Consider the following 72,089-nt stretch of genomic DNA (forward strand, 5'->3'; position numbering starts at 1 on the left):
AGGGGGCTGGCTAGTACATGACTGAGAGGGGGCTGGCTGGTACATGACTGAGAGGGGGCTGGTAACATGTATTGTGCATCATTGTAGGTCAAACCATTAAAAAGTTTATTTCCACAGCAGCCATTTTGGATTTTGGTCTCTCACAAACATGAATATAGAACAAGAAGGTGATCTATTAACTGTGTAAACCTTATGCAATATTCATCATTGATATTTGAATACTTGAAATCTGTATGAACTGAGTAGTTAGTATCAAATGAAATAAGATGGAACAGCTCCATGCATTCATTGAATAAACAACTATTTGCTCATTACCAGTATGGTATTGTTTAAATTGTACAGCTTTTTGTACATTTTTGTCAGGGAATTTCAACAATTCTGGACCTGAATGTACCAGTTAATTGTAATCATCTCATCATCATGTGCAATGTTGCTGAACTGTTAAAGTTTGTTATTTTAGCAGATGATACAAATTTATATTGCTCAGGAAGTAATTTAAAGGAACTTTTGCCTGCTATTGAAAGAGAGCTTGAAACTCTCAAAACTTGGTTTGATGTTAATAAATTGTCTCTCAATATTAAGAAAACTAAATTTATGGTTTTTGGAAATCGAAAAGAAATAGAGGGGGAAATAGAGTTAAAAATATGTGATGTACAAATAGAAAGAGTCTTTGAGATACAATTTCTAGGGGTAGTTATTGACCAGAAATTAACATGGAAACAACATGTTAACTATATTCAAGGAAAAATATCTAAGTCAGTAGCAATATTGTATAAATGTAAGGATATATTAAACTACAAAGCCTTGCACATAATTTACTGCTCACTTATACTTCCTTACATTTCTTACTGTGTGGAAGTATGGGGGTCGACATTTAAAAATACAGTAAATCCAATAGTCGTACTGCAAAAGCGGGCCATTCGGAACCTTTTCAAGGCTGGTTACTATGAACACACAAATCCATTGTTTATAAAGTCTCATATTATGAAATTTTATGATTTGGTTTACTATAAAACTATGCAAATAATGTACAGAGCTAAAGCAAAGTTACTCCAAGATGGGGTGCAAAGGTTTTTTTCAACACATGAAAGAAAATATGATTTGAGAGATATTTGTAAATTTACTGTTCAGAAAGCTAAAAAAGGGATTAAAATGAGGTGTATTTCTATTATTGGGGTTAAATTGTGGAACAATGCGGATATACAGTTAAGAATGAGTCATTCGATTTTGGTTTTTAAGAAAAAGGTTTGTAAAGCTATTTTTGAAAACTACAAGGGTGAATAACACTGTTTTGTTTTCTTTTTTTTCTTTTAGAATACTGTTTTGGAATCTACATTTTTGTATTTTCTTTGTAAAGCTACATTTTGAAAAACTACAAGGGTGAAAAATACTGTTTTGCTTGCTTTTTTTCTTTTCTTTAGAATACTGTTTTGGAGTAAAACAATTTGTATTTTTTTGGTAAGAATATAGGACAGGCACATATAAGCACTATGCTTCAGTCTGTACCTTTTTCAGTCACTGTAAATAATCAAATATTGATAAATGATTATGTATATTGTACTGTGTGTGATGATGACTGAAAAGAAATAAACTACTACTACTACTATCTATTAACTGTGTAAACCTTATGCAATATTCATCATTGATATTTGAATACTTGAAATCTGTATGAACTGAGTAGTTAGTATCAAATGAAATAAGATGGAACAGCACGCATATTTAAGGGGCCCGCAAGGATGGTGTACTGGTGGGTGGTGTCCGACCGATTATGGTGGGCTGGTCTGGGCCAAAAATGCCAGGGCCGATTTTTGGTTCCAGTCCAGCCCTGCCTTCGTCACCTCCCACCTGGACTACTGCAACGGGGTCCTGTCCGGGGTTCCAAGCAAAACCCTGGACAGGCTCCGCTCCAGTATGTTCAAAACTCAGCTGCCAGGGTTCTCACACGCACCAAACCCTGGCAACACATCACCCCCACCCTCATCCACCTCCACTGGCTCCTCATAAAATCCTGCATCACCTACAAAACCCTCCTGCTCACTTACAAGTCCCTCCATGCTCTGGCACCTCAGTACCTCACTGTCCACCCCCACACCGGTCAAAGGTCACGGCCCCTGCGATCCTCGGATCCTCGTGACCAGCTCTCCATTCCCCGAACCAGATTACGGACCTTTGGGGACAGAGCTTTCAGCGTGGCAGCTCCCACCCTCTGGAATTCCCTCCCCGCAGAACTCCGCAACGCCCCAACTCTGGACTCCTTCAAAAAACTCCTCAAAACTCACCTCTTCAACATGGCCTTTGACCCCTAACTTCCTACATTGAATGTTGTGTGTCTGTCTACCATGTTTGTTATTGTTGTTTTTCGTCCTATGTAAAGGGAACTTGGGTTTTATGTGCTATACAAAATCAAGTTATTATTATTATTATTATTATTATTATTATTATTATTATTATTATTATTATTATTATTATTATTATTATTATTATTATTATTATTATTATTATTATTATTATTATTATTGTTATTATAATAAATTATTATTATTATTATTATTATTATTATTATTATTATTATTATTATTATTATTATGATTATGATTATGATTATGATTATTATTATTATTATTATTATTATTATTATTATTATTATTATTATTTTTATTTTTATTTTTATTTTTATTGTTATTGTTATTGTTATTGTTATTATTATTATTATTATTATTATTATTATTATTATTATTATTATTATTATTATTATTATTATTATTATTATTATTATTATTATAAACACTAAATACCACAGGGTAATGAAAGCATCATCATCCAGAAGCTGATATATAAACGTTGATGCCGTCAAACAGCGAAGCCACTTGATATTGCGCTTTGTTTAAATTTGTTTGTTTTGGTCAAATGTGTGGGTTGGAAATGAGTAACTTATTATACTTTGAATTCCTCCAGACTTCTCTTGGCAGAAGATGTGGCCAGTAATAGCACCCCCCTCCCCCCCATCCCCATCCCCTCTCAACTCCAACCCACACATCAGACAAAAACTAAAAAATTTAAACAGTGAAGTACCAAGCGGGGCTCTTTTGCCTAGAGGTCGCTGTTTGACGCCATTAGAGATTCTACCTTTAAAGATAAGAAACTACACTGACACAGCTGCATTCATCCCGCACAGTTTATGACAACGTGCCTAATCCATTCATTCTCTTTGAGTGGCTGTTGACGACGTTCGCTGTGTAGACGACTCTTGCCACGAGAGTGGTCACTGACTGAGGGAGTCCTTCTCCAAGTTTGATTTGCTCCTTGTCTGGTTAATAGTTCACCAGGAACACGTGTGAGATCAAAGCTCAAAGGTCACCTGTACAGGGGACGACATCACTGAGAGTGAGAGAGAGAGAGCAGGGGAGATTCCTGAGCGAGGGAGAGAGAACAGAGGGGAGATTCCTGGGAAGAAATAAAGGACCATCATGATGGAAATCACAGAGTTTCAGAGTAAGTTCTCGACCCCCCCCCCCCCCCCCCCCCAACCATAACGCTTCCAAGCAATCACCGACCAGCCACAGTCCCTCATAGTGATTGACAGAGTCGACAACACGCTGCAGCAACTTGAATATTGATCTGTCGTCCTGAGAGACCTGGAACCCGCTGTGTAAAATACCACATGGATATCAACGCTGGACATGGGAGGTCTTCCCTGGGAACCGTGTTGACGAGTAAACCACGCGGTTGCCGATCTCTCACCGTTCTCTTGCCTGGTGTCTGTGTGTTCCAGAGGTTGGCGTCGGCCTGATGGGATTCGGCCTGTTTTTTCTGCTGTTCGGCGTGTTGCTGTACTTTGACTCTGTCTTGTTGGCGTTTGGGAATGTGAGTATGATGAGACATATTGCTACGTGTCACGTCTACTGTGTGACAGACACAACCTGAACGGAGAGAAAGGGCCTTGCCTAGTGTTTCGTGGTCATTGCTCTTTTGTACACCTTAGGTGGCTTGCATAGAAGTTGGATGATGTTGTCAAGGGAATGACTATTTAATCAATCAATCAATCTGTCAATCAATCAAGTATCAAGGTTTATTGATAGATATCACATTTCATACAATGCAATTCAATTTATAAACATCCAACAAAGGTATTACATTTTTTTATTTTAATAAGTATTTTAATACGATTAAAGGTGAGTAGAGGACATAATCCGTCCCACTAGTTGAGTTAAGTTAACATGGAAAAAAGCTTAAAGGGATAGTTCTGATGATTTTGGAACTCAATGATGGTGTTGATCAGTAGAGTCCTTTCTCAGCACAATCCATGCTGTTCCTCACACTAGCTCTGGATAGTTGGACAAACCAATGCAAAGTCAATGGCGTCAAGCTCCTGTTTGTACAAGCTGACTGAGGCTCACTGAAATGTACTCCACTGTGCTCAGAGTAGATCTCAGTGAGCCTCAGTCAGCTTTTACAGACAGGAGCGTGACCCCATTGACTTTGCATTGGTTTGTGGCTAACTAGAGGGGGCTAGTACGAGGAACAGCATGGATTATGCTGAGAGAAGACTCTACCGATCATCATCATCATCATCATCATCATCATCATCATCATCATCATCATCATCATCATTGGTAAACAAGAAATATGGTTGGGGTTCCAAAATGTTTCTGGCCGCCTCAGACCCACTCTTATTCAAACTCTGGGAGGGTCATCAATGAGAAGCCGGCTATTCTCGGTCCTTGCGATGGTCCACAATGGTGGAACGAACTTCCCACCACAGTTAGGACAGCCGGAACCCGACCAATATTTCACCGTTGACTAAAAACACACAATCAATATCTGAAATGAACACTAGCACAGCCGACAAGGGGTCAAATGACCCCTAGGCATTTTCAATAAATGTATCCTCGTCAATCAGTCGAGCTCCAGCTCTGTCACTCAATGGGTTTCATTCCCCAATATTTTCCAACGAGTTCTCTTGGAAGACTTATTTTGGAACTGACTGAGACAGAATCAATGACAAGTTCACTCTGAGTCCTCAACACGCTGGTAATATGTCTTAAGTGTCTCAAATGTTCGCACCTGAGATATCTGCGTTGGGGAATGGCACCATGTCTCAAACGCGAATGCGCGTCCCCGTTCACGTACGCACGCAGTACTGTATAGCCTACGCGCGTAATGAATGAACGCAGTATAGGCTTATTATTCCATTAATGACTTGTTTCATTAGGATTTAGTAGATACTATATGCTCTGCCCTATGTACAGTATAAGTACAGACTGTACTTATACTGTACGTAGGGCAGAGCATATATATAGTATCTACTAAATCCTAATGAAACAAGTAATTAGAATAATATAAGCCTATATACTGTTCATTCATTAGACACGTAGGCTATACTGGCGCACACAAGACTTATGGAATATTAAAGCAGTCTATTTCCACACGATTAGCTTTAGTTCTTATTTATTTATTTATTTATCCACTGTCATTTCAGTGTTGGTGTATACTAGGCTATATAATGTATTTCAATATAAGTTTAATTGATTAATGATATATTCAAAGGAATGCAGGTTTATAGCTATATCAAACAAAGGTCTGTCCCATTGTATACCAATCAATGGGATATATTGCATGTTGACCTGCATTCTTTCAAATGTATATAATTAATCATTAAAACAGATATGTAACAAATAAGAAATACAAATTCCACAGAAGGCATTAAATAATAATTATTTTCAATCATTTAATAATAATAATAAATTCTATTTGTACCGCACTTTATATTTGTGAAAATCTCAAAGTGCTACAGGAGATAAAGATAAAAAGTTAAATGAATAAAAACAATTAAAATGAATAAAACAACCAATGAAATGGAAGAACATAAAAATTAAATAATAATAATAATAATAAAAATTAATAGAAGTAAAATTAAAAGTAAAAGAATAATTCAGGCAAATGCCTTGTTAAAAAGAAATGTTTTTAGGCCCCTTTTAAAAACCTCAACGGACTGTGGTGCTCTCAGTTGGTCGGGGAGGTCATTCCACAGTCGAGGAGCATTTGAGCAAAAGGCCCGGTCACCCATGGTGCAGAGGTGTGTCCTGCATATGGGTTGGAGTGTGTTTGAGTGTCCAGAGCGGAGGGAGCAGGTGGAGGTCGGGGGAGCGATAAGCTCTTTTAGATAGGAGGGGGCGTTGCTGTGGATGCACTGATGGGTGAGGAGGGAGACCTTGTATTCAAACCTGGAGGAGACAGGGAGCCAGTGTAGGCAGTGGCGGCCGGTCGGTTTTCGCCACTAGGGGCGCTATACCAAATATTTTGTACAGTACAGTACAGTACCACGCAACACTTGTGATTCGACTCACGCTCACGGCAATGAATCGGCTCTTATGAACGAGTCGCTCAGCTGTTACTACAACAACACACAACCAGTCAAATAAAGTATAGTCTAGACTCTAATTCACAACTTGAAACACAATATATAAATAGAAAAGTTAGAAACAAAACACGCCCGTCTACAAACACAGGCAGATCTCTCCCTCTCTCCTTCTCTCTCTCACACACAGCGCGACGTGGAATCGATTCGTTACACAATCAGACCTATTATATACCAAGAATAACTTCAGTATGAGTACAGGGCTGTACACATATTTTGGATATTGTTAAACGAGCCAAGGCTAGCTATTAAACTATCGATATGAATCGAAAATCTGGGACCCTGATGTAAACAAGACAAACGTCTTTCTCTGGTCTGCATCCCCTTAACAATTGTGTGTATTGAGCCGTACTGTATTGTACCCATTCTGCAATCTGTTAATAAAGTTCTCATTCATTCAAACATAGACGATCTCTCTGTCTCTCGGATCAATCAAATCAAATAATTAACACATGTATGTTGTCATTTTAAACAACTCACCATTCATTCATTATGCATCAGCAGCATCAGAGAGCATTTTAGTAGTTACATTTTCAACAAGATTGCTGCTATTTAAACACTTCATGGAAACGGGGTAACGTTAACCTTATGTCGACTGTAGTATTGTATGACCTCGACATAACGTTTAAACGTTAACGTTACTCCGTTCCATGCACTTCTAAGTGGCCAGCTAAGCTAACGGAGCTAACAGCTAGCAGTAGCTGTAACGTTAGGCGGCATCAGTAGACAACGTATCATGTATTAAACTAGAGTTAAGATCGCTAATCTACCTTGTTGTTGGCTTGTTGATAAAGTATATCCACTCCATGGCATTGTCCATCCAGCCTGTGTTGATGTCCATCCGGATCTCAGGTTGGTGTGGTCCAAGTAGTTTCAAGTCTTTTTTTTCTTGCATTGTCCGTCTTTCAAACGGTGTTGATTTGATGGATTTAACAGAATTATCCAATTCCATGGTGGTAGCTTTAGCTAACTATAAATCGAAATGAAAATACTCAGTCCTTGAATAAACCGAAGGCGTCTTTTCTTTTTCTCTATTGTGAACTGTAGTAGTGTAGTTGCTGTTGTTGACGAGTAGACTGAACTTGCTGACTTGCTGTGATAAGATACCTCCTCCTGGCGCGAGAAATGCGGCTATGGAAAAAAACTGGCATCGCGTCGGCCAATCAGAGAGCGTCTCCGCGAAATGCGGCTATGGAAATTCTTCACGGAAGTTCACTTTTGCTGCCTAGACCGCTTCAAATAGCGCTCGGATTCCAACATAATAGTCATATTTCAACGCACAACGCCGTATGCACTGATTGGCTGTGACGGAGACAGCGATCAAACTGTGACGCGCAGTCAGAGCGCTATCGCTTATTGCCCGGGCGAGAAATACGAAAAAATAAAAGAAAACGTCACTTCCTGCCCATGAAAACGCTGTTTTTTTTATTTAGATAATAACGTTATATTGTGCATTGGAAATACAAACATACTTAAAACGAGTAAATATTATTCATTTTAAACATGTTTATATTATTTATAGGGCTATAAAACAAAAAACAAAAAAGTTTTTTTTTTTCTTATTCTCTCATTTAACAGGTGGGTCGGCGCCCATAGCGCCACCAGTGGCGAGCCGCCACTGAGTGTAGGGAATGGAGTATGGGTGTGATGTGATCATATTTCCGCACTCTCATCAGGATCCTAGCAGCACAGTTCTGGATGTGTTGGAGTTTCTGGATGCTCTTGCTAGGGATCCCAATGAGCAGTGCATTGCAGTAGTCAAGCCATGAGGAGACAAAGGCGTGAACGAGCTTTTCCGCATTTGGCAGGGTGAGTGTGGGACGGAGTCTTGCTATGTTTCTAAGGTGGAAGAATGAGGTTTTGCACAGGTGCTTAATGTGGGAGTCAAATGTCAGGTGGGGGTTAATTTTTATGCCCACACTGTAAAAAAATTATGTTTTTTCACAAGAAATTCACTGTATTATTTTACAGATTACTTTTGTTTTTCTACTTTAAGTGTAAATTGTCACGATGGGGTTAGGTTGAATGCAATAATACAGAAAGGGAAGGAATGGAGGAGGCAGAGGCGAGGAGTGAAGCTTGGAGAAGGGTGTTTACTGTAGAATCCAGTGCAATACAAGGAGAATACAGAAACTAAATAACAAACTTCACAATACAAAAACAACAAACACTAAGACTTACTAGAGGGAGAACGGTGCGACACGACGTGGAGGAACAGGGGGTAACTGGAGGAATGTCGCCACAACGAAGGGGAGACAGACAGACACCTAAATACCCCGACTAATTAGCAATTAAGAACACCTGGCCAACACAGAATCACAAACAACACCTAGACAATAAGCAAAGCACAACTAAACACAACTAAACACAAAAGCAACTCCTAACAACCCAAAACAGTGTATGACATCACACCAGGGAAGGGAAAGACAATGACAGTACACACCATGACACCACATTAATCAAACTATTAATTATAGTTAACACAGTAGTCAGGATGTCCAGTGTACTGGAGCGCACCGATTGTTTGTCACCACTAGAGGGTGGTAGGGCGCCAATGTCAGGCCGAGGGCCAATGTCAGATAGAGGGCATTGCCCAAAGTTAGGTGGAGAGTACTGCCCAACGTTACCATCCTGCCCAGTCCAGCCAGGACCGGGCCTAGGATCCTGACAGTAAATGCCATACAAATACAGTAAATTACCTTTTATCAAAATATTAACCATTAAATAAAGGTTGTAATGTGTAAATGTATTTGATTTTACTGTAATTTGACAGTAAGTATTTGGCAACCATTGATGCCAGACATTTACCGCTTTCTTGCAGCTTCTTTTCTTACAGTGCAGGTTCGTTATTACAGGTGAGAGGGGGAGGTTCTGGCTGGAAAAGGTGATGCTGGTTATTGGGGATGATTTGGTTTGGTGTGGGGTGCAGATTAAAATGGGTTCTGTTTTGGCGCTGTTTAGTTGTAGGAAATTGTGACTCATCCACGCCTTTATCTCCTCAAGTCAGGTGGTCAGTGTGGATGAAGGTGATGATGGTGGTGACGGTAGGGGGGCAGAGGGAAGTGGGGCAGTCCTGAGGTAGAGTTGGGTGTCATCAGCGTAGCAGTGGAAGGATATCCATGCCGGCTGATGACACGACCAAGGGGGAGCATATATAGAGTGAAGAGGGTGGGGCCGAGGACAGAACTTTGGGGGACGCCGCAGGTTATTATTATTATTATTATTATTATTATTATTATTATTATTATTATTATTATTATTATTATTATTATTATTATTATTATTATTATTATTATTATTATTATTATTATTATTATTATTATTATTATTATTATTATTTCACAATAATTACATAATTGTGTTTGAATATCTGAGTAATTAAAGTAATTATACATTTGTCCAAAATAGTTGGTTCAGATATGGTTAAGCTTTGATTGATTGATTGAAATCAGCTGCAGCTGCCCTGTGATCAGATGAATCCATATTATTTATTTTTCCGACATCAAATGCGTAATTTCTTATCGTACAAATATTGTCATATTTATTTTAATTATGATTAAGTAATTAATTCCAAGGAGGCCTGTAGCGTTGACGTGAAGGAATCACTATGAGAACACAGTCTGTCAAGTCATAATGAAATTTTAAATTAGTCAATCAATCATGAGATTTGATCGTGGCTGAGAGCAGATTTAAGAGTGCTCCTCAGCACTCTTAAATCTGCTCTCAGCCACGATCAAATCTGATCTCAGGAAAATTTGGGGACTCCCACTCCCAGCCCTAATATGTCTTAAATGGGCCGAAATCTGGCTAAGACGAAATTTTTTGTCGTAACTTCGTTCGGGAATGAGACCCAATGATCTTGACTCAGCCATGCCTCTGTACATTTATGATTAATTTGAAAAAGAAAAACAAGGACCTGGTAGATAAATTACTTGTTTGATAAGAGATCTCTCATTCAGTAAACCAAATCTGACTAAATCATTAATTCATTCAATCTTTATTTAAAATCGAAATTACATTGAGTTGTAGCCCTTATTTTCAATGTTGCCTGGTATTTACATTCACATGATCATCATCAGCAATATTATACAAAGTAAAAAAGAAAAAAAGAAGAGAAAATACATGTAAAACTGTACGGTAAGAATAAAAAAAAACGATTCCTTTGGTTAAATGTATGGTAAAACCAACAGCAGAGGCAACCATGCAAGGTGCCAACCATCAGGAGCAATTAAGGGTTAAGTGTCTTGCTCAAGGACACTTCGACACGCTGCCCGGGAAGAGCAGGAATCGAACCGCTGAGCAAGGAGATGACTAGGTCATTATTAAAGTAATAATTGATCCTATAGTCTTATGGATAATAAATTCAGCTCTACATCTAAGAAGAGAGTCGAGTTCTATGTGTCACCTGAGTGTTTTGTTTCCTGGTCTCACAAAAAGATAATTGTTGTTGCTTTTCCACTTCTGATACTGTAGCTTTGAGCAGTTTTGCTCAGCTGAGCCTTGTTAACATGAGAAGCAAAAGATATAGTGATGTTCCTAATGCACCTATCAATGCATACCAGAATATACAGGGTAATCCACAATACCATAATATACAGGGTAATCCACAATACCATAATATACAGGGTAATCCACGATACCATAATATACAGGGTAATCCACGATACCAGAATATACAGGGTCATCCACGATACCAGAATATACAGGGTCATCCACGATACCAGAATATACAGGGTCATCCACGATACCAGAATATACAGGGTCATTCACAGTACCAGCATTTTTATTTCAGTACATACCAGAATATACAGGATATACTGTAGTGATTTTAGAATGTATATCTCTGACTATTTTTTATTTGTATTCTTATTCTTATTTTTGACTAACTGAATGTTCATTGTGAGCGATCTGTGGTGCTGAATTTCCCTCGGGATCAATAAAGTACTTCTATTCTATCCTATCTTATTGCACCTTCAATAGGGAGGTGTACAGTGGTTACGTCATTGCCGTTTTTCGTGTTCCACCCTCTGTCCAACACAATGTATTTCCCCATTGCCCATTTCTAAATCGTCTCGTTTAAAACAAATAAAGCATTAACATTTGCATGGTGTACTTTTCTGTGCTTATTGATCCACAATCTATTAGCTCAACATGAAAATATTCGCAATTAATCATAAAAAAATAATCGCCAAATTTAATTTCAACCAAACATTTGTGATAGAAGGGAACTCATTTTGTGCAAAAATGGAAAGCTTTTCAATTTCTATGCGGCAGAATTGTTACAATAGCCGATAATCCATTTTCCCAATGATAAATCCTTATACGGATGGAACAACCAGTGACGTCAGACTACTTCCCTATACACAGGATATACAGTAGTGATGGTCCTAATGCACCTTCAATACATACCATAATATACAGGATATAGTGATGGTCTTGCACCTTCAATACATACCAGAAGGCATTCATTAGATTAAAGTCTGAAATAATTTGAGACAGAGAGGTTGAAGTTGATATTGGTTAATCATCATTTCAATGAGCTGTAAATAATTAACACAAGGATTCAGTGTCCTCAGATGACATCACTGGAGGACATTATTCAAAGAGTCCTTAACCTGTTCCACCGTGGAATATTTTCGCCTAAAATACCTAGGTAAATGGAATATTGCTCCACTTCTACAAGGTCCATTTGCATATTCTTGGTATCTAGGGACATCTATGGACCTCAGGGAATGTATTCACAATGTCAGAAATATTGTGTCTATTACTAGGCTTGCTTAAATTGTGATGAAACAAAGGAGAATATGAATTATGATTTTTCTTTGCATATTTGACAATGAATAACACCATGCTAATAATGACCAAACATTAAAAACTGCCGCTGATCTCGTTCAGTACCCTCTAAACCGAAGGTTCTGTAGATATAGTACTGAATTCTCCCATCCGGACCAATGCAATTTGAAATATTATTATAGAATATAGAATACGATGCTTATAAATTACCTTATTATAGCCAATTCGCACATTTATATATATATATATATATATATATATATATATATATATATATATATATATATATATATATATATATATATACATATATACATATATATATATATATATATATATATATATATATATATATATATATATATATATATATATATATATATATATATATATATATATATATATATATATATATATATATACATATATTATCTTTCAAATGCCCGAGTTCAATTTGGATTTAGTATCACCAGGCATGCATAAAAACAGATAATGAAATCTACTGTACTTTAAAATGTTCCCCACAGTGCAACCGTTTTGAAACTAATTTCAGATCTAATTGTTCCTACATGTTAACAATAGGGAAGAGAAACTAACTGCGTTTAAAAATGTGTCAAAAACGTTACCTTTTGTGGCTTATTATCCCGAATAATAACAGTTATTGAAATAATTCATACAGAACTCTGAACCTTGAACCCGATATAATCTTCCAGGAAGTGTAGTTCGGAAAAATTCCAATGCTGATCGACAGCTATAGACCACCGCAACACTTCCGGGATTCTGAAATTGGGGAGGAGATTGCGGGGGGGGGGGCAAATGAATGAATGTGGACGAGAGCCTTGTATGCGCCTGACTCTCCTGAACACGGCGCGAGACATTCCTAAATTGGCAGCGAAAAAGACCATTTTTAAGCATCGATTCCCCATGCACATGCGCAGATTGGCCACAGAGTGTGACGCAACGCACATCCACACTGGAATGTTAATTCTAGTCTAGCAGGTGCTGGTATAGACGTATAATATATGACATATATGACATTTTTTGCCTAGATATACGGTATATCTAGGCAAAAAATTTCATAGATGACTGAAAATCAACATTACTAGTCTATACCAGCACCTGCTAAACTAGTATAGGCTGTCATTAGCCTACTATGTAGCCTAAGCTACTGATTATAAATGCACAACACTGTGCAATATTACACTTACTGTAGACTTCTGTATATTTGTACTGTATTCCTTTTACTGTATATTTAATTCTATCTTAGCATTCTCACAACACAACACCCCCTCTAATGCCCCTCTAATGGAACATTCCAGTGTGGATGTGCGTTGCGTCACACTCTGTGGCCAATCTGCGCATGTGCATGGGGAATCGATGCTTAAAAGCGGTCTTTTTCGCTGCCAATTTAGTTCTGATCGATTAGGAATGTCTCGCGCCGTGTTCAGGAGAGTCAGGCGCATACAAGTCTATTCGATCATGTCTCTAGCACCCCCACAGCCGTATCTGCAATCACTTAATGTCAAGGCTCTCGTCCACATTCATTCATTTGCCCCCCTGCAATCTCCTCCCCGATTTCAATGTAACGCGGAAGTGTAGTGGTCTATCATGTCCTCTACAAAATGGCGGCAAAAGACTACAATTCCCACGGTTAAACATTTCCAAAATGGTCACCCTATCGCAATAGACTTCACCGAATCGAAAAGTTAAATCTATCTAATGGCACTTTTAACCTATTGCTAAACTAACGTATTGATGATAATATACATTCTACATGCTTTTGTGACATGTTAGTGATGTTAATACTTGAATACGTTTGATATTAAAATCGGAACTTTTATGCAACACAAAAATATTGATTTATGACCAGATGCCATTTTGGGACCGGTACCGGTCCCGTCGGGTGGAAAAGGTCTCAGTAACTAAATTAATGTGTGCAAAACTGTCTCCAGTTCTGGGTTATGTGTCGGATGATGTGCATAATAAAGCAGCATTGTTCTTGTAAAATGCCCCTTTAAATTGGATGGACACTGAATTATTTTCCCCTCTGGTTCCTTTGCTCGTAGGTTCTTTTCCTGACGGGTCTAGCGTTCATCATTGGGCTCCGGAGGACCGCCCATTTCTTCTTCCAGAGGCACAAGTTCCGTGGGTCTTTCTTCTTCCTGGGGGGCGTGGTCCTGGTGCTGTGCCGTTGGCCAATCATTGGCATGGCGGTGGAGAGTTATGGTTTCATGCTGCTGTTCAGGTGAGTTCAGACCGTGACGTGAGACAGGAAACGAGAGAGGGAGTGAATTGACGTTAAAGGGGCACTTTACAAAAGACAACGCCGATCATTGTACATTCACAACAACAGCATTCACCAAACAAGCATTCCCGAAGCGTGCCACCGCCTTTATCTCTGTGGGTGAGTTAATGGTCCTGTAAGTGCTTTTTTTTGTTTGTTAATATAAGTGGTCTACATGTTTAAACAATAGCTTTCCTGTTCGCGGACGACTCAGCCCTGCTGGTCTCTGATAGGAACAAGTTGCAGGTTGAAAAAGCCCTCAGCTCTGAACTCGGCAGAATCTGGCTCACTGATAACAAACTACAGTATCGTTACACCTGGGTAAAACAGAGTCCATTCTCTTCGGATCAAATAACAAACTCAGCAAGACCAACGGCTTCTCTGTTACAGTGGGTGACAATATTGTCACAAGGAAAGATGAAATTACATACCTGGGAAAATCTTTCCTGTGACAAAATGGCAACCAATGTAATCAAAAAAGTCAACCAACCAGTGTTGGGCAGTAGCTAGCTACAAGTAGCGACGCTACATAGCTTAACTACAATTCTCAGTAGCATGACGGTAGCGTCGCTACTTTTGAACCAAGTAGCGTTCTCTGTAGTGCAGCTATTTTTAGAACGAAGTAGTGACGTAGCGTGAGGAAACGCTACACGCTACTATCCGGAGAAATAGACATAAAGATTTGTGGAAAAAAAAATCCCAGCAGAAAACCCACTATGTTTGGTTGGTTGGTTTAGATATGAGTATGACGACTCACGATTGGGTAAGGTTAGGCCAAAACATCACGGGTAGGCCAATCAGAGGCAGGATAGGGCGGGACTCCAGCTCCGCAAATCAGGAAGTGCAAATCAAAACAGACCACTGAATGAATGAATGCAATTTACATTTACATTTACATTTAGTCATTTAGCTGACGCTTTTATCCAAAGCGACTTACAAGTTCTGTACGACAAGCCATCAGGAAGGGCACAACTCTATCAGCTGAGCAACAATGCTCATCAAAGTGTTGAGTGCTACAGTGTATGTTAGTTTATTAGGACAAGTGCATGACAGTACGGTTAGTTAGAGTTAGATTTATTTTTTATAAAATTTTTAATTTTTTTTAAAATTCAGATAATGGTTGAAGAAGTGCGTCTTTAGTCGACGGCGAAAGATTGGACGTGTTTCGGCTGTCCTAACTGGGGTGGGTAGTTCATTCCACCATTGTGGGGCAAGGACTGAGAATAGGCGACTTCTCTTTGATGACCCTCCCGGAGCTTGGATAGGAGTAGGTCTGAGGCGGCCAGAAGATGCAGAGCGTAGGGGTCTTGAAGGTGTGTAGTTAGAGACCATTGACCGGAGGTAGGCGGTATGCTAGGTCGAGGGCCTTGAAGCGGATTCGTGCAGCAATGGGGAGCCAGTGCAGGTCCCTAAGAAGTGGGGTGACATGGGCCGACTTCGGTAGGTTTGAGATCAGGCGGGCCGCTGCGTTCTGAATGAGTTGAAGAGGCTTAGTGGCAGTGGCCGGGAGGCCAGCGAGCAGTGCGTTGCAGTAGTCGAGGCGGGAGATGACTGTTGATTGAACGAGGAGTTGGGTGGCTTCTTTTGTCAGGAAGGGGCGGATCCTTCTGACGTTGCTCAGGAGGAATCGGCAGGTTCTGGTTGTCGCTGTGATGTGAGCAGAGAAGTTCAACTGGTCGTCGAGGACAACACCAAGGTTCTTGGCGGTCGGGGACGCGGTCACAGCTGCATTCTCGACTGTGATGGAAAGGTCGGTCAGGGGGGAGGATTTGGCCGGCAGGTGGAGCAATTCTGTTTTGCTTAGGTTCAGTTTAACAGATTACATGAACTAGTCCACGCGAAATGGCAGAGGGATTCGATGTTTCCAGGGTTTTGATGAAGATGATGATGTCAAGAACAACAATGCCTCTCCATGGCCCTATCTGGAAAAATTTATGAGTTTGACTGAAAAAACGCCTAAAACATAATGTTTAGGTGTTTATTGTGACAGCCAAAAACGAAGCTGCTCTCTCTCAACTTCCCACACGTCCAGCACTAACTTGAGAACACATATTCAGGTGAGCTGATGAAAACCTTTACATAAACATTGTCAACTGTTCCCAAACAGCACACAAGTCAGTGCACTTTTTGTCAACAGCAGATTAATAACGATGTCTTTGTTTAACAAAACATATGTTGCTTCACTGCATTTGGAGATACGACGTGTGCTGTGTGAAAATTGTCTTGGTCGCTGTCTTGTATAGCTTAGGTTTTAGCATTTGCCAAGGCTTATGTCTTTCTCTCTACCTAAAAACAGCGTTATTTTTTACGTGAGTAAAAATGAACTGGGGTTTTTTGTTGTATGATGAGAAGTTGTGTGTGTGTTCATGTAACGTTTAGACAACGTGGCTGAGTCCACAACTGGCTGGGTGTTAACCTGCAGCGCTGTACATAGTGGCATGTGATCGAGGGCCTGAGCCCTCTCTTAGCTTGTTATTTTCTTTACTTAAGGGTAATGGTAAAAATAACGAGTGGCAAGTTTTCACACATAAGCAGAGCCGTGGATAAAACCTGTTTTTCAAACAAGGTTATCGGCTGTGGCTGGCGTGCATGATGTAAAGCTTTTACGCTACAGGTGAGTATGTGCTTCGTCTGCTGCGCCATGCACCTGGTGTCACAGCTCTGTTTTTTCTTTTGGCGTCGTATCAGGGGTGAGGTGGTGAGGGGGTGGGTGAAATGATTCCCCGGTTTGCCCCCCCCCCCCCCCCCCCCCCCCCCAAATATGATTTTGTTTTCAAAACGTGTGTTGATTCACAATTTTTTTGGGGATACGGTGTAATCCCTCAGCTACTGCTGGGGTTATGCTCTTGCTTAGGGAGAGTGCAGTTTTCTCTGAAAATTGTTTGGTCACTATTATGGACTTAGCAAGGCCTGTAGCTAACACTTGGTCGAGGACTTATGTCTTCTCTCGTCATAAAAGACGGCGTTCCTCTTGCAATAGTGAGAGTGAACTTTTGCCTTTTTTATTGTGAAAGAGGGTTGTGTGTATCATGTGGCATTGAGTCCACAACTGGGTTAGGTGTTAGCCTACAGAAGTTTACATGGATAGCTCTTGTACCAAGGCCTTTGGCCCCTCTCTTTGGTCTGTGTTTTTCTTACTTTAGGGTAAAGGTGTAAAAATTCAGGTGGCAAGTTCGCACATGAGCCTGAAGCCGTGTGTAAAGCCAGTTTTTTGCACAAACGAGGTTATCGTCTGTGGCTGGCATGCAGAATGTGAAGCTGTTACCCTAACAGGTATAATGCGCTTTCATGTAGCACGCTACGACTGGTGTCATGGCTCTGCTTTGTTGTTGCATCATATCAGGGGTGAGGGGTCATAAGGGGTGGACTAAATAATTTACTGATTGGCCGGGAGGTGGGACCTCCTGCCTTTCAGTCTCCCTGTCGGCTGAGGGGTCAGCGCGTCACAGGGAGGGGGAAGGGGGGGGTTCCCTGGTTCCACTCCATGTTAGGATGGGTGGGTCACGAGATTTCCCCCCGGCCATGGAATACGTCACTGGGCGCGTTTTTCCTATTGGCCATGAGACATCCGTGAGTTTTCAGGTCTGTGCTGCAGACCGCTGTCATTGTCAAAGTTGGATGATGCGATGCATTCGAGAACTGTTTGTTTTCTGCTCTGCTCTCTATTAAAGTGTGTATTGGGCCGTTGGTCACTTATTATTACATGTATCTTTTTCAATTGTTACTCATGTAGAGGTCTCTCTGGGGGAACTTCTGTCTTCCCCTCTTATGTAAAGAGCAGGATTGACAGGGTTTTACCCTCAGACGCGTCATATGAGACCCGTGTCTGTGTCTTATAGGCCGGCTTCCTGCTGCTCGTCCCAGACAGCATGGAGGAAACGTTGTCTGGTGTTTCTTATTAGAATTCGCCATCGATATGTTTTGGGTTCTCGACGTGCATATAGCGCTGGCCCTGGGTGCTTTCCATGTGGAACCACTTTATGGCTGGCGCGCCTTGGTTGCCCAATTGGCGGAGGGCGTAGAAATGGCGTTTTCTATGTGGGCGGCTGGGAAGGAGATTTTATCTCTACCGAGCGCCAGTGCACTAGGTTAGACTCGACGGCTCACGTGCATCTCCGGGGGGAGATGACGGAGTAGATCAAAACATTGGTGGAGGGGTCTCACGCCCATGAGGTGGGCCACCAGGAGCAGTGCATTCGCATACTGACCGTCTTGGTGGCGCCCTCTGTGATGTTTTGGATCGACACGCGTACCTACCCCCCTCTTAGGACTGGGGATGGCGGCGTGATTAGGACGCAGGACTGATTCTGGTCGCGCCGGACCAGGTTAGTTAACCTGTTGTCCGCCGGGGGCGCAGATCTGCTGTTCTGGTACCCCGAAGGACTTTGTGCTTTTCCAGGGGGAAAATGACGGTCGGGCCAGGTGTCGCAGGGATTGATGTCGTGGATGTGTGTGTCATATGTATGCCACCACGGGTTGCCCTTAACAGTGACGTGCTTGGTCCATACTGTGTTGTACCTTGCGCTGTGTTAGGGGGCTTGGTCCCTCTCCATTTGTTTCACCCCTCCCTCCCTGCTAGGACGGGGCTGGAAGGGGGCTGTCGGGGAGGTTGTTGTCAACTCCTCTAGGCATCCCTGTGTAGGTCCCGGTCTGCCGGGCCCAGGTCCGAACTAGTTCTCGTCGACCTGTTGGCCTGGGTTAACCCTTTGAAAACTGAAACACTTGTGCTGCTTGTATAGCCTGTGTATACACACAGTTATGTTTCTGAGTTTTCTTTGTGGGTTAAGGGAACAACCGCCTCCTGTTAAACTAAACATAGGGGGGTGGTTGGTTCTCCTGTGTGTTGGTAGCAGAGTCGACTCTCGGGTTGAGGCCGGGCTTGACCCTGTCTGCCCGAGAGTATGCCCCTGCATCTTTCATGACGTCTGCCAATTGTGTCAGCCTCTTCTTTGAACCTCGACCCCGCTGGATTGGGGGGTCGGGTTTGTGGAGGTTATGACATGGTGCACAGCATACCGAACACCCCTTCCGCCGGGATACTGTTCTCACAGTAGACCCCTTAGGCGCCTGTCTAGTCCGCAGTGCTCCGGGCACAGGTCGAGTTCTGCTCTTGGGGCCTGTTGCCTGGATTGATGGATCAACCTCCTTGGGGGTCGTCTCCCCGGCACGCCGACTGGCCCGCAGTGTTGTGGGGGAGTAGCCTCTTGTAGAGTGCTTCAGAGCGGCGTGCCGAGGGGGGAAGGGCCTGCTCTTGATTTGGGTAAGAAGGTAAGTCCCACGGTCTGCTCACCCTGTGCGTTTGAGGTGCTAAACCCTCTTCGCACAGTCGGATCCGATTCCCTCCCGTCCTCCACTAGGGGGGTCCAGGGGGCTCGGGTCCTCCCCTGTTCTGATGGTATGGCCACGACCCCGCTTATATAGAAGTGGATGTGGGTGTGGCCAGGCGGAGGTGAATAGGTGTGTGCATGTGGAGAAAGTTATTCATTATTAGAGTGGATAAAGGGATAGTTCCATAAAGAGCAGAGCGCTCGCTATACTCATATAACTAGGGTTATATGATAACCTTACGTTATGCAGGCCAGGTTTTTCCACCCCCGGGAAGAGTTCCCAGGAGTCCCGACCGACCACCACTCATCACGTGTGCCCACGCGGGACGAGGCGGTGTGCCGGACCGACACAAGATGGCGAGCCAATCCAAAGAACCTCAGATCTAGATCAGGGCTATAGGAGCCTGATCTGTTACCCCCTGTTGCTTCAACAATCTGGTAGGATTGTGAATTGCCTTCCTCACTCCCAGTGGATAAGGAATTAACTAACTAATTGAACTTGAGTATACTTCCAAGGACGGTATGACCTATCCTTTTCTATGATACGAACTGATTGAACTTGAACACAAGGACTTCCAAGGGCTTTTGACCCGATTTCATCTTTTGTATTTTTGATATTGTATTTTGATATTGTATTTTGTATTTGATTGATGCACATTGTATATATGGGTACTGATATTTCTCCTGCAAAGAGGGAGAGTTAAAGGGTCAATGCACCCAGTAAGATACTTGAACTACTGATGTTCTCCTGTAAATAGGGAGAGTTAAAGGGTCAATGCACCCAGTAAGATACTTGAACTACTGATATTTCTCCTGTAAAGAGGGAGAGTTAAAGGGTAAATTCACCCAATAAGATACCTGAACCACTGATGTTCTCCTGTAAAGAGGGAGAGTTAAAGGGTCAATGCACCCAGTAAGATACTTGAATCTCATTGATAACATATTGATTATAGTTGAATCATGGTTCTCCTGTAAAGAAAGATAGTTTAAAGGGTCATTTCACCTAATAAGGTACTTGCATTCCTATAACCTTGAATATTTCCATTGGTACTTTGTTGGTATTACACCTGCAAAGGAAGAGTTTAAAGGGTTGTTGCACCTAATAAGGTACTTGCATTCCCTGCACACTTAAAGGTTTAAATTAATATGTTTAAATACTTACCTACCGAACTGAAATGATAAACTGATATAGAGTTTACTGAAATGATAAACTGATATAGAGTTTACTGAAATGAAATGATAAACTGATAGAGTTTACTGAAATGATAAACTGATATAGAGTTTACTGATCTGCAATTGCAGAAGAAAAGATAACGAGTTACTCACGAAAAAGGGCTACATCTAAGGTCCAACCTTAAACCTAGCTTTTAGCTAGTGATAACCTCAGAGACGTCTGAACCGAACCAAATGTGTTGATCCAATCAACCTAGAACCTGATACCGAACTCACCTTCTTGAGAGAAGGGGTCGAACTGAACCGAATGTGTTGATCCAATCAACCTAGGACTTGATATCGAACCTTCCTGAAAGAAGGAGTGGTTCTCAAGCGAACGCCGGTAGTATCGCGAGAGGTTAAGCGTTGGACTGTGACGTCAGAGGAGACACTCCAAGCTGCGCTTGAATGCACAGACTGGAGTGTATTCCGTGATAACACAGCCAATATTAACGAATACACTGAAACGGTGCTTGACTTTGTCTGTACTCTGGTAGAAGAAACAATCCCCTCTACCACAATTAGAATCTACCCAAACCAAAAGCCCTGGGTAGATAAATCCGTCCGTGAGGCTCTGAAAGTGCGCACCTCAGCCTACAACACCGGGCTGGTGACAGGCAACATGGAAGAACACAAGACGGCAAGATACAACGTCAGGAGAGCAGTAACAGAGGCAAAACGGCGTTACAGGGATACAGTTGAACTTCAGTTTGAACAGGCTGACTCTAGAGGCATGTGGCAGGGCCTCAGAACAATGACAGATTACAAAGGCACCTCCCTCAAACTGAACAGTGACATCTCCTTAGCAAATTATCTCAATTCCTTCTATGCGAGGTTTGAGGCTGTGAATAACAACACCAGCCTACAAACCACGGCAATGGGGGGGGGGTCTGCTGATGGAGACTCAGTGTTCAGGGTAACAGAGCATGAGGTGAGGCGGACCTTTAAAAAAGTGAATATCAGGAAGGCAGCAGGACCGGACGGCATCCCCGGCCGCGTCCTAAAAGTCTGTGCCGACCAACTTGCCCCGGTATTCACTGACATCTTTAACCTGTCCTTGGAACAGGCTGTCATCCCCACCTGTCTGAAGAAGTCCACCATCATCCCTGTACCCAAAAAATCTATGCCCGCTTGCCTCAACGACTACCGCCCTGTAGCCCTCACCTCCATAGCCATGAAGTGCTTTGAGAAGCTAGTGAAGGGCTACATCTGTTCCTCCCTCCCCATCAACCTGGACCCCCTGCAATTTGCATATCGCCCCAACAGGTCCACGGAGGACGCCATACCCCATGTGCTGCACACAGCAGCATCACACCTGGACAAGAGGCAGGGGAACTATGTGAGAATGCTGTTCATCGACTACAGCTCAGCATTCAATACCATAGTCCCCTCCAAACTCATAGCCAAGCTCAGGGACCTGGGCTTGAACTATGACCTCTGCCAGTGGGTCTTGGACTTCCTGACGGGCAGACCCCAGGTGGTAAGAGCAGGCAACTGCACCTCCTCATCCATCACGCTCAACATAGGGGCCCCCCAGGGCTGTGTTCTGAGCCCCCTCCTCTACTCCCTGTACACACATGACTGCGTGGCACAGCGGAACAACAACACAATCATCAAATTTGCTGATGACACAGTAGTGGTGGGCCTGATCTCTGCCAACGACAAGAGGGCCTACCTGGAAGAGGTAGCGAATCTGTCACAGTGGTGTCAGGAGAACTGCCTCTCCCTGAACGTCAGCAAAACAAAAGAGATGATTGTGGAATTCAGGAGGTCGGGGGTCAAGGACTACAGCCCCCTCAGCATCGACGGGGCACCGGTTGAGAGAGTGAACAGTTTCAAGTACCTCGGAGCCCACATATCCGAGGACTTGACATGGACCACACACATTGACAGTGTTGTGAAGAAGGCACGACAACGCCTCTACTTCCTCAGGCGCCTAAGGAAGTTCCAAGTCAGTCAGAAGATCCTTAGGAACTTCTACTCATGTACAATAGAGAGCATCCTGACTGGCAACATCACCTCCTGGTTTGGGAATAGCACTGCACAAGACCGTAGCAGACTACAAAGAGTGACACGTTCAGCCGAACGCACAATTGGAGGGGGGCTTCCCACCCTCCAGAACATTTACAACAAGCGGTACAGGGGGAAGGCGAAGAGAATCATCAAGGACTCCAGCCACCCGAACAACTGCCTCTTTGAACTGCTGCGGTCAGGCAAGCGATACCGGAGTCTTAAGGCGAGCACAGAAAGACTCAGAAGAAGCTTCTATCCCCAGGCCATCAGGCTGCTCAACGAACAATAAACACTATGCAACAACCATCAAATGCACACAGCACACACACCCACACGCACACACTCACTTAAACAAACAACACACTGCAGCACCCACTCTCCACACTTTAGATCACACAAACACACTTTATATTTATTGATAAAGGATTTGCACTACAACTCGTACACCTACTGTAAATTGTACCTAAATTGTACCTCATCCCATTTCTGCTTTGCACTATATAGTATTGTATATTAGTACACTGCATAGTATATTGTATATTATATGGTAACTCAGTTACGTCTATTCTGCATCGAACATTGTACATATGTCTATACTGAACACTGTGACCTCATTTTTTACTTCTAATTTACATGCTATACTATGTTATTTTATTTCATACTTATCTTGTCTTGCACAGTCTCTGGAGCGTAACAGTAAGAAGCATTTTGTATAAAAGTATTCTGTACTTTTGTATGACAACTATTAAAGAAACTTGAAACTTGTTAATGAAAGAACCTAAAAGGGATACTTCACTTTACCTCACCTACTCGTTGTATGTTGTCGTCATCGTCTTACTAGCGCTGCTGTTTAAACTGAATAAATTACCGGTCACTGTTATAACCTTGTCTCTGGTCTACTATTCCTTTTACTGTGTATATCACTCCTCTCCTCATTCGAACCTAGAACTGGTCTATGGCGAACAGCTGTTACTGTCTGTTAGTGACACAAGTGCTACAGCAGCACTCGGGAGATTGGATTTTACATTTGACTTTTATTTTCCTTTCAGATTTTCCTTTCAGATCTTCGGATTCCAATAATCCCCACAATGAAATTTTAAGAAATGCTTGTCTTACCATTTGACGGAGAAATCATAGTGTAGAATCAAACAAAAACATAGGCTGCTCTGCAGCGGTATACAAATTGTTATTCAATATAGAGATTATAAGGTCACATACTCCTTTTCAAAGTTTTCAAGTAAATATAGGTTTCTGTGTCTGTATGTGCTCCAGAGCTGCACATGGACTCCAGCGTGCTTTGCTCACAAAATTCTGATAAAACTGTGAAACTTGGTGTTGCAGATCAAATATGAGACATGATCAAGCAACTGCTGGACTTGTTCCTTGCCTAAAATGTTGTTGTCCAAATTTTGGTTGGAAATTAGAAAGTTTATGAGCACACACACACACACACACAGGTTTTCTATGATCCCCGATTGATCATTATGACCGAGGCAGTCCAGATAAATCCGACTGGGTTGTCTTATTTCACAGTTTGTGTGTTAGTAGACCCATCAGAGACCCAAATGTACAGTATGTGCACCAGCATTGCAGACGTGAGTCTTTCATAATATGAGACCGTTGAAATTAGGGATGTCCGATATTATCGGCCTACCGATATTATCGGCCGATATCGGCATTAAAATGTGATATCGGAAAATATCGGTATCGGTTTTCAAAAATAAAATTATTATTATTATATATATATTTTTTTAACATTTTTATAGAAATTATGTCCGATATTATCGGCATAGCGATATTATCCGCCGATATCAGCATTAAAATGTGATATCGGTATCGGAAATTAAGAGTTGGACAATATCGGTATATCGGTATCGGTAAAAAAGCCAATATCGAGCATCCCTAGTTGAAATACATTTTCAGGGGATATTTTAAGTTTAAGTGATAGTTACCTTTCTGTGTCATAATGTCCTTCTCCTCTGCAGGACATTCATTCCCATGGCTTTTGGATTTGTGCTATCAGCGGTCAATATCCCATATCTAAGTGTGGTGAGCATACTGTTTTTGTTTTATTCTTTGCAGGGATCAGTCGATCTTTCATGACAACCTCACGTGTGTTAGTTGTGATCTTTGATATGAATATGATGAAAAGGCTAACACATTTTACTTAGACATGCTTTCATAGAATGTAATGTTTATTAATAGTGTATAATGTATTTGAACTGCCTAACCATCAACCACCAGCTGTAATTTAATTTGGTTGAATATGTATTTATCATCAATAGATGTATGTGCTAACCCAAGTCAAGAATGTGTATATTTTTCCATACTGAAGTATATTTTTTGTATGTTACGGGTGTTGAAAGTATATTGCTTGTATATCAAGTGTGTTGAACGTATATATTTCTAGCACTTTTATCTATCTACACATGTTTAGTATGATAGTCATTAATATGCTGTGAGTGAAATCTAAGTACACTTAAAATAAGAAATCTGATATGTTTACCAAACTTAAGTTGTACTTTAGTACTGTAGTAAGTACTGCAAGATTGGAATTAATAACATACACACGGCACAAGGTAGAAGCAAGTTCCTCGGCCGAGACATAGCGGCCCTCCCGTACCACGCCAGCCGCTCTGCCACAATGTGTAGTAGTGTGATACATATATGTTGTAGGTTTTTGCAGACTTGATTTGATTTGATTTTGATTTTATTTTATTAGGGATCCCCATTAGCTGGTGCGATAGCAACCAGCTAGTCTTCCTGGGGTCCACACACAAAAAAACACACAAAAACAATCACTATTGCAAAAAACAAAATTATTAAAAGTCAGTACACAATGCATAATGAACCTACTGTAACAATTAATATAGCTAAAATTACATTAGTGTAAAACAAAAACAAAAAATTACTTTACAGTGTTAAAAACAATTTAAAAACAATTTAAGATTCTTTTTAAAAGTGAATCTACTGTAAATGCAGCAGAGGTTCCGAGGCAGGCCATTCCACAGAGTTAATGCTCTAAAAATAAAAGATCTCCCCAGAGCGCTGGTTCTAGGACCTGGCAATTCAAGCTTCCCACTACTGGAACCTCTAGTGTAATGCTCGTGCACAGTATTACTAAAAACAATCTGATTATGTATAAAAACAGGAGTCTTACTGCTCATGACCAACTTGAACAGCACAAGTATATTAAAAGACAGACCATGGCAGACCATGGCAGACCACACCGAATCGCATCGCTTGCTTTTCCATCTCACCTTTTTCCAGACGCACACTGTTCCAAAAACTATTCACAACTATTTCCACCACCGCTCCAAATAAAGAAAAGATTAATGGTTATAGGTATCTTTTGACGGCACGAGCCGGGCAGTACCGCTCCTCATTCTGGGTTAGTTTTCTCTGCGGCCGTAGAGCGCCGATCCCATAAGTGTCAAATCAAAATCACATTTTCAAATCAAATAAAATTTATTTGTAAGGCCCGACAGCACACGTTAATGTCCCCATGGGCCGGACACGTCTTCTTTAAACAAGTCAAGAAGAAACATCACAATAAATCAAGAACAAAACAAAAAAATACCATGAAATCCCAAATAAATGTAAAATTAATAAATGCAACACTCTGAGTCCCAGACATACTCCAGCGAAGGTAAGGACAAAAGCACCACAGGCAATGTGGAGGAGAGAAACCTTAGAAGGGCCGTGTCAAAATGCAGGTGAGACCCATCCGGTTACGGAGAACTGGTGTTGTTTGGTAACTTGCAGGTGTTGCAGAGATATCTGGAGGAAAACATATTGTGTGCTTTTTTTCTCTCCTTTCTTTCCAGAAACACATGTTCCAAAAATGTCAGTTCTGTGACATTTCAGTAAAAAAAAAGAAAAGAAAAAAAATAAGCTGTAAGGTAGTACAATAGTTATACTGAGGAATATTACATTAATGACCTAGTCTCTCTCTCTCTCTCTCTCTCTCTCTCTCTCTCTCTCTCTCTCTCTCTCTCTCTCTCTCTCTCTCTCCCTCTCCCTCTCCCTCTCCCTCTCTCTCTCTCTCTCTCTCTCTCTCTCTCTCTCTCTCTCTCTCTCTCTCTCTCTCTCTCTCTCTCTCTCTCTCTCTCTCTCTCTCTCTCTCTCTCTCTCTCTGCAGTTTTACAACAGTTACTTTGGAAGTAGCCCCTCCATGGTCTGAGCCGAAGACAGCCGGTGATGAAGGGATGAGAGCGACGCTGCCTGTGAAAGAATGTGGCCTTTGATTGATAGTATTTATAGTGTAGTTCTGGTGTGTGTGGAAAAAACTAAATAAAACCTGACCCACCAGATGGTCTGTTATACAGAACCATCTGGGAAGCTGTCCTGTAAACCTGTTTGTAACTGTTCCTCTAAGGATGCCAAGCGTAATAACTTGAAGCCTGACAGGATGGATTCTCGCATGATCTTGTGATCTCGCTAAGCTGGCTGCCGTGCAAGGTTAACAGAAATGCACACATGCAGTAGTTTGGGGGTAAAACCACGGTTAATTGTCAAATTTGATAATATTTTGTGACCATTTGCTAATGTACTCCACCTACTATGTAAGTGCACATGCGTCCAGAAGGTGGTTACCTTTTCACAAAGTCCATTCCATTTATTTAGCTTGTATTCCAGATGTATACTTGCACACCTGGTTAGACTCTTGCACGCTCATCTTTCTGGCTGCAAAATGCATGCATTCCCAATATACATTGTCATTAAGGTTGTATAACCTTCTTGATACTCTATGATCGGAAAGTAATACGACTGACATGTGGCCAAAGAACAAAACGGTTCATTTGTTTAAAGCTATGCAATGGAGTTTTTGACCTCTAATTGATGAAATTGGCGCTATAGAGAGCACAACGGGAAAAAGGAGTTCCCCCGTAAATTGTGTATCACGTGTTCTTCCGGCACGAGAACGGCGAGCAGTGGTGATGTAGAACACAAAAAGACTCCACTGGAGGGGTGCAAACATGCCCTTGTGCTTCGAATCGATTGGTCTATATACGATCCAATCAGATTGTTCCTAACAACAACACGCTAATCAATCAAAGGAGGTAAAAATCTCCAATTTCACCAAAACTGAAAGGGAAACTCAACAAGCATGGGATGTAAACATTGCGAAAAGAAAATGTTGAAAATGGATTTTACAAGAATTACATAAAGTAGGAAATGTATAGATGTATAGAAAACTCTATTTGGGTCGACATTATGTTATATTATATTACATTAGGCCTACATTACATTACATTACATTATCCGGGTAGCGCAGCGGACTAAGCGTCTGACTACCACCGCAGAGACAGTGGGATCGTATCCAACTGCCAGCGGTACCTCCGGCTTGGTCGGTCGTCCATACTGACACAATTGGCAGTGTCAGCCGGTGGGAAGCCGGTGAGGGGGGGTCCTGGTCGTTGTAAACAGCGACTCCTACAGGTCGGTCAGGGTGCCTGCACAGCAAGGGAGGGAACTGGGGAGGGTAGTGTGATCCTCCCACGCGTTACACCTCCCCAGTGAGAGTCCTCGCTGTCAGTTGAAAAAAAAAAAGCGGGTGGCTGTCTCCACATGTGTCGGAGGAAGCATGTGATAGACTTCAGGGCTCCCTAGACCGGCAAGTGCGGGGAAAATGCGCGCAACGACCAGGAAGGGGAGGGGGAATTGGCATAAAGACTAAATTGGGATGGGAGAAAAATACAGAAAAAGGGAGGAGAAAAAGTAGATCAAAACAATACATTACAGGCAACAGAGTTCAGAGTCGTACAGTATGGGTAACAGAGCCTAGGGTGTAGGCCAGGGACGTGCACAGGACTTTAGAGGGGCAGGTGCTCAAAGGCTGAAAAGGGCACTACACTTGTGTGTATATATTAACCGAGCGCGCGTAGCGCGCGAGTACGATTCTTAAGGGCCCTTTTCGGGCGGGGGGCCCCCTTTTTATGCTTTTGGGTTTTTTTTGGTGATCAAATATTGAATATTGAACTATAATATCAGTGCAGGAGCTCACTTATCCTTGAATAGGCCTGCCGCGATAAGCAATAAATCGATTAATTGCCGCGATAATTAAAATGAATGCAATGATTTTGACGGGCGCGATTAATTGCTATTTGCGCGTTTGTTTTAATGAGGCGGAACCAGTGCCCCTTGCAGTCTCTCTCCGTGTGGGTTGGCCGCTGGCGTTACTACAGAGCACAGCACGGGAGCTCCGTGGGGCAGTAGCAACGCCACATATAGCTTAATACATTTCTCAATAGTGTTGCTCCTTTTAACCAAGTAGCGTTATTTGTAGTGTAACGTTAGAATAACACAGAATAACGTTAATACAATTACATGCATCATTGTTTACAATGAACGGGTGGGGCTAGTCAAAGCACTGGAGACGGGGACAAGTTAAACATGAATTAATTTATTATAACGGGTCGTTTTCGAGTCGTGCTGCAGTGCCTACGCACCACAGCTATTCTATTATATACTGCTTTGACGCTTCCTCCTCATCGTTGATTGCCTGTAGTAGCTGCATCTAACGTTAGTAGCTAACGTTAAAACTAAAAAACACAACCGGACGAGACAAGTTGTCGGCTAGGATAATCACAACAATACTTCCGGTCCGGTCGGTGGGCTTCAAAATAAAAGTCTTAAACCGGAAAAGACGGAGCGGTGGGCTTCAAAATAAAAGTTTGGGGAAATAAATTTCTCAAAAAAATTCTCTAACCGGTCGCAATAATATCGCTTATCGCGATATTTTCGGGGGCAATTAATCGCCCAGCAAAATGTGTTATCGTGGCAGGCCTATCCTTGAAAGACACTTTTATCACTGACTTAAAAGGCCCATACATCTCCATAAATGTTCAGGGGGGAGGGAATAAGTGCTTACCCTACAGACCCCAAGAAGTGCTGTATATTCTGTATTGTTTAATATAAATGCATTTTTTATTCCAATCCCGATTTGTATTTGAGATTCCCAAATCCCATCGGACTTGACTTCTTCGTGTTCCTCAATGAGTGTAATACCAGCATTCAACTGTATGCGTCACAGCGGTTTCTATCATCATCATCATCACCACCACCCACGCTATGCATAAAATATATAGGTCCGCGGAGAGGTACGCTGAGGAGGCCGTGCAAACTGCAATGGAATATGGGGCATCTCTCTCTCTTTACCTAATATTTTTATTCTATCCTGACATTTTTCAGTTGGAAGGGCAGTCTATATGCGTAGCAGTAAAAAAAAAAAAAAAAAAAAGGGCACTTTTTTGATGAGGCTCAAAAAGGCAGGTGCTCAAGCACCCCTTGGCCTCTATGTGTGCACGTGCCTGGTGTAGGCAATGAGTCAGAGTTCAGGGTTTAAATGGGAATATAAACAAAAGTGAGATGTTTACAAGAAACCTCTGATGGAGACCTTTAATAATATCGAGGCATGCGCTATTTAGTCTTGGGGTTAAATCAGTTTTTGATCTTCTAATATACTGGAATATTTTTGTATTCATATTTATTGCCACTGTCAATGGCAGAAACTAAATCTGGTGTGAATGTGTTCTTGTTCAAATGTCATCAGACTGTTAAGTTAATAAAACTGACTAACTAACATTGGTCTCTTGCTTTTTATTTTATTATTATAATACTAAAAGAACACGCCAACATTTTGGGAAATTAGCCGTACATGGCCGGTTAGCCTAGGCATTGTCCAACTAACACCTCTCCCGAAGGCTAACCGGTCATGTCAGCTTCCATTCATTGTGCTAAGCTAGGATAGCACAATGATAGCTTCCTACTGAACGCACAGAGAGGAAACTGGTATCTATCTTCTTGTCTCTCTCTGGAGAAGATGATAAGCTAATTTCCCAAAATGTTGGCGTGTTCCTTTAAGTCCTGATCCATTATAGGTGCAGAAGTCAACTTCGGATAAATGAGCCAGAATGAGTTTACTTGTGCAGCAGAAATAGAGTGAGCTACCAGAGGCACCAGCTGCTTTAAGCTGAATAATAATAAACATAATAATAAAAAACAATAATAATAATAATAATAATAATAATAATAATAATAATAATAATAATAATAATAATAATAATAATAATAATAATAATAATAATAATAATAATAATAATAATAATAATAATAATAATAATAATAAAACATATTTCCCAGCCTCTGATCGGCAGCTATAGCTATAATACTGGACATTGATTGAACTGAGCTTCCAACTAAAAAGGTGCCTTTGGCAGTGAGGGGAGTTGGCCACCAGGTGGAGCCCCTCAGTAGCAGAAAGGCCTTGTGGCTCTCTGTCAGCCATTCATTATGGAGAAAGAAAATAATTAAAAGAAGAATAAAAACGAAAAAGGCTGAACAGGGTTTTAATGTTAGTGTATTCCAACACTAAAAAAAAAAGGATTTTACAAGAATTACATAAAGTAGGAAATGTATAGATGTATAGAAAACTCTATTTGGGTCGACATTATGTTATATTATATTACATTAGGCCTACATTACATTACATTACATTATCCGGGTAGCGCAGCGGACTAAGCGTCTGACTACCACCGCAGAGACAGTGGGATCGTATCCAACTGCCAGCGGTACCTCCGGCTTGGTCGGTCGTCCATACTGACACAATTGGCAGTGTCAGCGGGTGGGAAGCCGGTGAGGGGGGGTCCTGGTCGTTGTAAACAGCGACTCCTACAGGTCGGTCAGGGTGCCTGCACAGCAAGGGAGGGAACTGGGGAGGGTAGTGTGATCCTCCCACGCGTTACACCTCCCCAGTGAGAGTCCTCGCTGTCAGTTGAAAAAAAAAAAGCGGGTGGCTGTCTCCACATGTGTCGGAGGAAGCATGTGATAGACTTCAGGGCTCCCTAGACCGGCAAGTGCGGGGAAAATGCGCGCAACGACCAGGAAGGGGAGGGGGAATTGGCATAAAGACTAAATTGGGATGGGAGAAAAATACAGAAAAAGGGAGGAGAAAAAGTAGATCAAAACAATACATTACAGGCAACAGAGTTCAGAGTCGTACAGTATGGGTAACAGAGCCTAGGGTGTAGGCCAGGGACGTGCACAGGACTTTAGAGGGGCAGGTGCTCAAAGGCTGAAAAGGGCACTACGCTTGTGTGTATATATTAACCGAGCGCGCGTAGCGCGCAAGTACGATTTTTAAGGGCCCTTTTCGGGCGGGGGGCCCCCTTTTTATGCTTTTGGGTTTTTTTTGGTGATCAAATATTGAATATTGAACTATAATATCAGTGCAGGAGCTCACTTATCCTTGAAAGACACTTTTATCACTGACTTAAAAGGCCCATACATCTCCATAAATGTTCAGGGGGGAGGGAATAAGTGCTTACCCTACAGACCCCAAGAAGTGCTGTATATTCTGTATTGTTTAATATAAATGCATTTTTTATTCCAATCCCGATTTGTATTTGAGATTCCCAAATCCCATCGGACTTGACTTCTTCGTGTTCCTCAATGAGTGTAATACCAGCATTCAACTGTATGCGCCACAGCGGTTTCTATCATCATCATCATCACCACCCACGCTATGCATAAAATATATAGGTCCGCGGAGAGGCACGCTGAGGAGGCCGTGCAAACTGCAATGGAATATGGGGCATCTCTCTCTCTTTACCTAATATTTTTATTCTATCCTGACATTTTTCAGTTGGAAGGGCAGTCTATATGCGTAGCAGTAAAAAAAAAAAAAAAAAAGGGCACTTTTTTGATGAGGCTCAAAAAGGCAGGTGCTCAAGCACCCCTTGGCCTCTATGTGTGCACGTGCCTGGTGTAGGCAATGAGTCAGAGTTCAGGGTTTAAATGGGAATATAAACAAAAGTGAGATGTTTACAAGAAACCTCTGATGGAGACCTTTAATAATATCGAGGCATGCGCTATTTCGTCTTGGGGTTAAATCAGTTTTTGATCTTCTAATATACTGGAATATTTTTGTATTCATATTTATTGCCACTGTCAATGGCAGAAACTAAATCTGGTGTGAATGTGTTCTTGTTCAAATGTCATCAGACTGTTAAGTTAATAAAACTGACTAACTAACATTGGTCTCTTGCTTTTTATTTTATTATTATAATACTAAAAGAACACGCCAACATTTTGGGAAATTAGCCGTACATGGCCGGTTAGCCTAGGCATTGTCCAACTAACACCTCTCCCGAAGGCTAACCGGTCATGTCAGCTTCCATTCATTGTGCTAAGCTAGGATAGCACAATGATAGCTTCCTACTGAACGCACAGAGAGGAAACTGGTATCTATCTTCTTGTCTCTCTCTGGAGAAGATGATAAGCTAATTTCCCAAAATGTTGGCGTGTTCCTTTAAGTCCTGATCCATTATAGGTGCAGAAGTCAACTTCGGATAAATGAGCCAGAATGAGTTTACTTGTGCAGCAGAAATAGAGTGAGCTCTGCACCACTTTTCACGTCCAGGCACGCACAACACAGGTTGTCCACAGACTCCCAGAGGCACCAGCTGCTTTAAGCTGAATAATAATAAACATAATAATAAAAAACAATAATAATAATAACTAGACAATTCCGCGCGGGGGAAATTGTGAAAGTGTGGGTGACGCCTGTGCACCGCCGGCCAACGGGGGAGAGGGTCTCTCGCGAGTCTCTATGACAAACGGTTCAAAGGATACAAAAAGGGGGCGCGGCCTAAGGATCGGGGGAGTGGTCAACATAGACCAATCAAAGAGGATATCCCTACTGAGTGCAACGACACAACCCGCAATACTATTACACTATTACACAATATTACACACTATTACACACTATTACACACTATTACACTATTACACACTATTACACTATTACACACTATTACACTATTACACACTATTACACTATTACACTATTACACACTATAACACTATTACACTATTACACACTATTACACTATTACACACTATTGCACTATTACACTATTACACTATTACACACTATTACACACTATTACACACTATTACACTATTACACACTATTACAATATTACACTATTACACACTATTACACTATTACACACTATTACACACTATTACACTATTACACACTATTACAATATTACACTATTACACACTATTACACTATTACACTATTACACACTATTACACTATTACACACTATTACACTATTACACTATTACACACTATTACACTATTACACTATTACACACAATTACACTATTACACTATTACACACTATTACACTATTACACTATTACACTATTACACACTATTACACTATTACACACTATTACACACTATTACACTATTACACACTATTACACTATTACACACTATTACACTATTACACTATTACACACTATTACACTATTACACACTATTACACACTATTACACACTATTACACTATTACACACTATTACACTATTACACACTATTACACTATTACACTATTACACACTATTACACTATTACACACTATTACACTATTACACACTATTACAATATTACACTATTACACACTATTACACTATTACACACTATTACACACTATTACACTATTACACACTATTACAATATTACACTATTACACACTATTACACTATTACACTATTACACACTATTACACTATTACACACTATTACACTATTACACTATTACACACTATTACACTATTACACTATTACACACAATTACACTATTACACTATTACACACTATTACACTATTACACTATTACACTATTACACACTATTACACTATTACACACTATTACACACTATTACACTATTACACACTATTACACTATTACACACTATTACACTATTACACTATTACACACTATTACACTATTACACACTATTACACTATTACACACTATTACACACTATTACACTATTACACACTATTACACTATTACACACTATTACACTATTACACTATTACACACTATTACACTATTACACACTATTACACTATTACACTATTACACACTATACCACTATTACACTATTACACACTATTACACTATTACACACTATTGCACTATTACACTATTACACTATTACACACTATTACACTATTACACACTATTACACTATTACACTATTACACACTATTACACTATTACACACTATTACACTATTACACACTATTACACTATTACACTATTGCACACTATTACACACTATTACACACTATTACACTATTACACACTATTACACTATTACACACTATTACACTATTACACACTATTGCACTATTACACTATTACACTATTACACACTATTACACTATTACACACTATTACACTATTACACTATTACACACTATTACACTATTACACTATTACACTATTACACTATTACACACTATTACACTATTACACTATTGCACACTATTACACTATTACACTATTACACACTATTACACTATTACACACTATTACACACTATTACACTATTACACACTATTACACTATTACACTATTACACACTATTACACTATTACACTATTACACACTATTACACTATTACACTATTACACACTATTACACTATTACACACTATTACACTATTACACACTATTACACTATTACACACTATTACACTATTACACACTATTACACTATTACACACTATTACACTATTACACACTATTACACTATTACACACTATTACACACTATTACCCTATTACACTATTACACACTATTACACTATTACACACTATTACACTATTACACTATTACACAATATTACACTATTACACTATTACACACTATTACACTATTACACTATTACACACTATTACCCTATTACACTATTACACACTATTACACTATTACACACTATTACACTATTACACACTATTACACTATTACACACTATTACACACTATTACACTATTACACACTATTACACACTATTACACTATTACACACTATTACACACTATTACACTATTACACACTATTACACTATTACACACTATTACACTATTACACACTATTACACACTATTACACACTATTACACACTATTACACTATTACACACTATTACACTATTACACTATTACACTATTACACACTATTACACTATTACACACTATTACACTATTACACACTATTACACTATTACACACTAGTACACTATTACACTATTACACACTATTACACACTATTACACTATTACACTATTACACACTATTACACACTATTACACACTATTACACACTATTACACTATTACACTATTACACTATTACACACTATTACACTATTACACACTATTACACTATTACATACTATTACACTATTACACACTATTACACTATTACACTATTACACACTATTACACTATTACACTATTACACTATCACACACTATTACACACTATTACACTATTACACACTATTACACTATTACACACTATTACACTATTACACACTATTACACTATTACACACTATTACACTATTACACACTATTACACTATTACACACTATTACACTATTACACTATTACACACTATTACACACTATTACACTATTACACTATTACACACTATTACACACTATTACACTATTACACACTATTACCCTATTACACTATTACACTATTACACACTATTACACACTATTACACTATTACACACTATTACACTATTACACTATTACACACTATTACACTATTACACTATTACACACTATTACCCTATTACACTATTACACACTATTACACTATTACACACTATTACACACTATTACACTATTACACAATATTACACTATTACACTATTACACTATTACACACTATTACCCTATTACACTATTACACACTATTACACTCTATTACACTATTACACACTATTACACTATTACACACTATTACACTATTACACACTATTACACACTATTACACTATTACACACTATTACACTATTACACTATTACACTATTACACACTATTACACTATTACACACTATTACACTATTACACTATTACACTATTACACACTATTACACACTATTACACTATTACACACTATTACACTATTACACACTATTACACACTATTACACACTATTACACTATTACACTATTACACACTATTACACTATTACACACTATTACACTATTACACTATTACACACTATTACACTATTACACACTATTACACTATTACACTACTACACACTATTACACTACTACACACTATTACACTATTACACACTATTACACACTATTACACTATTACACTATTACACACTATTACACTATTACACTATTACACACTATTACACTATTACACACTATTACACACTATTACACTATTACACACTATTACACTATTACACACTATTACACTATTACACTATTACACACTATTACACTATTACACACTATTACACTATTACACACTATTACACTATTACACTATTACACACTATTACACTATTACACACTATTACACTATTACACTATTACACACTATTACACTATTACACTATTACACACTATTACACTATTACACACTATTACACTATTACACACTATTACACTATTACACACTATTACACTATTACACTATTACACACTATTACACTATTACACACTATTACACACTATTACACTATTACACTATTACACACTATTACACTATTACACTATTACACACTATTACACTATTAGACACTATTACACTATTACACACTATTACACTATTACACTATTACACACTATTACACTATTACACACTATTACACTATTACACTATTACACACTATTACACTATTACACACTATTACACTATTACACAATATTACACTATTACACTATTACACACTATTACACTATTACACTATTACACACTATTACCCTATTACACTATTACACACTATTACACTATTACACACTATTACACTATTACACACTATTACACACTATTACACTATTACACACTATTACACACTATTACACTATTACACACTATTACACACTATTACACTATTACACACTATTACACTATTACACTATTACACACTATTACACTATTACACACTATTACACTATTACACTATTACACACTATTACACTATTACACTATTACACACTATTACACTATTACACACTATTACACACTATTACACTATTACACACTATTACACTATTACACAATATTACACTATTACACACTATTACACTATTACACACTATTACACACTATTACACTATTACACTATTACACACTATTACACTATTACACTATTACACACTATTACACTATTAGACACTATTACACTATTACACACTATTACACTATTACACTATTACACACTATTACACTATTACACACTATTACACTATTACACTATTACACACTATTACACTATTACACACTATTACACTATTACACAATATTACACTATTACACTATTACACACTATTACACTATTACACACTACTACACTATTACACACTATTACACTATTACACTATTACACACTATTACACTATTACACTATTACACACTATTACACTATTACACTATTACACACTATTACCCTATTACACTATTACACACTATTACACTATTACACACTATTACACTATTACACACTATTACACACTATTACACTATTACACACTATTACACACTATTACACTATTACACACTATTACACACTATTACACTATTACACACTATTACACTATTACACTATTACACACTATTACACTATTACACTATTACACACTATTACACTATTACACACTATTACACTATTACACACTATTACACACTATTACACTATTACACACTATTACACACTATTACACTATTACACACTATTACACTATTACACAATATTACACTATTACACACTATTACACTATTACACTATTACACTATTACACACTATTACACTATTACACTATTACACACTATTACACTATTACACACTATTACACTATTACACACTATTACACTATTACACACTATTACACTATTACACACTATTACACTATTACACACTATTATACACTATTACACTATTACACACTATTACACTATTACACTATTACACACTATTACACTATTACACTATTACACAATATTACACTATTACACACTATTACACTATTACACACTATTACACTATTACACACTATTACACTATTACACTATTACACACTATTACACTATTACACTATTACACACTATTACACTATTACACTATTACACACTATTACACTATTACACACTATTACACTATTACACTATTACACACTATTACCCTATTACACTATTACACACTATTACACTATTACACACTATTACACTATTACACACTATTACACACTATTACACTATTACACACTATTACACACTATTACACTATTACACACTATTACACACTATTACACTATTACACACTATTACACTATTACACTATTACACACTATTACACTATTACACTATTACACACTATTACACTATTACACACTATTACACTATTACACACTATTACACACTATTACACTATTACACACTATTACACACTATTACACTATTACACACTATTACACTATTACACAATATTACACTATTACACACTATTACACTATTACACTATTACACTATTACACACTATTACACTATTACACTATTACACACTATTACACTATTACACACTATTACACTATTACACACTATTACACTATTACACACTATTACACTATTACACACTATTACACTATTACACACTATTATACACTATTACACTATTACACACTATTACACTATTACACTATTACACACTATTACACTATTACACTATTACACAATATTACACTATTACACACTATTACACTATTACACACTATTACACTATTACACACTATTACACTATTACACTATTACACACTATTACACTATTACACTATTACACACTATTACACTATTACACTATTACACACTATTACACTATTACACACTATTACACTATTACACTATTACACACTATTACACTATTAAACCGAGTACAATGGCACAATCCGCAAGTCTCTACGACAAACGGTTCAAGAGATACACTGAGGGGGTGTGGCCTAAGGGGGCGTGGTCTAAGGATCGGGGGAGTGGTCAACATCGACCAATGAAAGGTGGTCAAGATCGACCAATGGCACAATCCGCAAGTCTCTACGACAAACGGTTCAAGAGATACACTGAGGGGGTGTGGCCTAAGGGGGCGTGGTCTAAGGATCGGGGGAGTGGTCAACATCGACCAATGAAAGGGGGTCAACATGGACCAATGAAAAATGAAAGAGGATATCCCTACTGAGTACAATGACACAACCCACAAGACAGAGGGCGCTGTCAGCAATTCAGTACTGCAACACAGTGATGGCCAATGATGGGTTAAGTGGATGATGTCATTGGCAGCTCAGCCACGAGCCACACAGCTGAACCAATCATGAGTGAGCCATGAGCCACACAGGTGAAGCAATCACTATGACTTGCATATTTTCTATTCAATGCATTTCTATGGAGGCAGATGCATGACTGCATTGTCACATTGATTAAAAGAAAACTATAAGAGATGAAGCGTTGTGACGCGCACATGAGCACTACAACGAGTAGGCGAAGGGTTGTGCGCGATATTGTGACATTCGTGCGATATTGTGGCACTCCTTCGGCGATCGGAACAGAAGGCTAAAAAATAGTGTGAAAAATGTGATTTCTAGAGTGCGATTGCATGGCGGTCAATGGGGAGGAGAACCTTCAAACAAATGGTCGTCAGTTGAGATAGAAATGTCCAATTCCATTTATTTTTCTTTTGTGAGCGGGTTGACAGCCGTGTCATCGTTTTGATGTGTTTGTTTTATTTCTACGTCTATAATTGAGATCACACTCGCAATTCATCCAAGGTAGGGGGAAAAAGATTATTTCAGCTGCTACACTCTAAATTGCAATGCATTCCCAATGGGACAGAAATTTTACCGTTTAAAGTCGATTCGTAGCCAGACGGTGCAGTGAAACTTTACGAGTTCGAATAGCATATCGAGTTGGAGCAAGCCGGTCGTTTTGATACCTTTCACGTGTATGGGGCGCAAACGCTCTGGGAGGAGTTTGTTGGCAAAATCTGAGAATATAGATAATAAGTAAACACTAGACAATTCCGCGCGGGGGAAATTGTGAAAGTGTGGGTGACGCCTGTGCACCGCCGGCCAACGGGGGAGAGGGTCTCTCGCGAGTCTCTATGACAAACGGTTCAAAGGATACAAAAAGGGGGCGCGGCCTAAGGATCGGGGGAGTGGTCAACATAGACCAATCAAAGAGGATATCCCTACTGAGTGCAATGACACAACCCGCAACACTATTACACTATTACACAATATTACACTATTACACACTATTACACACTATTACACACTATTACACACTATTACACTATTACACACTATTACACTATTACACACTATTACACTATTACACACTATTACACTATTACACTATTACACACTATTACACTATTACACACTATTACACTATTACACACTATTACACTATTACACTATTACACTATTACACATTACACTATTACACTATTACACACTATTACACACTATTACACTATTACACACTATTACACTATTACACTATTACACTATTACACACTATTACACTATTACACACTATTACACTATTACACACTATTACACACTATTACACACTATTACACTATTACACACTATTACACTATTACACTATTACACTATTACACACTATTACACTATTACACTATTACACACTATTACACTATTACACACTATTACACTATTACACTATTACACTATTACACTATTACACACTATCACACTATTACACTATTACACACTATTACACTATTAAACTATTACACTATTACACACTATTACACTATTACACACTATTACACTATTACACAATATTACACTATTACACACTATTACACACTATTACACTATTACACTATTACACACTATTACACTATTACACAATATTACACTATTACACACTATTACACACTATTACACTATTACACTATTACACACTATTACACTATTACACACTATTACACTATTACACTATTACACACTATTACACTATTACACTATTACACACTATTACACTATTACACTATTACACTATTACACTATTACACTATTACACACTATTACACTATTACACTATTACACACTATTACACTATTACACTATTACACACTATTACACTATTACACTATTACACACTATTACACTATTACACTATTACACACTATTACACACTATTACACTATTACACACTATTACACTATTACACACTATTACACTATTACACACTATTACACTATTACACTATTACACACTATTACACTATTACACACTATTACACTATTACACACTATTACACTATTACACACTATTACACACTATTACACACTATTTCACTATTACACACTATTACACACTATTACACTATTACACTATTACACTATTACACTATTACACACTATAACACTATTACACTATTACACACTATTGCACTATTACACTATTACACACTATTACACTATTACACACTATTACACACTATTACACTATTACACACTATTACACACTATTACACTATTACACTATTACACACTATTACACTATTACACTATTACACACTATTACACTATTACACACTATTACACTATTACACTATTACACACTATTACACTATTACACTATTACACACTATTACACTATTACACTATTACACACTATTACACTATTACACTATTACACACTATTACACTATTACACTATTACACACTATTACACTATTACACTATTACACACTATTACACTATTACACTATTACACACTATTACACACTATTACACTATTACACACTATTACACTATTACACACTATTACACTATTACACTATTACACACTATTACACTATTACACACTATTACACTATTACACACTATTACACTATTACACACTATTACACACTATTACACACTATTTCACTATTACACACTATTACACACTATTACACTATTACACTATTACACACTATTACACTATTACACTATTACACACTATAACACTATTACACACTATTACACTATTACACACTATTGCACTATTACACTATTACACACTATTACACTATTACACACTATTACACTATTACACTATTACACACTATTACACTATTACACTATTACACTATTACACACTATTACACTATTACACACTATTACACACTATTACACTATTACACTATTACACACTATTACACTATTACACTATTACACACTATTACACTATTACACACTATTACACTATTACACACTATTACACACTATTACACTATTACACTATTACACACTATTACACACTATTACACACTATTACACTATTACACACTATTACACACTATTACACACTATTACACTATTACACACTATTACACTATTACACTATTACACTATTACACACTATTACACTATTACACACTATTACACTATTACACTATTACACACTATTACACTATTACACTATTACACTATTACACACTATTACACTATTACACTATTACACACTATTACACTATTACACACTATTACACTATTACACTATTACACACTATTACACTATTACACTATTACACACTATTACACTATTACACACTATTACACACTATTACACTATTACACACTATTACACTATTACACACTATTACACTATTACACTATTACACACTATTACACTATTACACCGAGTACAATGGCACAATCCGCAAGTCTCTACGACAAACGGTTCAAGAGATACACTGTGTGGCCTAAGGGGGCGTGGTCTAAGGATCGGGGGAGTGGTCAACATCGACCAATGAAAGGTGGTCAACAGGGGGAGTGGTCAACATCGACCAATGAAAGGTGGTCAACATCGACCAATGGCACAATCCGCAAGTCTCTACGACAAACGGTTCAAGAGATACACTGAGGGGGTGTGGCCTAAGGGGGCGTGGTCTAAGGATCGGGGGAGTGGTCAACATCGACCAATGAAAGGGGGTCAACATGGACCAATGAAAAATGAAAGAGGATATCCCTACTGAGTACAATGACACAACCCACAAGACAGAGGGCGCTGTCAGCAATTCAGTACTGCAACACAGTGATGGCCAATGATGGGTTAAGTGGATGATGTCATTGGCAGCTCAGCCACGAGCCACACAGCTGAACCAATCATGAGTGAGCCATGAGCCACACAGGTGAAGCAATCACTATGACTTGCATATTTTCTATTCAATGCATTTCTATGGAGGCAGATGCATGACTGCATTGTCACATTGATTAAAAGAAAACTATAAGAGATGAAGCGTTGTGACGCGCACATGAGCACTACAACGAGTAGGCGAAGGGTTGTGCGCGATATTGTGACATTCGTGCGATATTGTGGCACTCCTTCGGCGATCGGAACAGAAGGCTAAAAAATAGTGTGAAAAATGTGATTTCTAGAGTATGGATATGTATAGTGTGGGTGGCAACCTGGCTTCGCCAGGTCACCCACACTAATAATAATAATAATAATAATAATAATAATAATAATAATAATAATAATAATAATAATAATAATAATAATAATAATAATAATAATAATAATAATAATAATAATAATAATAATAAAACATATTTCCCAGCCTCTGATCGGCAGCTATAGCTATAATACTGGACATTGAACTGAGCTTCCAACTAAAAAGGTGCCTTTGGCAGTGAGGGGAGTTGGCCACCAGGTGGAGCCCCTCAGTAGCAGAAAGGCCTTGTGGCTCTCTGTCAGCCATTCATTATGGAGAAAGAAAATAATTAAAAGAAGAATAAAAACGAAAAAGGCTGAACAGGGTTTTAATGTTAGTGTATTCCAACACGATAGATCTGCTGATCCAGGTAAAGAAATTTCAATTATATATACATTATAATATAATATATTTATACAACTATAAAATTCATATTAACACCACATTTTAACCACAACACACGTACAAATAATAAATAAAAATGTATTAATTGTAAAAATATACAAACATTCACTCCCACAACCTTTGGGACTCCCTTCATGCGCGCATGCGTCCGTCCGTCCCCCCCCCTCCCTCCCTCCCTCCCTCCCTCCCTCCCTCTCTCTCTCTCTCTCTCTCTCTCTCTCTCTCCTCTCTCTCTCTCTCTCTCTCTCTCTCTCTCTCTCTCTCTCTCTCTCTCTCTCTCTCTCTCTCTCTCTCTCTCTCTCTCTCTCTCTCTCTCTCTCTCTCTCTCTCTGTGCTGTGGTGGTTGTATTGGATATTGTAGTGATATGCAGTAGGAACCATGTTAACAGGATATTGTGGTGATGATATGCAGTAGGAACCATGTTAAAAGGATATTGTAGTGATATGCAGTAGGAACCATGTTAACAGGATATTGTAGTGATATGCAGTAGGAACCATGTTAACAGGATATTGTAGTGATATGCAGTAGGAACCATGTTAACAGGATATTGTAGTGATATGCAGTAGGAACCATATAACATGAGTGCAGTTAGATCTTTATAGGCAACACCACAGCACATACCTTTCTTTATTAAAACCTGTTTACCTCAGTCACAAAGTTCTTGCAACACCTCATTGCAGCACTTGTATTAGTCATGTTCATCATCATTGGAATCACTGGAATCATTCTAGACTCAAACTAAAAAGGCTGAACAGGGTTTTAATGTTATTAGTGTATTCTAACACGATAGAAGGAGCTTCTGATCCAGGTAAAAAAAAAAATATATATACATATATTTACACGTTTATTTTTTTTGTTTTATAAGCTGTCTCATCATTCTGTCCTGTATTTCAGGAGACATAGAGCTGTCTCATCATTCTGTCCTGTATTTCAGGAGACATACTGTAGCTGTCTCATCATTCTGTCCTGTATTTCAGGAGACATACTGTAGCTGTCTCATCATTCTGTCCTGTATTTCATGAGACCTACTGTAGCTGTCTCATCATTGTGTCCTGTATTTCAGGAGACATACTGTAGCTGTCTCATCATTCTGTCCTGTATTTCAGGAGACATACTGTAGCTGTCTCATCATTCTGTCCTGTATTTCAGGAGACCTACTGTAGCTGTCTCATCATTGTGTCCTGTATTTCAGGAGACATACTGTAGCTGTCTCATCATTCTGTCCTGTATTTCAGGAGACCTACTGTAGCTGTCTCATCATTGTGTCCTGTATTTCAGGAGACATACTGTAGCTGTCTCATCATTCTGTCCTGTATTTCAGGAGACCTACTGTAGCTGTCTCATCATTGTGTCCTGTATTTCAGGAGACATACTGTAGCTGTCTCATCATTCTGTCTTGCTCTAAAGATGAGAAGCATGTTCAGTCACAGACTCATACCCCCCGACACTCAACTAACCGCCTCTGCCAGTACTTCATACCAGCGGCCATCAGGCTCCGCAACAGTGGGCAGGGACTGCTGCCAGACATCCAACTACTAGGAACCTAGTAGCTGACTCCCACCTAAAAGGACAATATATACTGTATACCGTATGCATACCGCACCTTATGTGTATACTGTATACTTCATCAGAGCATATATTTAGCATTTAGCATTTTAGCATTTTTTCTTTATTTTTTAAGATTTTCTTTGTTGCGTTTATCGCTTTTTACTATACTGGGCAGTCCAGTAGAGAGAGAGAGAGGAGGAACGGGAGACAGAGTGGGGGGAAGACATTCGGCAAATAACGACGGGTCCAGGAATCGAACCTGGGTCAGCCGTGCCGCGACTCAGCGCGTTATGTGGTTCGCTGGGGCGCCCAGCATTTAGCATTTTTGAATATATATTAGATTAGATTTAGATTATTGGATTATTATTAGATTATAATTATATTGCATATATATTTAGCATTTAGCATTTCGTTTTTTTTGGATTATATATTGTAACTATTTATTGTAGGGCAAATATAACTGAGAGGGCATATGTAACCTAGGTACTGTGTGTCTATCCTACAGTCACGATGGACAGTGTTGTGAAATGACTGTGGACGGCAGCGGTACTGCAAGTAAACTCACTCCCCAGAGGCGTCCAGACCCATTACTTAAAAGTGAATTCACCTCTTGGTATAGTGGTCTGTGATGCCGCCCGTCACACGGGAGACCGGGGTTCAACTCCCTCTCGGGGCATGTCCGAACCGATCTGTTACACTGGTGCCGTGACCCGGATGCCTTGGGTGGCGTGAGTTTAGGGGGGTGAGCAGTGGCGTCCTTTCAGTAAAGGGCAAGGTATGGCGAGGAGGGGGGGGGGGGGGGTTCCCCCCCTTGGTGGATTTTTATTTGTCAAATCAGTTGTGCAATAGTCACTTTTGGTGAGTTGTTTCTATACAATTCAGTTATATGACATTTAGGTATGACACAGGACTACACAAGCATTTTTAGTAGAAATGTGTCAACAGACTAAAGCAGGGAACCACAATATTTTGCATACGAATTATGCAGAATGTAATATCATAACTGTCTATTACTTTTCTTGCAATTGAGCCAATTTTCCTTAGGTACGGTTTTGAGGTGTGTGTTCAACAGAATGTAGTATCAAAAACACATTCACAAAAAGTATGGGTTACTGAATGCTGAACTGCACTGTTAAGTATCACTAAGCCATTGTAAGACCTTACCTGTGTCCCTGTATCACTTGTCTCTGCTGCCCTTTGATAAAAAAACGTCCCTATGTCCATTTTCCTTTTTTTCTGTGTCATAATCACAGCACGGGCCTACTTCACTCCCCCTCCTTTTCCCCTCACGTCCTCCACACGCTCCTCTTCATCCCCCTCTCTATCCGCTGCGCACTCCTCATCATCCTCTCTTTCTTCAGTCACTCCTTCCTTCACCCTCATTCACCCAGCTGTAGTCCATCCCCCTAATCCACACACGGGCAAACACCCCACTCTCCCCAGCTGCACCCTATCCTCCCCTGATGAGGGGACTATATCTGCACCTCGACGCTGACCAGAAGCGGTCGTGGTATTAATTACCACTGCCCAGGTACGACGTCTCTGCCACAAGCTCTACTGCTAGATACCCTCCGTGTATTGGCTTACTCTAACCCGTTTCTCTCCTGTGCCCCAAAGGACCGCCGTCCCTGTCTGGACGTCACCTGTTCCCGAGAGGAACACCTATCTCCCGCTGCCACCCAGCAGCTCCAGCGTCCCTGTCTGGACGTCACCTGTTCCCGAGAGGAACACCTATCTCCCGCTGCCACCCAGCAGCTCCAGCGTCCCTGTCTGGACGTCACCTGTTCCCGAGAGGAACCCCTATTCACCCGCTGCCCCCCCAGCAGCTCCCCCGACAAGCACCAGGACCGCTTGCTCGCTCACTGCCGCCGTGGCAGCCACAGGACAGAACATTAACCCCGTTCTATTTTCCCCCCCAATTCCTGTGTTGCTCAATTCAATTAAACACCCTTGAAACCGCTCCCTTTCTCTTCTCGTGTATTCAGCAATTGGGTTGTGCTCCAGACTCCAGTTCTCACAGAATACCACGCCCAAGATGACAGCACCAGCTGTACACGAGACCGAGGAATGGAAAAAGTTTCAGAAGCAGTCTGTGAGTATCATTAACGGCCAGACCGTCCGGGTAGACCAACTCGCCCACTCCCTAGACGCCGTCACGGCACAGCTGGCCGCTCTCGCCCCCTCGACTCCGTTGAGCGAGAAAAACAGTATCAACTTATTGAGGCACACTTGTCACAGCAGGGCTCATCAGCCGCTACCCCCGCTGCACCAAGCCCCCCGCATAGGGAACCCCCTGTCCCCGCACCGGAACGTTATGACGGAAGCGTCTCCAAATGCTGTGCGTTTTTATTTCAGTGCTCGTTAGTGTTCGAACAACAACCCCACACATTTCACAGCGATAGGTCTAAAGTGGCTTACCTGTCGGCGCTGCTCACAGGCGCGGCGTTGAGATGGGCCACCGCTCTCCACTTCAACAATTCCTTCCTCTGGAATTCGTACTCACAATACGTCGACGACATGCGTAAGGTGTTTGACCACCCTCCAGATGACTCAGAGGGGGCCTCCGGCTTGTTTTCTATCCATCAGGGAAGCCGCAGCGTAAGCGAATACGCTATCGATTTCCACATCCTCGCCGCCGGCTCCGACTGGGGGGACACACCGTTGCGAGGCGCCTTTCGCCAGGGCTTGAACGACACTATTAAAGATGAGCTTGCGTCCAAAGAAAGACCCACCTCCCTGGGCGAATTAATCCATTTGACCAGAGAACTGGACCTGCGCCTTCGGGAACGTCGTCGGGAGAAAGCTAGCACCACTCGTCCGCCTGTAACCGGTCCGCCTCGTCGCGCTGCCCGCGCCGAAGAAAATAGGTCCTCCGAGCCCATGGATCTCGACCGCTCACATCTCCCTCCCAACGAACGCCGACACAGGCTCGCTACTGGAGCATGCCTGTACTGCGGTCAAACGGGTCACTCAGTTGCCTCTTGCTCGCTTCGCCCAAACGACGGGGCTCGACAGTAGCGCTGGGCGTCTGTTCGAGTTTAGATATCGCTCCCAGCTCTGGCCCAAACATGCTAAATTTGCGCCACGCTGTGTCTGAATAACCAAACACTCCCGTTATCTGCTCTGGTTGACTCAGGGGCCGACGAGAACCTCATCGACGCCGGAGTAGTCTCCCGTTACAACATCGCTACTGACGCCCTGCCGATACCCCGCGACGCCCGGGGGTTAAACGGGAAACTACTCACGCGGATTACTCGCCACACCATACCCCTTCGCCTTCTGCTATCCGGGAATCACAGCAAGAGTATTCGGTTTCACGTTACCAACTCTCCCCACAATCCCATTGTTCTTGGCATGCCTTGGCTCAAGTTACACAATCCCGTTATCAATTGGCCTACCGGCCTGGTGACCAGCTGGAGCGCCCACTGTTACGTTGCTTGTCTACAGTCGGCTCGGTCGCCACTAGAGGGCACCGGTTCGTACCCCCCCAAAGAGAACATAGATCTGTCTGCTATTCCGCCGGCCTACCACGATTTGAAGGCAGTTTTCAGCAAACAACAGGCTCTCTCCCTGCCTCCCCATCGCCAATACGACTGCGCCATTGATTTACTCCCCGGGGCGCCACTCCCCGCTAGTCGCCTGTTCAACCTCTCGCGCCCAGAGAGAGAATCAATGGAGAAGTACGTTCACGAATCCCTGGCCTCGGGCATAATCACCCCCTCTTCTTCTCCTGTCGGCGCAGGATTCTTCTTCGTTTCCAAGAAAGATCGTTCCCTTCGCCCCTGTATCGATTATCGGGGTCTCAACAACATCACGGTAAAGAACAAATACCCCCTACCTTTAATCGACTCTGCTTTTGAGCCCCTGCAAGGTGCCACCATCTTCACAAAACTGGACCTCAGGAACGCCTACCATCTTGTCCGCATGCGGGAAGGAGACGAGTGGAAGACGGCCTTCAAGACACCACTCGGCCACTTCGAGTACAAGGTAATGCCTTTCGGTCTGACCAACGCCCCTGCTGTCTTCCAGGCCCTCGTCAATGACGTTCTCCGTGACGTACTCCACCGCTCCGTATTCGTCTACCTAGATGACATCCTGATCTTCTCCCGCTCCATGGAGGAGCATGTCCAGCACGTCCGCCGGGTCCTCCAGCGTCTTCTAGAGAACAAGCTGTTTGTCAAGGCGGAGAAGTGTGAGTTCCACGTCTCCTCCATCGGCTTCCTTGGCTACATCATAGAGGGCGGCAAGATCCGGGCGGACCCAAGAAGATCAGAGCGGTGTCCGACTGGCCCCGTCCCACCAACGTTAAACAGCTCCAACGCTTACTGGGATTCGCCAACTTTTATCGGCGCTTCATCAGGGACTACAGCCTGGTCGCGGCGCCTCTCACCCAACTCACCTCGCCTTCGGTGCCCTTCGTCTGGTCCGACGCAGTGGACTCCGCCTTCGCCGAGCTGCGCCGGCGCTTCACCACCGCTCCCATCCTCATCCAGCCGGACACGTCCCGCCAGTTCGTGGTGGAGGTGGACGCCTCCTGCACCGGAGTAGGGGCGGTTCTTTCCCAGCGCTCTGCCACCGACCAGAAGCTGCACCCCTGCGCCTTTTTCTCACGCCGCCTAACCCCATCCGAGGTCAACTACAACATCGGGAACCTGGAGCTCCTGGCGGTCAAGCTAGCCCTGGAGGAATGGAGGCACTGGCTGGAGGGATCGGAGGTACCCTTCCTGGTTTGGACGGACCACAAGAACCTCGCCTACGTCTCAACGGCCAAGCGCCTGAACTCTCGCCAGGCTCGCTGGGCGCTGTTCTTCGCTAGGTTTAACTTCACCCTGACCTACCGGCCTGGTTCCAAGAACACCAAGCCAGATGCCCTCTCCCGGCAGTTTGTCCCAGAGGAGGGGTCCACACACCCCGACACCATCCTCTCTACCTCCTGTCTGGTGGCCACCGCCACCTGGGAGATCCAGTCCGTCGTCAGGGAGGCACAGCGTGCCCAGCCGGACCCAGGTAATGGTCCACCTAACCGGCTTTTTGTCCCTGACCTCGTCCGCTCCCAGGTGCTCGAGTGGGTTCACGCTTCCCGGTTCACGTGCCACCCGGGGATCGACCGGACACTATCTCTGCTGAAGAGGCACTTCTGGTGGGTCACCATGAGAGAGGACACCCGCGCTTTCGTACTGGCGTGCACCGTGTGTGCTCGTGCGAAGGCCTCCCACCGACCGCCCGCCGGACTCCTTCGTCCACTCCCAGTCCCCGGTCGGCCCTGGTCGCACGTCGCCCTGGACTTCGTCACCGGCCTTCCCCTCTCACACGGTAACACTGCCATCCTCACCATTGTTGACCGTTTCTCAAAGGCTGTGCACTTCGTTGCTCTCCCCAAACTCCCCTCTGCTGCAGAGACTGCTGACCTGATGGTACTCCACGTCTTCCGGCTCCATGGGATCCCAGCTGACATCGTCTCCGACAGAGGCCCTCAGTTCATATCCCAGGTCTGGAGGGCGTTCTGTCGGGCTCTGGGGGCCACGGTCAGCCTCTCCTCCGGGTTCCACCCTCAGACCAACGGCCAGTCGGAGCGGGCCAACCAGGACCTGGGATCCGCACTCCGCTGCGTGACAGCCCGGGACCCCTCCGGCTGGAGCGCCTTCCTGCCGTGGGTGGAATAAGCCCACAATTCCCTCTCTTCGGCGGCCACAGGTCAGTCCCCCTTTGAGTCATCTTTGGGCTACCAACCCCCGCTGTTCCCTGCCCAGGAAGAGGAGATCGCCGTACCATCGGTGCAGGACCATCTCCGTCGCTGCAGGACGATCTGGGAGGAGACGAGGGCTGCGCTGCTCCGGACTGCGGACCAGAACCGGCGCTTCGCCGACCGCCACCGGACCCCGGCTCCCGCCTATGTACCCGGTCAGATGGTATGGCTCTCGTCTCGGGACCTGCCTCTCAAATCCGTCTCACGAAAGCTAACCCCCCGTTTCGTGGGGCCCTACAAGGTCCTGTCCCTCATTAATCCCTCTGTTGTCAAGCTCCAGCTCCCCCCATATGCGCATTCACCCTTCCTTCCATCTCTCCCAGCTCAAACCGGTGGTCTCCAGTCCCCTGTCTCCCCCTGCTCCAGAGCCCCCTCCTCCGCTGGTGATAGACGACCACCCGGCCTACGTGGTCCGGGAGTTGCTGGCCGTGCGGCGACGCGGCCGCGGCTTCCAGTACCTGGTCGACTGGGAGGGCTACGGCCCGGAGGAGCGGAGCTGGATTTCCCGGCCAATGATCCTGGACCCGACTCTCGTCCAGGACTTTCATTGGGCTCACCCTGACAAGCCTGGGCCGCCTCCACACGCTTCTCTTCATCCCCCTCTCTATCCACTGCGCACTCCTCATCATCCTCTCTTTCTTCAGTCACCCCTTCCTTCACCCTCATTCACCCAGCTGTATTCCATCCCCCTAATTCACACACGGGCAAGCACACCACTCTCCCCAGCTGCACCCTATCCTCCCCTGATGAGGGGACTATATCTACACCTCGACGCTGACCAGAAGCGGTCGTGGTATTAATTACCACTGCCCAGGTACGACGTCTCTGCCACAAGCTCTACTGCTAGATACCCTCCGTGTATTGGCTTGCTCTAACCTGTTTCTCTCCTGTGCCCCAAAGGACCGCCGTCCCTGTCTGGACGTCACCTGTTCACGAGAGGAACACCTATCTCCCGCTGCCACCCAGCAGCTCCAGCGTCCCTGTCTGGACGTCACCTGTTCCCGAGAGGAACACCTATCTCCCGCTGCCACCCAGCAGCTCCAGCGTCCCTGTCTGGACGTCACCTGTTCCCGAGAGGAACCCCTATTCACCCGCTGCCCCCCCAGCAGCTCCCCCGACAAGCACCAGGACCGCTTGCTCGCTCACTGCCGCCGTGGCAGCCACAGGACAGAACATTAACCCCGTTCTATTTTCCCCCCCAATTCCTGTGTTGCTCTATTCAATTAAACACCCTTGAAACCGCTCCCTTTCTCTTCTCGTGTATTCAGCAAAATGGGCTGTGCTCCAGACTCCAGTTCTCACATTCTGGGCATATTTCAGTTAGTCACAGTAAAAGTCACCTAGTAAAAGTGAGATAATTGACAATATCAAAACATGCTAGGGCTGTACCGAATAGTTCGAAGCTTCGTTCATAATGTTGATATTCGAATTCTAAATCAACATAAAAATTTGTAAATTTTTTTTTTTTTTTTTATATAAATTTTTATTTGCCAAGGTATGGCAAATGTGGTATGTGTCAAATGCAACACTAAGATCCAGTAGCACTAAAATGGAGCATCTACCAGAGTCGGCGGACATCATTAGATCATTGGATACTTTTAAAAGTGCAGTCTCCGTGGAGTGTTGCTTACGAAAACCCGACTGGAATTTGTCAAGAATGTGGTGTTCATTTAAAATGGATATAAGCTGGTTGGCAACAATTTTTTCAAAAATGTTGGACATAAATGATAATTTGGAGATGGGCCGATAGTTACTTAGTAACAAGGCGGCCAGACTTGGCTTTTTTAAAAGCGGCTGAACGATTGCCTGTTTGAAGTAGGCGGGGACCTGGCCAGAGACCAAAGAGAAATTTATGATGGAAAGCAGACTGGGACCAATAGTGCTGAAAACGTCCTTTAACAGAAAGGTTGGGATGGTGTCTAATGGGCTAGAGGAGGTTTTTGTGCTTCTCACTAGCTCTGTTAGGTCGTGGAGGGAAATGGGTGAGAAGGAATTCAGAGTAGACTGACTGTTAGGAGATAACGGTTGGATTGAGGTGGAGGGTGTAATACCTGCCCTGACATTGGCAACCTTGTTTACAAAAAATAGGAGAAAATCATGACAGTCCTCAGCAGATAAAACAGGTGTGACAGGGGTTTGTGGACTGACAATGATATTAATGGTGTCGAATAGGACTCTGGGGTTTAGTTTGCTAGATGAGATTAAGTTTGTGAAATAGGCAGCTCTCGCATCCTTAACCATACTGTTAAAATCAATTAAAAGTTGCTTAAAATGAAGACGGTGTACATTAAGCTGAGTGGACTTCCACTTTCGCTCAATACACCGGCAATTTCGTCTAAAACTACGAATATCCTCATTGAGCTAGGGAGAAGAATTTAAAGTGCGAACAGTGCGGGATTTCAGAGGAGCATCTACATCTAAAATGTCTGAGCAGTGCCGGTTAAAAGCATGAACTAAAGTATCAATGTCGCCATTAACGTTCAGTGATGGCACCGCACTGCTCTCAAAGGCTGTGGAAAATGTATCTGCCGAGAGGTCATTTAGCATGCGCGGAGCGTTTAACTCGCTTAGTGGAAATAGTGTCTGTTTTAAAAACTAAATAAAAAAGTATGCATTTGTGATCACTTAAAATTATTTCCTCATAAACAATGTTATCTATGTCTAATCCAAAAGTAAAAACAAGATCAAGTGTATTACCTTTGTTGTGTGTGGGGCCTGAGACATGTTGGACAAAATTAAAGGATTCAGTGATACAAATAAAATGGGTGGCAAAATTGTCATTACAGTTATTAATATGGAAATAAAAATCCCCTAATAAAACGATTTCTTCCAGTTTGATGATGGAGGCTAAGAAATCGCTAAAATCTGTCAAAAAATAACTATTAAAACCAGGGGGTCGATAAATTAAAATACAATAAAATGGGTCGGTGTGCCCAACTTTGGTGATTAAAAGTTCAAAGGAGCTGTGTGTAGTACTGGAGTGCACAACCCTGGAGGAGAAACAGTTCTTGTGCACCAGCGCTATGCCGCCTCCTACGCGACTGGTGGTGGCATTTGACCGGGGGGGTCTGGGGGCACAGGTAAAAGAGAAGTTTGGCAGACACAGTTCATTTAAAAATACATATTCCTCTGACCTTTGCCATGTTTCTGAGAGACAGAAAATGTCCAAATCTTTGGCCGTAATGAAATCATTTAGGATGAAAGATTTGTTAGCTATAGAATGGGCATTTAACAAGGCCATTTTGATAGCCTTAGGTCCTATAGTTTACAGGGTGGTTGTGACAGTGGGCACAGATGACAGGCATTCGTGCCCCGGCAAAACCTGCCACCAGACTCCATACCTTGCCATACCAAATGGACGCCCCTGGGGGTGAGTGTAACGGAGGTACCTTGTGTCTATCCTACAGTCACGATGGACAGTGTTGTGAAGTGACTGTGGACGGCAGCGGTACTGCAAGTAAACTCACTCCCCCAGAGGCATCCAGACCCATTACTTAGAAGTGAATTCACCTCTTGGTAAGTAAGTAAGTAAGTAAGTAAGTAAGTAAGTAAGTAAGTAAGTAAGTAAGTAAGTAAGTGTTAACAGAACACGCTTTGGGGCAACAATAATGTGGTCAAGAGGTATGGATTCTCTATTGTGCCCGAACTGGCTTGACTTCTTTATTCACATATAAGCAGTAGATGTACAGAGCTCTGCTCTCTTTGAGAGCCGTTGGAGTAGAGAAAGAAATGAGAGGGGGCGACCTCTTATATAGTTCCTTCTACGGTAGAATACTCCGGTACCTACGCCTAGAGCGCCCTCCGGTGGAGACAGATATATATGCATAGGTAACCTGTTACAGGTGCAAACAGTCATATACACAGTTAGACAGTCACTAACATCCCCACACAGAGTCCCTTAATTCAACAGTAAGTAAAGTTTATTTATATAGCACTTTTCACAGAGACAACTCACAAAGTGCTTTACATACAGCAGAAATTAAATAAAATATAAAATATAAAAATAGAAAGCAAGAACCATTCAAGAGATAAGAGACAGAACAAAACACAATGCATCACAGAGAAAAAAAAAAAAAAAAAAGACATACTTTATACCTGGAGGATAAGCTCAAACATTACCCAAAGGCCTGTTTAAACAGTAATGTTTTTAGCTGATTTAAAAAAAATTCAACAGACGCTACAGCTCTTAGGCCACGAGGAAGGGCATTCCAGAATCTAGGCGCTACAGATTGAAAGGCTCTGTCACCTTTGGTGATCAACCTGGTGCGCGGAATGACCAACAGATCCTGGTCAGCTGTCCTCAGGGTCCTGCTGGGCACATATGGTTCCAGCAGGTCGGTTAAATATTCTGGTGCCTGGCCATGCAAAGCTCTAAAAGTGAGCACCAGGACCTTGAAATTAATTCTGAGATGTATAGGAAGCCAGTGCAAGGAGGCTAGGATTGGAGTGATGTGACACCTTCTGCTTGATCTGGTTAGCAGTCTTGCAGCAGTATTTTTGATGAACTGGAGGCGGTCTATGGATGATTTATTGAGGCAGGTGAGAACCGAATTGCAGTAGTCTAGACGAGAAGAAACGAAGGCATGGATGATCAACTCTAGGTCAGAATGGGAAACAATCGACCTGAGCTTAGCAATATTCCTGAGATGGAAAAAACAGGTGCGGGTCACCGACTTGATATGAGTGTCGAGGTGCATGGCCTGATCAAAGTTTACCCCAAGGTTCCTGAGGTTGGGGCTCACATTAATTTCTAGGGACCCAAGGCAACCAGCCACCCTAGATGCAACGCCATCAGAGGCCACGATGAGCACCTCGGTTTTGGCCTCATTTAGCTGGAGGAAGTTGCTAGCTAACCAGGCCTTAATGGCCGACAGACACTCATTTAAAACAATAAAATTTGAATTAAAATCATCAGGGCAATCAGGGTTAAAAGAGCAATACAGCTGGATATCATCCGCATGGTAGGAGATGCCTTTAAAAGCGTTAATAATGTGTCCTAATGGGAGCAAATACAGTGAAAATAAAATCGGACCAAGTACCGAGCCCTGGGGGACCCCACAGGAAAGGGTAACAGACTCAGACACATGGGGGCCTACTCCGACTGAGAAACATCTACCTGAGAGATAGGACTTAAACCACTCATGTGCACTCCCTGTGACACCCACCCAATCTCTGAGCCTATTTCGCAGAATGTTGTGATCCACAGTGTCAAATGCAACACTAAGATCCAGTAGCACTAAAATGGAGCATCTACCAGAGTCGGCGGACATCATTAGATCATTGGATACTTTTAAAAGTGCAGTCTCCGTGGAGTGTTGCTTACGAAAACCCGACTGGAATTTGTCAAGAATGTGGTGTTCATTTAAAATGGATATAAGCTGGTTGGCAACAATTTTTTCAAAAATGTTGGACATAAATGATAATTTGGAGATGGGCCGATAGTTACTTAGTAACAAGGCGGCCAGACTTGGCTTTTTTAAAAGCGGCTGAACGATTGCCTGTTTGAAGTAGGCGGGGACCTGGCCAGAGACCAAAGAGAAATTTATGATGGAAAGCAGACTGGGACCAATAGTGCTGAAAACGTCCTTTAACAGAAAGGTTGGGATGGTGTCTAATGGGCTAGAGGAGGTTTTTGTGCTTCTCACTAGCTCTGTTAGGTCGTGGAGGGAAATGGGTGAGAAGGAATTCAGAGTAGACTGACTGTTAGGAGATAACGGTTGGATTGAGGTGGAGGGTGTAATACCTGCCCTGACATTGGCAACCTTGTTTACAAAAAATAGGAGAAAATCATGACAGTCCTCAGCAGATAAAACAGGTGTGACAGGGGTTTGTGGACTGACAATGATATTAATGGTGTCGAATAGGACTCTGGGGTTTAGTTTGCTAGATGAGATTAAGTTTGTGAAATAGGCAGCTCTCGCATCCTTAACCATACTGTTAAAATCAATTAAAAGTTGCTTAAAATGAAGACGGTGTACATTAAGCTGAGTGGACTTCCACTTTCGCTCAATACACCGGCAATTTCGTCTAAAACTCGCTTAGTGGAAATAGTGTCTGTTTTAAAAACTAAATAAAAAAGTATGCATTTGTGATCACTTAAAATTATTTCCTCATAAACAATGTTATCTATGTCTAATCCAAGAGTAAAAACAAGATCAAGTGTATTACCTTTGTTGTGTGTGGGGCCTGAGACATGTTGGACAAAATTAAAGGATTCAGTGATACAAATAAAATGGGTGGCAAAATTGTCATTACAGTTATTAATATGGAAATAAAAATCCCCTAATAAAACGATTTCTTCCAGTTTGATGATGGAGGCTAAGAAATCGCTAAAATCTGTCAAAAAATAACTATTAAAACCAGGGGGTCGATAAATTAAAATACAATAAAATGGGTCGGTGTGCCCAACTTTGGTGATTAAAAGTTCAAAGGAGCTGTGTGTAGTACTGGAGTGCACAACCCTGGAGGAGAAACAGTTCTTGTGCACCAGCGCTATGCCGCCTCCTACGCGACTGGTGGTGGCATTTGACCGGGGGGGTCTGGGGGCACAGGTAAAAGAGAAGTTTGGCAGACACAGTTCATTTAAAAATACATATTCCTCTGACCTTTGCCATGTTTCTGAGAGACAGAAAATGTCCAAATCTTTGGCCGTAATGAAATCATTTAGGATGAAAGATTTGTTAGCTATAGAATGGGCATTTAACAAGGCCATTTTGATAGCCTTAGGTCCTATAGTTTACAGGATGGTTGTGACAGTGGGCCAGTGGCGTCGCGTGGGTAAAATAACAGGGGAAGCCAAAAAAATATTATTAAAAAAAAAATTATTCAATATTTTTATTAATAATTTTTTTATTTTTATTTTATTTTTTTTAAGTCAAGCAGTCACCATGTACACTACAGTATGGCTCGGCGGCCAGTCAAACGTTATTTTTATTTATTTAACAGATTGCAGAATGGGTACAATACAGTACGGCTCAATACACATTTACGATGAATTGAAAATGGGGGACCCTGATGTAAACAAGACGAAAGTCTTTCTCTGGTCTGCATCCCCTTAACAATTGTATGTATTGAGCTGTACTGTACTGTACCCATTCTGCAATCTGTTAATAAAGTTTTCATTCATTCATTCATTCACACACAATTGTATAAGGGGATGCAGACCAGAGAAAGACGTTTGTCTTGTTTACATCAGGGTCATTAATACTGCTGGAGCATTGGTTAATTTTTGGTCCGATTTTTCCTTGCGCGATTTTGCGCGCCGCGTGGGAGCAAATTCGAGACACATATTCGGTTGCAAAAAGGTGTCCCACGGTCTCCTCTATGGCCGTGAATATTTTCACGCGGATCGGAATCACGGCGCGCCCGTGGGACACTTTTCCGTTTCGGCGAGTTTATTCCACGCTTTCTGTTTTCCTTTTCTAAGCATTTTAGGGGCTACATGTGAATCAGTAAAAGTTGCGGGACGCCCAGATGTTTCCACGATAGAAAGCTCGCGTGGATCCCATAATAGGCTCACTTAATACAGCGTTTTTAAAATCACGCGACATTTTCAGGGTCGCGAGCCGACCTTTTCCCCTCGTTTTCGATGATGGAAGTGATTTAGGAAAAGCTTCGGCACGCCGAGAGGTCCCCGTGGATTTAATCTCGCGAGGATCAGGGCAATATTCGGCCCGTGGGAACAGTTACGGGTTAATACAATGTTCAGAGTGCAGAGGGGAAAATATGGCACCTGCCCCGCCTCCAGGTGGAATATTATGCTGAACGTCTTCCTCCCAGCTCCGTTTTAAACTTTTAGGGTGTGGCCCAGTGGCAGTCAGCTCGAATCTGATTGGCTAGGATCGGATTTGGAGTTTGGACTCACTCTATAATGCTGGAAACCTGGAGAAAGAGAGCTACCCACTGCTTCTCTCCTATACTAGCTGCAGTAGTGAGCACAGTCTGACAGTGTGTTAGAGGGAGTGAGAAGGAGAAGAGGGAGACATTTAAAAAAAAAAAAAAAAAAAAAAACACACAGATGCACAGATGAAAATGAATGTAAACTATATAAAAAAAATATATATTTTAATTTTTTTTTTTTTCATATTTCATATTTCATAATTTGATATGAAATTTATAGGGAGGCATGGCTTCCGTTGGCTTCCACAAGGATTCGCCACTGCAGTGGGCACAGATGACAGGCATTCGTGCCCCGGCAAAACCTGCCACCAGACTCCCATGGACTACGCCGTGACCAGTGATTTATGATGACTGGGATGGGGAAGGAGGAAGAGCTGTCAAGAGGGTTTACAAAAAACATAATACCATGGTCGGATGGGAGTGCTGGGACAATTAAGTTGAGACGGTTATTAGCTACTTTGAGAGTGTTGGATGAGCAGTGATCAGCAGGACCTACAGTGGGATGCTCAACATAATTACCAAGTAAGGATTCTAGTGCAGGGTCATGCTGAGGTAAGTATCAATCAGAGTTAAAAGCAATGTGTTGGATAAAATTACCTGTGAGCTGTTTGGACTGGGATGCAGCCCATCTGGTTTATAGAGGTCTGTGATGCCGCCCGCGAAGCGGGAGACTGGGGTTCAACTCCCACTCGGGGCATGTCCGAACCGATCTGTTACACATACATACCCTCATCTTGCACCTTGTTGCCCATATGCACATGTCCAGAGTTAATTATATTGTTATTATTGTTTACACTGCCTTTTTATTCTATTTTTATTTTTACTTCTCCACTGTACTATAATTCTGTGACCTGTTTGTCTTCTACTACCTGTACCTCCCCTCCCCCCTCCCCCATGCTATAATGCCTGAATTTCCCCAAGGGGATCAATAAAGGAATATCTTATCTTATTTTATTTCAGGAGACCTATTGTATAGCTACAGGTGCTGTAGCCTGGTATCTGTAACAGTAGTCAGCTGGAAAGCTGGGCTTTGATCTTCTTTGGGAACAGTTTTGACCAATAACCTTCAAAAAACATGCGAAGAAAGTTACAAACCCAATCAAATTCAACCTTCAAAACTTCAAACATATTAGACCCTTCCTGACAGTCAGTGCTGCTAGATCCTATCTTCACTGCATGAGTATATCACACATTGAGTACTGCTTCACAAACTGGTCTTGCACAGGTGTGACGATCCTCAAACCCATAGAACAGCTATACAAGAGTGCACTTAAAGTATTCAATAAGAAATCTCACTCATATCACCACTGTCACATTCTTCAGAGGTAATTTTTTTTTAGCTTTGCCAATTGAGAGCATGGATCAACAAGCGCATGTTGGTGATTTTATGTTCTGTGCCATTATTACTATCTAAAATGTAATAATTGTGGAATATTACTATAATGAGCTGTATGTGTATGAACCAAGCATCCTATGATCTCACACTCTTAGGAGCAAAACAGAAAAAAGCATTTCATGTAAAAGTATTCTGTATTTTTGTATGACAACTAATAAAAAAACGTGAAACTTGAACTTGAAACTTGGGATCACGTTGGTGTCCATTCTGAGTACGTGGCCAATCCAGGTCCACCTTCGTTTAGTAATTATACAGTGCATGTCATCTTGTTGGGTAATGTTGAGGAGGTTTGTCAGGATGGATGTAGGTGAGTTCCAATTGTGGTATGCAATCACAGAGACGGAGATGGTGTACTCTTAAGCAGGTTCGTTTTAATAGTAAAGAACACAAAGAGTAATACTAGGATACAATGCCGAGGGGCAGGAGGAAGAGGGAATAAGATAATGGAGCTTAGTGGTGGTCCAGAACCGGAACCGCCCGCGTTATCTCGTTATCCGCGTTATCGTTATGGTTCATGTCCTACCTGGCAGATCGATCCTTTTGTGTCAAGCTCGAGGACTCCGTGTCCTCTACTGCCCCCCTATTGTACGGTGTACCCCAGGGCTCGATACTTGGCGCTGTCCTGTTCTCTATTTATTTATTGCCCCTTAGTTCCATCCTCAGAAAGCACGGCATTTCTTTTCACTGCTACGCTGATGACAGCCAGATCTATATGCCACTAAAAAAGTCTGGCTCTTTTTCCATAGACCCGCTGACCAAATGCCTCGATGACATTAAATCCTGGATGGCATTGAATTTTTTAAATCTTAATGACAAAAAGACGGAGGTCATGGTTTTTGGTGGCCCCTCTGTGACCTCACTGCTAGATCTGGGTTCGCTGGCACAACATGTCAAACCAATAGTAAAGAACCTAGGTGTAAAGATCGACCCAGACCTTAAATTTGACAGCCAGATCAAGGCCGTGGTTAAAACGAGTTTTTTCCAGTTGAGGCAGCTGGCCAAAATTAAGCCCATCCTACACGCCCAGCATTTTGAAGCAGTAATCCATGCATTTGTGACTACCAGGCTGGATTACTGCAATGCACTTTATATAGGGGTGAGTGGATCCTCAGTGGCTCGCCTTCAGATGGTGCAGAACGCCGCTGCTCGTCTTTTAACTGGCACTCGTAAATACGACCACATCTCACCGATTTTATTTTCACTCCACTGGCTCCCAGTGCACTTTAGGATTCATTTTAAAATTCTTTTATTTGCTTTTAAAGCTCTTCATGACCTTGCTCCACCCTACCTCTCTGAGCTGTTGCAGGTCTATACACCTTCTCGCTCTCTCAGGTCAGCTGACCAGCTGCTCCTAGTAGTGCCTACAACTAGGCGTAAGCTCAGGGTGGACCGTGCTTTCTCCGTTGTCGCCCCCAAAATGTGGAATGAGCTGCCACTGCAGATTAGGCAGGTCTCATCACTGCCCCGTTTCAAAGGCCTCCTTAAGACCCACCTTTTCTCTCTGGCTTTCGACACCATGTAGCTTGTTGATTTTATGATCTTATTGTCTTACTGTGTTGTTGTTGTATCGTTTTGTTACTGTGTCCTTTGCTTTTAATTATTATTATTTTTTTTTTTTTAGTACTCTGATCTATTTAAATTTGTATTGCTGCCTATATTTACCTAATGTTTTTTATCTCTGTTTTGGTACTCTTGTTTTTTTAATCTATTTTTAGTGCTGCTAATAGTTTTTAATATGCTGCCCCTGTACAGCACTTTGTGCCCCTGTGGCTGTTAAAGCGCTTTATAAATAAAGTTGGATTGGATTGGATTGGATTGGATCTCCGAACGCCTATAATGAAGACCTGACGGATATCAAGCAGAAGATAGGAAGGTTAAATAGACACCACATTCTAACATTCCACACACACCCCTGTGACAGCCAATCAGGAACCAACCCCTAAGTGACAGCACTAAGTGACAGAGGAGACAAGTGACAGTAGCCAAGTGACAGATGACAGAATGGTGGGTGGTTCCCGACAGCAGTCAGCAACCAGAACGTAACAGAGGTTATTGGAGATGATCTTGGGCCAGAATATACGCAGGATTTTGCACAAGCATGAGGTGTGGAAAGTGGATACTTTATGGATGTCACTTTCTGTGGTTTTCCAGCATTCTGCACCGTATAGTATAGTGTTGAGAGTACGCAGAGTTTTGTTTTGGTGCTGTATTGGCTTGACTTTCAGATTTGTTTAAGTCTTATGAAGGTTGTGTATGCTTTGTTAATCCGATTTTGGATGTCCTTACATGCTCCCCCATCATGGTGAATAATGCTTCCAAGGTATATGAAATTAGCTGAATTTTCCAAGACCTGTTCTTCTATTGTTATATGTGTTGGTGTATTGGTGTTGATGGGCATGACTTTGGTTTTATTGTTGTTTACAATCAGTCCAACTTGATGGCCATAGTGTTGGAGTCTATCTGTCTTTTCCTGGAGATGTGTGTGTGTGTATGTGACAGACGGGCTAGGTCATCCGCAAAGTCAAGGTCTTCAATGGTGGAATAGAGGGTTCAACAAATCCCTCTTGCCTCATCTTCTGTGGTTCTCATAACCCAGTCTATTGTAAGGTTGAAAAATAATGCTGATATCACACATCCTTGGCGGACTCCGGATCCTACTTCAAAACATGTGGTGCTTGTTCCCACAGTGCAAGAAAAGCCAGTGTAGAACAGTTTGATGACATTAACTATGTGGGAGGGGATTCCATAGCTTCTCAAGATCTTCCAGAGACTATCACGGTGGATGCTGTCAAAAGCCTTCTGGAAGTCGATGAAGTTTATGTAGAGCTGTCGTTGCCATTCACTGCACTGCTCTGATAGGTATTTTCAGTTCATTACTGTCTAATATTTTACATCCAGCTCCTCTGGTCACCATATGAGTACATAGGTCTCTGGAATGTGGCCAGTGGGTCGAGTGACGACGCCAACCAGGCACCAGGAATACGACCAGGAATAGAAATACATTGACCTGATGACCTGTGGGACCTAATGTGCATGCATGGCTATATCAGCCTCCGGCCACAGGCCAGTGAGAGGAGCAAACTAGACTACCATATACGACCAGGCATATCTGATCATCATTTTTAACCAGTGTCTCGCTATATTTGGAACCCACATAGTATTTAAGCCATGATTGTGTCATCATTCTGGAGCCTTGCAGCCCCCATGGAGGGCTGTGGTCTCCAGGACTGTTCCTCGTTCTCCGTGTGTTCCTGTCAATAAATACCATCGATTGACTTCACCTTCGTCTCCTGAATATCTGTCCAGCTGGCTCATCATATCAATCTAAATAACTCAGTTTTATACTATCAGCTCGATGATGTTCCTGAGAGTGAAGATCTGGTCGACGCATCACTTTCCTTTCCTAAAACTGGCTTGTTCATCATGGTAGTGATGTGTCGTTTGAAGCGAGGCATCAATGCGTGTGTCGACTGTCGAGTAATCCAGGATTTTTTATGTGGAGCGTGTATCGAGGCGCGTATCAGACGTACTGATAACGTCCGAAGCCTCGCTCCGTACCGCGTCACTGATTCAGGAAATGGCTTCGGGATTGGTGCACAATTTTAAGTATAAGAGGCAACGAAACACAATGGACATTTCCTATCCCTTCACATTGTGGAATTCATTTTTCATCATTGCGTTGGAGAATCCCCTTGAGTACTGGGAAAGACAAATAAATGTGTATCCTAACGTATATGTAACAGATGGTACCCGCGAGGCACAGTCACAATGGACTTCAAGCGTTGTGAAGTGACTGGCGAGTAGCGGTACTGCGAGTTAAACTCACTCCACTTAAAAAGACACACAGACACGATACTAAGTGTGAAATCACTGCTTGGTATAGCGGTCTGTGCTGTCGCCTGCCGCCCGTGTTCGAAACTCCCTCGGGCCATCAAAGTTAAACACAACGCAAAAAGGTGACGATATCAGCTCCGTTACATATAAACTTGCTGTGCCTAATCTGACCAAATCTGTCCACATCTGTATGATCCAAATGCAGGACGGCATGTCGATTTTGAGTTGCTTTTTCTGAATAAAAATTAATGAAGCAAGCACTTTCTCCTCTGTCCCTGCTATCATTCTGTCAGAAAACACACTATATTAAAGAATAGAATGTTGTAGTAACACAAACACTTTCTCCTCTGTCCCTGCCATCATTCAAACAGACACAATATTATTTGTTTATTGGCATCATCATCACATGCCTGTTCTACATTTATTGTCCACTTGATGGCACAGTAGAGCAAATGAACCACCATGAAGCTTCAACACATGTGTGACACTATTGGATGCAAAGCCTCAATGCTTCATGAAGCTTCATCTCGCCATCACTACATCACAGAGTACTTTGTCAACTGCTCTACTATTGAGGGAAAACCTGAAACGGACAAGCATCCGAACACAGTCAACAAAACCTACTTAAAGGCACTGCACACCTGACAACAATCAGGTTGCAATCAAGCCCACACACCTGCCATGCCTCATGGCAATTAACTGCAGAGGCCAGTGATTGACAGCTGTGTCACATAGCAAAGTCTAATGACAATATAGAATATAAGCTGGAGCGGGCTGTATGTGAAAACCAGCCCCTCCAGTAGTGCATTAAGCAGTCCCGGGCAGGTAAGAAACGTACACAAGGCGCTGTTCCAAAATAGTAAATTATATTTATTGTACAGGGTAGGGATTTAAACCTCCACTGATTTATTATGCTAAGGAGGGGAAGTAATCCCACAAACATATAAACAAATAGGGAAAAAGGTAATTGGAGAACAGACAAGGTAAGGTAAAGGGGAATACTAATAATGTATATATAATACAATATGAGATAATATAATAGGATATGATATAGTATATTACTTAGCACCAGAGCAATACAAATAGATATATATATATAGATACTTACTTCCAAGCAGGAAGGAATATGGCTCTAAGGCCCACAACAACAATATATATATATCCTGCTACTGGTAAGTCCACACACAGTGTACCCCTCTGTACTTTCATAAAACAGAAAGCATCTGCTGATAGATATACCAGGTCTGTAGTCAGAGGGGACTGTGTAGTCCCAAACAGGAGGTCTGCTTTTAGTCAGACAGCCTTTTCCGTGAGAGCAGCCCACACCTGGAACAGTCTGCCAACACGGCTCAGGGAGTATCAAAGTTACATCTCATTTAAAACTAACTTAAAATCATGGTTGAGAGATGGTCAAGTGTGCGACCATTTTAACTGAGGGGTTGTATTTTAATGTATTTATTTGTATGTATTTTAGTGTATTGTAACCTATACTGATTCCTACTGTGTTTTAATTATTGTACTATGTTTTTTTTTTCTTTTTTTTTTAACTGAGGGGTTGTATTTTAATGTATTTATTTGTATGTATTTTAGTGTATTGTAACCTATACTGATTCCTACTGTGTTTTAATTATTGTACTATGTTTTAATTATTGTTGTGCTCATGTCACCTGCCCCAGAGACTACAGTTGAAAATTAGCCAACTTGGCTAAACTGGCATATTTACAGTCAAATGTTCCTTAATATGCACTGTCTCTGTATTTTAAACCAATAAATACAAATACAAATACAAACAAACCACAGAGTATCCACACACAGTGGTCAAATCAATGGCAACCTCCCAATCCTCTGATCACTGGCAACTGACAGAGAATGAGGCGCCCCGATGTGTGTCATCTCCCACTCTATTAACCACCCATCTCCCCTGCCTGCTTGAAGATGCACCAATCAGGTGGAACCAATCCAATCAGGGAGATGAGTGGCATCTGTGGACAGAAACAGGCGATTAGGAGATGACACAACACCACACATAGAAAACAACACAAATAATATATTACCCTGATGTTACATGGTGTTAAAATATATGGCAATAATGATAATGAACAACCCACGTACGTGACACCTCCCCCCATAGAAGCGAACCCACCGGGTGAGCAAAACATTATTGCCTATACAACCAACATCAGAGTAGTACCCCCAGACCCAGACCCGGCGCCATGGGCGGGCATTGGGGGGCCTGGCCCGCCCACTGAGTCAGCTGTGCCCACCCTGAGATTTTTATTTTTATTTTTTTGTCAATCAAAGTAGACTATCCAAATGCTTAGCCCTAGTGGGCACTGATGTCAACAACAACACTACTGAAGCTAGCACGGCACTCTGTGAGAATTCGTTTTCTACCCTCAAGAACATCTTTACAGAACATCGCCTTCATCGACGCAAGGCCAATTTAATTCAGTTGGCATTTGAGAAGGACTTAACAAAAAAGTTCAGGAATGAGTGGAGGGGCAGTGTTTTAAGAAGTTCTGTATCGTTAGTGGCTTAGCTTGGCATCACACTGCACTATCTCGCGTACGTGCACGCGTACTGAATAAACCACAAATGTACCTCTAATACCAGTATTAGTCTGACCACACCCCTCATCAGCTTACCTTCATAAGCAGGTGTGTGGTCACCTGCTCTCCTCCTTCTCGCTTTCACCACAAGGAAGAAGTGCCTCGGTATATCCCCACACTTGACACCATGATGGAAGAAATTGGATTAGGAACAGCTTGGGAAACAAGGATACGTTGACATCATATCTTTATTTTCTCTCTCACTATTTTCGAGAAAATACGGCGATATTGTCTTCGTACTGGAGTGTCTAGAAGATGATGATCATTCTAAAAACCCTCCACCGGTTTTCGTATTGGGAGCACGCCGCTGCATGCTTCTCAACTGCAGTTCCTTGCTGTGTTTGTTGGGGTGAAACCTGTCAGGCCACAGCTGAACTGTCGGACATGCCGCTGTTGTGAGAAGCGGTGCGTTCCAGGTTGGGTGAGTAGTGTTTGCTGGCGGGCTCCACTTGTCTGTTAGTGCTATGGGGGCTACTTGACAAAGTTTATGGAAACCGGCCCCAGGCTAGGGTCCTTTGTTTAGCCGCCTAGGCGACAGAAGGCCTTGGTCTGGAGACCATTATAGTTTTAACTAGTGGGCCGCGACCATTGACACTGGTGATCCCTGTGTGTTCTGGACGAGTGGATTCTCTCTGTCACCGTGTTAAGGCCCCATCTTTCATATCCAAATGAGAGTATTCCTTCACGAGGGGATATGTGCATGTAATGTGCGATAGCGGCAGATTCATGTTCAAAGTCAGCTACACAGGCCAGTTGGTACTGTGCTGATTCCGCCGGATGTGGTAAAGTCACCGTTGTGAAGCGGTGTTGACATCTTGTTTTCTCTTTTCTCTTAAAAAGTGAGGAGAGGTTCAGAACGGCGGCCTGTCTGGGTGAGTGTTATGTCATTGTTTACATGTTCATAGCTTACGGTTAGCCAGTCAGCTGTTAACTGCTGCGTTAGCCTGCTGGATCGCTGCATGGCCTGCTTAAGGCCTACTATTAGCCAGTCAGCTGTTAGCTGCGGGGCTAGCATGTCGTGGTCGCTAGGTAACGTTAGCTTGCTGCTATGGCCATGGCTGGCGCGGGGTAGCTTAGCTTCTCGCGCGCCGCCGGGAGCTCGCTTCTGATCGCCGTTAACTTGATGCTATTCTGTTGAACGTGCTTTGATTTTAACATGTTTTACACTCTTGACCGCGACGTCATCCTTGACAGGGGATGTTTCGTCGACCCTGCCCTGAGCCTGGACGGGGATTGCGTCAACAAAGAGGACTGTAGCGACTGGTTGGAGCGGCGACGCTGCCCGGATCGAACAACACAGGACGGCTGTGTTCTACGGTGTCTTATGACTGCACTTCGCTGATCTGCGTTCCGGGTAGGAACGGGGTTGACCAGACCTCATAACACGTCTTCTGGTTTTACTTTGCTAAATGTATTGTGAATAACGGTGTTTTTTCCCAAAACGTGTGTTGTTGCAATGCATTTAGGATACGTTGCGGGTTATGTGTGAGCTGTTTTTGTCACTGGCAGTTAGCTTCTCCGTGCAGATCGTGATGTATTGATCTGGTTGTTGTGTGAGAAACATCATGGTGTTTATGTGTACCGTGTACTCACTACTAAGGCAACTAACCTATGAAGCTATGCTTGGTGACAAGTGAGTAAAAGAATGTTCTTTCTCAGACTGTAATGACAATGAACAGTGTGTTCACACATTAACAGGTTTTCCTCTTTTAACTGGCCGTATTGAGGGTAAAATAGGAGGATTGTGTTTTCCCCCCCGGTTCCCTGGGGACTTTATCACCTCCTATCAGACATGTTGTGCATTAATTGTGTCTTTTGTGTGGTAGGGATACGATGTAACTCTTAGCTTGATTGCTGAGGTTGTGCTAAATCTGCTGGAGAAACTTATTTCCTAAAGGGAAATTGGTTTGGTTGCTGTCATGTGTGCTTAGCAAGGCCTGTGGTCGATACTAATCAAGAATGATGTATTCTCTCATTGTGAAAAAAACGGCGTTCCTCTGTTGAGTGTTTTTGCCATTTTTTGTAGGTGATGATGGGTTGTGTGTGTCATGTGACCTACAACTGGGTTGTACTGGCCACAGAAGCACATGTGTATGTTGGACCGGGGTTCTTAGAGCCCTCTCTATTCTGTGTTTTTCCTTAGTAAAAATCAGATAGCAGGTTAGCTCATGCGCTGTGTGGAGCTGTGAAACGCTTCATAGAGCTGACTATGACTGTGTCATATTCTCTTTTTGTCGTTACGTCGTATCATGGGTGTGGGGTCGTAAAGGGGTGAACTGGTAACCTTTCCTCTCCCCATTGTTCTGTCGGTCAGGGGTACACCCCCTGTCCTTCAAGGTTCCCGTCACGTGGCGGTTCGGCACGTTACGGGGGGGGGGGGGGGGGGGGGGGGGGGGGGAGGGAGTTCCTGGTCCCACGGCCTGGTATATTGGGCGTGTGCACCGCAGGAATTCCCCCGCCATAGAGTACGTCACCGTGCGCGTCTCTGTTGGTAGGACTTCCGTGTGCTGTTCAGGTCCATGTGATGGATCTGTTTTCAGGGGGGGTGGTCAGGGCTCCTCCTCACCAAGCGCCTATTCAGGCCTTCTGTGAGTTCGGACTCCTTCTTCCATGTGAGGAAGCCTCCATCAGAGTACAGAGCCTTCCTCCTCAGATTGTCAAAGTGAGTGGACCCTCTAGAAGGGTCCTTTTCTATTGTATGTATATTCGATTCAATTCGTTTATTGAGTGTGTATGGGTTCAGTGCCTCTTCCCCGGAGGCCCTAAAACCAGTTTTTTACATGGCTCAAGGTGCAATATATTCTTTTCAATCTGTACAGCTCGCGTGGGAAGTCTCTCTGGGGATCCCTGTCTCTTTCCTATGGGAGGGTGGTGGGATGTAAAAATGTGAAAAAATTTTACCCCGGCTGTGTAGACTGGGATACATACTGTTGATGCTTCCTTCTTTCTATTCCAGAAGTGTTGGAGTTAGGGAGTGTCACACCCCTCTTGTCGTTCCCCTGGGCGCCTTGGGGATTCAATGACAGGTCTAAATAGCCTGTTCATTGATGGGGGTGTGTCCCGACGCACATATAGTGCTAGCTCGCTGTAAACAGGCGATTGACTGGCACGCCTTGGTTGCTTGTGGTTGAAACAGCGTTTTTATAGAGCAACTGAGATGGGGGTTTTTCCTCTTCCGACGACCACATCCCATGACCTGGGTGGGTTGTCGACGGATTCTCGTTCATGTCTGGGGGATGATGACGGGATGGATCTGAACATATGTAGTGGGGTCTCACGCCCTTGGGGTGGGCCACCAGGCGCGGTTCGTCCGAACGTCTGGGTGGCGCCTTCTTTTCATGTTAAGATCAACACGCATATCTGCCCTTCTCCTGGAGTAGGCATGTCGGCGTGGTTAGGGCACGGGACTGGTTCTGGTCACGCTGGTCCAGATCAGTTGAACCCGTTGTCCGCCGGGGATGCAGATCTGCTGTTCTGGTACCCTGAGGGACTTGGGCTTTTTTCAGGGGGAAAAATGCCAGGTCGGTCTGGGTGTCACAGGGTTAAGCGCTATGGAGACCCTGGTTGGGTATGTTTTTACTCAGCACTGTCGTCATGGCTTACAGCCATGCCATTCTGTACGCGCTCGATCTCGTCGGATCTCGGCCGCTACACAGGTTGGTCCTGGTTAGTACTTGGTTGGGAGACCGCCGGGGAATACCAGGTACGGTGTGCTTAGGGGCTGGTTCTCCATTATTTTTCGCTCCTCTCTCACGCATGGCGAAGAGGGGCCTGTGGGGGTGGTTTTTTGACCTCCTCTGGTGACCCTGTGCTTCCCGTACCGCCAGGCCCGGTCCGAAGTGATGTTTGCGACCCGTAGGCCTGGGTTAACCCTTTTTGGAAACTGAAACACTTGTACTGCGGTATAGCCGGTGTATACCCGCAGGTGTGTTTTGGAGTTTTTTCTTGAGGGGTTATAGGAACAACCACCGCATTGGGTAACACCGAGGTGGTTGATTCCCTGGTGTGTTGGAGCAGTGTCAACTCCCGGGTTCACCG

At 42.1% G+C, this 72,089-nt stretch overlaps 1 protein-coding gene across 1 annotated transcript; it reads left to right on the forward strand.

Moving 5' to 3' along the window:
* Window positions 1–3,467: 3,467 nt before the first annotated feature.
* On the forward strand, window positions 3,468–57,547 carry golt1a (golgi transport 1A; the record flags this gene model as incomplete). Its single annotated transcript, XM_084315820.1, has 5 exons — window positions 3,468–3,492; window positions 3,773–3,864; window positions 14,278–14,456; window positions 25,033–25,096; window positions 57,503–57,547. The coding sequence occupies 5 exons, from the start codon at window positions 3,468–3,470 to the stop codon at window positions 57,545–57,547; spliced, it is 405 nt and encodes a 134-aa protein (XP_084171946.1).
* Between the last annotated feature and the right edge of the window lie 14,542 nt (window positions 57,548–72,089).

Source organism: Notolepis coatsorum (assembly GCF_963971535.1).
Source record: "Notolepis coatsorum genome assembly, chromosome: 6".
NCBI classification, from domain to species: domain Eukaryota; kingdom Metazoa; phylum Chordata; class Actinopteri; order Aulopiformes; family Paralepididae; genus Notolepis; species Notolepis coatsorum.